General features: G+C 35.5%; 1 protein-coding gene, 1 long non-coding RNA gene and 1 pseudogene across 2 annotated transcripts; 1 reads left to right on the forward strand and 2 right to left on the reverse strand.

The window, feature by feature from the left end:
• Positions 1-7,491: 7,491 nt before the first annotated feature.
• Positions 7,492-10,091, forward strand: LOC122024077 (annotated as a pseudogene).
• Positions 10,092-10,535: 444 nt separating this feature from the next.
• On the reverse strand, positions 10,536-11,955 carry LOC122002808. The gene is made up of 2 exons (XR_006117722.1): positions 11,832-11,955; positions 10,536-10,895 (listed from the first exon to the last, which is right to left on the reverse strand). It is a non-coding gene; the product is annotated as an uncharacterized LOC122002808 (long non-coding RNA).
• Positions 11,956-21,993: 10,038 nt separating this feature from the next.
• LOC122024084 (anaphase-promoting complex subunit 7-like) lies at positions 21,994-40,261 on the reverse strand. Its single transcript, XM_042582631.1, has 18 exons — positions 40,111-40,261; positions 39,695-39,763; positions 37,909-37,959; positions 37,170-37,310; positions 37,020-37,082; positions 34,066-34,181; positions 30,823-30,907; positions 29,845-29,901; positions 27,495-27,540; positions 26,080-26,153; positions 24,066-24,116; positions 23,788-23,988; positions 23,648-23,692; positions 23,443-23,536; positions 23,209-23,354; positions 22,814-23,043; positions 22,613-22,673; positions 21,994-22,437 (listed from the first exon to the last, which is right to left on the reverse strand). The coding sequence occupies exons 1-18, from the start codon at positions 40,177-40,179 to the stop codon at positions 22,351-22,353; spliced, it is 1,686 nt and encodes a 561-aa protein (XP_042438565.1). The 5' UTR covers positions 40,180-40,261; the 3' UTR covers positions 21,994-22,350.
• Positions 40,262-72,089: the final 31,828 nt, after the last annotated feature.

Here is a 72,089-nt window from a genome sequence, read left to right on the forward strand (position 1 = left end):
AAAGAACAAGTCCTTAGTTATTATGGAAGTGTGTGCTCTTAATCCTAATATAATAACAAGCACATATATTTAGTATTCATTTCTTTAACTTATCAAAGGGTGAGATTTAGCTCGATAAATCAAAAGGTTCGATAAGTTGGGAAATGATATTACTTATAGTGTATGTTATTGATTATAGAAGGAAACTATGTCCTAGTAATCTAGGTTGATAATGTCCCCAAGAGGAGCTCATAAGGATTGTCATGATAAACCATGCATGTGGACTTAGTCTGACATGACAATAAGGTTGAGTGGTACTACTCTTGGACTAAGATATTAATTAAAGAGAGTTGTCGGTAACTCATTTAATTAGTGGGCATTCGACATCTTAAATACAAGGAGACTAACACACTCATAATAAGAAGGAGCCCAAAATGTAATTTGGAATTAGTGCGATAGTTCAATAATAATTCTTTAGTAGTATGAATTATTATTGATGAAATTAAGTTGGGTGTTCGGGGCGAACACGGGAAGCTTAATTTCATCGGGAGACCAAAACCAATTCCTCCTCTCGGTCCCTATCGTAGCCTCTTGTATATAGAGAATTATATATACCCACCTATACCCACCTTCTTACTCACTCTTTGGTGGCCGGCCAAGCTAGCTTGGAGACCAAGCTACGGCCGGCCAAGACCCAAAGCTTGAGCCAAGATTAGTGGTCGGCCCTAGCTTGGAGTCCAAGCTAGGTGTTGCCGGCCACATATAAAATAAAAGAGATTTTATTTAAAAAATTTTCTTATGTGGATTTCATGGTTTTAAAAGAGAGTTTAAAATTAAATCTTTCCTTTTATAGCTTTCTACAAAAGATTAAGAAAAGACTTGAAATCTTTCCTTATTTGTAGATTGAAAGGTAGATTTTAATTTTGAGAAAACTTTCCTTTTATGTAACCATGTTCATGATTTAAAAGAGAGTTTAAAAAATTAAATATTTCTTTTATAAGTTTCTACAAAGGATTAAGAAAAGATTTGATATCTTTAGATTGAAAGGAGATTTTAATTTTAGAGAAAAAATTTTTTGGAAATCATCCACATGATTAAAAGAAAGATTTTAATTTATAAAAATTTCCTTTTATAACCAACCATGAAGGGAAAAAATTATTAGAGAAATTTTTTATAAATTTTTGGAAACAAAATTAGGAAGTTTTAATTCTTATGTTATTAAAAATTTCCTTGTTGGAGCTTGTAGGTGGCCGGCCATGATGTTTAAGAAAAGGAAATTGATTTTTAAATTAATTAAATTTTCCTTTTCATGGTAAAAGAATTAAGGAATTTTTTATTTAAATTTCCTTATTTGCCAAGGTCAAGGATTATAAAAGAGGGGGTAGAGGTGCCTTCATGGGTGCGAACTCTATTATATTTTTCCTCCCTCTCTTCCTTGGTGGTGGCCGACCGTAGAGTTTCTTCCTCTCCTCTTCTCTTCTTCCTTAGTGGTCGGTTTTCATCTCTCTTGGAGCACTTGTTGGTGGCCAGTTCTAGCTAGGAGAAGAAGGAGAGAAAGGAGGCTTTATTTCTTGCATTCCTTGGAGCTTGGTGGTGGTGGTCGGATCTACATCTCTTGGAGACTTGGTGGTGGCCGAAACTTGCTTGGAGAAGAAGGGCTTGGGTGGATCTCATCTCGGTAGATCTTTGCCCACACAACGTCTAAGATAAGAAGAGGAATACGGTAGAAGATCAAGAGGTTGTTGCATACAAAGAAAGGTATAACTAGTAATTATTTTCCGCATCATACTGGTTTTTCTTTGTATGAATTCCAAACGCAAGAGGCATATGATTCTAGATTTTCGGATTAGATATTCGAAGTTGTGTTTCTTTTATTTTATTTTTTTTGATCTTGTGATTCGATTGTTCTTTTTGGTTAAACCTAATGTTTTTTTATGAAATTAAATATTGAATTTCGTTAAGAGGCTTTGTCGAGGCAGTGGTGGATTTTCCCATACCCAAGAAGGTCATGTGTCTCGCCATGTTTGACCTGGGAGCCAATTTCTGAAATTGATATTTAATTGAATTTATAACATGTGTGGATTTGGATCAATAATGTTAAGTTCCGTTTGCGATCCAAGTCTAAACCATTAAGAACAGATAAGTTAAATTTGGAATCAATAATGTTAAGTTCCGTTTGCTATTCCGAATTTAATTTCTAAAGAACACAATAGGTTGTTAGGAAAGGTTCGACACTTGTACAAAATTTTTGTACTGTGGAACCGGTACGATCTTCCTAGGACCAATCAATAATTCCGAACTCTCTAGGTCCATCAGCTGATTTTGGCTAAAATTGATTGATGGACCAAGAGCAATGGGAACTATTTGTAAAGAGGACACTACCACCTGAATTTTAAATAAGTATTAATTACTAATACTAGTCACTTAATGAATTTGGTTATATTAGATATATTTGGTGGATTCAAATTGAATATGTTAAATATATTTTTCTTATCAGGAGAAGAGTGAAAAATTCAAAAGAATCAGGGTAAATCAAGACCACATTCACATGATGAGCCGGAGAGGTTATGCTATGGTAAGTATTATATTTTAAAAAATGTTATGTAAAGTTATGTGAATATACTTAACATTATTATTTATTCCTAACTATTTTTATAAAACACAATATATTTAGCAAGTCCTGATACACCAACTACAAGATCACAAGTTTAGATTGAAGGTCACACAAAGAAAAATAGACAACCTATTAGACAAGTTATTGCTGAGAAAATAGTAATAAAGTTATCTCTTGTTATTATATCTAAAAGTTTTCATACAAATGTCACTATTAACTTAAACTTCTTTTTTCACAAAGTTTGTATCTTGTTATTTGCAAAAAGAAATAAAAGAATGTCCACCCAAATCTCTGAACACAGCTAACATTGTTAATGATGCAATTAGCCTTGTATTTGGCAAGGAATCTCGAGGAAGAGTGCGAGAAATGGGATTTAGAATTACACCATCAAAAGTTGGAATGTCTGGGCAACAAAATGAAGTCGTTAAACATCTTGAAAATATGATGTATATTCTTTAACAACAAATGCAAAAAAATGAGGAGCATGTTTTTACAATATCAAAGGCAACAAAATGAACAAGAACAAGTTAGTAATTAAACAACATGCATTTACTCTTAATTATTATGATTTTTTTATATTCATGTTAGTGTAATTATATTACGGTGATATTACTTACACAATTTGTTATAAAATTAGGTTGTTAGTATAGCATTGGTAGCGGTATTGACAATTATATTCATGGTTGTATTGATGTCAATGTTTGTAATGTTAGCCAGCAACAATTTGCAACTCATGTAACTAACTTATTGTACTTAGATATAAATACATGTGCAATCTATTGATACTCAAATTATGTGATAGTAGAGTAAATGTATGTTGTTGTAACAAGTTATGTGATAGTAGAGTAAATACATGTTGTTGTAAATGCATGTGATAGTAGATATGTTTATTATTTTTGTTTTCTTCTTGTTCTTGTAACAAGTTTGATGGGTCGTAGAATTAGGACCAGTTTGACATTGACATTAACTCTAATAATTTCAAGTTAACCAAGGTTCTGTTCATGGACCAAAATAATTAATGCATGAGGGATTAGTAGAAAAGAACTGAAAAACAAAGTGTGAAAAAGCGACAATTGAAAAGTCAGTTGCTTGAAAATATATTTGCATCTTGTGACTCGACTGTGTCTATATGTTTGTGTCATTTGAAAATTGTATTGTTTAAAGCTCTATATTATTTACATTTAATTATTACTTGGAATCAACTCTATATAACTTATATAGATTTTTTTGTTATACTGCCACAACTGAAGAATTTGAGTCATGGAGATATCATTGATAGTACTAAATGTAAGCTGCTTCATTGGAGTATTCATCGAGTTGTTACAGAAGGTCGAATTGCATCCACAGATCCAATAGCAAAAGTGCATCACGTTCCTGTTAATGGAACTTGTTGAAAAGTTTGGATTGATAGAGTGTTTATGGATAAGGTGGACATAATTCGACCAAATGATGAAATGGTTTTTTTCAAAGACACAATAGGAAGCACAATTACTTAGTTATCTAAGTTTATAGTTTTGTGTGAGTATATTGAGTTACCGATTTTATACTTTTTAGGAAAGTATTTATGTTATTAAGTGAATTTGTGCTACTGGTTTGAAATAGTTGCTACTAAGTGAATTGCTATTTTGTTAAATGTGGTGTTGAAGATTATTTGTGATATTATAAATATTTTAGTTTTATAATTGAGTGTATGTGGTATTATAATTTTTTGTGGTATTTATTTGTGTTGTAGTTGTGGATGTATATTTGTTATATTATAATTGTATAAGATATGTATATATAGTTGTATAAGAATTGTATTATAATTGATTTTTTCAAATGCAACTGCAGCGTGAGGCTGCACGCTGTAGATGCACTTTACCATAGCCCTTGGAAAGTGCATTTTCCCACAACGTGCGACTATATGCTGCGGAAAATTACATCCAGAGAGCACAGCTACACGCTACAATTAAGTGCATTCGCAGCATATGGTTGCACACTTCGTATGTAATTTCCACAGCATGTGGCCGCATGTTACAAAAGTGCTATGACTTTTAACATGTTGGAGTTGTGCATCATGCAATGCGCGCTACAGATAGTATAATTACATGCTACAGAAAATTATATTTGTTGTAGTGAATCCTCATTGGATTCTTCTGAAAGAGAAGACACTTTGATACCACCCTCCACAGGTTTTATTTTTCGACTACTCTAGTATATTATGTCCTTGGAAGCTTTCATCTCATCTTCTGAAAGAGGAAACACTTTGATACCATCCTCCACAAGTTTTATTTTTCGACTACTCCAACATATTATATCCTTAAGATTTCATCTCATCTTTTGATCGATCTTGCGCCATCTAAGGAAAGGAGTAAAAGATAGAATAGAGAAGTTAAGAGATGAAGACAAAAGGATCGCACCACATATGCTTTCATAAATAAAATGTATTGGTCTTGTCTACTCTTGATGGGATATGACTTCAAAAGAAAGTTGAGTTATTTCGTCGAGAATACAAGAAGGAAAGTAGAATTAAAAATGATGCTTTGATTCATGGGAAAACTCTTCGACAGAAGAAAAAGTAAAAGGCGTATCAATGCGCATATTAACGTCTCACAATACACATAAAGTTGAGATCATAGGATTAATGTTATAATATTTTGATTCGAAACGAAATCGTGACCAAGCATGGGAAACAAAAGACTGACAAACAACCCTAGACCAACTAACATACATTAAGTAAAAGCACAAAATATGACATCATAAGTAGGATGGAGGGTTTATGTCTCATTTGTTCGAGAGTTGTGCACTAAATCGAGCTCTTCGAAGCACTTTTTCCCTCTGGAGTGCCTCATCTAAGGCAACAACTGTTTGAGAATGTAGTTTTTTATTAAGGCTTTTGCTCTAGCGGTCATCAATTGAAGTTGAGATTCATGGTTAGGAATATTGCTCGGATCAAAACATGGATCTAAAGAATCACTAGGTTCTATAGGTGCAAAGAGGCAATAGTTAGGGAAGTAAATACAAAGTTATCATAAAGATTCACTATCTTACAAGAATTGAAAAGTTAGGAATAACCCTTAGAGGGGAGAAGGAAATCGGTGCCTCAGGAGATTTTTTAGGTGAATATTTAGAAGAATCCTCATATGGATAGGAGATGAAGGGGGTGTTGGAGAAACAAAGTTTGGACGAGACATGATTCGCATAGATCGTCTCATAGGTGGCATGGACAATTGATTGACCTTTTTTTTTGTCTTCTTTGGAATAACCTAAGCTTGTTGTTGTAAAGATTGGCAAGTCGACCGACTGGTGGATGAGGGTTGGAATCTTACTTGCTTCATCTCACGTTTGCATGAAGGGATTGTCGGATAGAGGAAAACGAAAAAGAGATTGAAAGCCCACAAATAGATATCAAGAGTAAAAGAAGCTATGCAAGTCTTTTTTTAGTAAAAGGGGTTGTGAAGGAAGCGGGAATGTTAAAGATTTTTTATTTTTGAGATTTGAAAACAAAGGATTGTGAAAGCGAGAAATGTAAGCATTGAAAAATAAATTTATTGTAAAATGCTAACAAAATCTTATTCGTGTACTAACAAGAAAAGAAAAATAAGGAAACTTCATGTTATCTTAGATATAGTAGAAACCAGCACAAATATAGCTAAAAAACATGTAAAATAACAAATAGCAGTAATAAGCATGCTTAACCAAAGCAAATACTTCATTACAAAAATAAATAGTCAATTTGTTTGACTCTATAAAACATGATGCAATAGGATTAGTTCTCCAACAAATGGAATGAATCAAGGGATCACAGGCAAAGAGTTACCTTCCCTTAGCTCATGTTCTTTCCGCCTCTCCACCCATCCTGAAGTCTACACACTCACAACAGAGCAACCCCTCCTTGAGTCATGATTCCATCAAATTAAATCATAGCCCCCACGGGTTGGATCAGCTGGTAAGTTGCCTGGTTGTTTGCTCAAATGGCCAAAGGTCGAGGGTCGCCAGTTGCACACGGGAATAATATTACTGGTCTGTTGGTCAAAAACTCTTAAGACCCCAGTCAACTTTTCAGCCCAGCAATCATCGTGATTTACTCCCTCTGAAATCCTGAGGGGCCAGACTCAGGGGGCCGCTAGGGTGGCGGTTCCACCTTTTTGCTCAAATGATTCCATCAAATCATCCAAAACTAAGTCGTGATTCCATCAAATCATTCGAAACTTGGGCATTCTTGTCTGTTAGGTTCGTAAAGTATTTGCTGTTTTTCGCACAAAGTTACATCATATTGTTGTTTATGGTCTCTAAGTCCATACAAATTTGTCGATAAGTCACGAGTAGAGGGTGAAATGAATATATGGTATTTTCCTGAACACACCAATAGAAGTCAAAAGAGGTGCAGGCAAGACAATAAAAAATAGCATTACCATAAGCAGAGGAGAAGGGGCCTCTAAAAATGGAGGAAAGACACGATCGGTCATATGTATCACAAGAATATGTAAATTAACTGAAAGATGAAACTAAGGGATAGGAAGAATGAAGTAAATCTGAAGTCTTATAGCCTTATGAATGGATAGGGATAACATTAATGATATAAGTGAAGAGTCATACCAAATTAGTAAAAAAACAAGTTAAAAAAAAATGTAAAAAACACATAATAATATCATCCGTTAATAGAAACAGAATAATATCATCCCTTTAATAGAAATATTCAAACTAACTCTTTAAAATATTGTATCTTATATTTATTTATTTGTAAACAGATTTATATTTAAATTTTCTTTTTTATGTTGTTAGATTTTTTTTTTTTCTGTTAAAACAGTTAGTTCCTTATTTTTCGATTAAAAAAACATCCTTATATATATAGACAATAATGTTTAGACGAGTGTATGCAAACTAATCTTTAGACGAGGCGGGTTCAGCTTTTTGCCATGGCCGACGATTTCGAGGGTTTGAAACGAGAACGACTACGAGGGCTGCGAGTGGATTAGAGGCGAGTTCTACTACCGCAGCAAGAAGGAGCGCCCCGGTCAGACACGCGACGACGCCATCAACGGCGCCTTCAGCACCGCGTCTAGCGATTCTGACTCCGACGGAGGAGGGCGCCGCTGGCGGCAGCGCCGGAAGGGAGACTTCATCTCCAAGGCCGACCTCTCCAAACCTGTCCAGTTTGTCTCCACCGGCACCGTCATGCCCAGCCAGGAAGTCAAACGGGATCCCCAGGAAGAAGGGGACCGATCCACTGGTGTTCCCAGTTCCGGCCACGGGTTGGGATATGGGCTAGGGTTTCAGTCCAACAGAAAGGATATGGAAGATGCTGAGGACGAGGATGGCTTCCTCTCTACGGCCGTTGGGAGGAGGATTAAAGAAGGAGCCCAGCGCCGTGAGAAGGAGAAGGAGTCTGAGAGGGGGAGATCGAAATTGGCCAAGAATTCTTCTGGGAGAAGAGATGCATCTGGCGCCAGCGAGATGGGGAAGTTTGAGGCGCACACCAAGGGAATAGGTTCGAAGCTGATGAAGAAGATGGGATTCAAGGAAGGGTCTGGATTGGGGAAGAATGAACAAGGCATAGTTGCCCCGGTAGAAGCTAAGCTCCGTCCAAAGAACATGGGCATTGGGTTCAACGGCTACAAGGAGGCTAAATTGCCTGTTTTGGACAAAGCACCAAAGGAAAAGATGGCTACTCCAGTGGCAGCAGGACCTTCAAAGGAGAAGAGGTGGTTAAAGCAGAAGCGAGGAAGAGCCGAAGCTGAGATTTTGATGGCGGATGAGCCCCTGGCTAAAAAGCAGGAACAGGGTATTGAGGCTGTTCAGAAGGTTCTTGATATGAGGGTACCACAAGTTGAGGTTTCGACGAGTCTGGATAATTTGAACATGGAGACTGAGATGAAAGAGAATGATGTGCCCACGCCCGAGCTGCTCCAATACAATGTTAGACGAATCATGGAATTTACTGAGCTTGACATACAAAAGCCGGACCCGTGGCACAGAAAGCAACTTCATGTTGCGGAGTCAATTGCATTAGTCGTAGAAAAGATAAAGGAGGACAGTTTATTCGGAGTTTTGACGCTTGATTCGCTGCTAGCCACTTTCAAAGATCTAAAAGAGATCTTCAAAGACGACTACAAGCTCTTTAATATTTCATGTATTGGTTTATCATTTGCATATCCTCTGTTTCTCCAGGTGTTTCAAGGATGGCAAGCATTGCAGAATCCATTGCTTGGCGTGAATCTTATATCTTCTTGGAAAGATTTGTTGCAAGGAGATCAGCCTTATGATATTTCAGAAAACCCTTTTTCTGATTCTTATTCCCAGCTTATCAGTGAAGTTATTCTTCCTGCTGTGAGAATATCTGTGACTAACACTTGGCAGGCTAGGGATCCTGAACCACTACTCCGGTTTCTGGAAATATGGGAGAAGTTACTGCCACCAGTTATTTTGCAGTCAATTCTAGAAAATGTGGTTATGCCTAAGCTAACGGAGGCTGTCGATTCATGGGATCCACAATGCGAGACTGTTCCAATTCATGTTTGGGTTCACCCATGGCTTCCATTGCTAGGACAGAGATTGGAGACGTTGTATCATACAATCCCTTCTAAGCTAGGTAGTGTCCTCCATGCTTGGCATGCAAGTGATGCATCAGCATATGCCATACTTTCTCCATGGAAGAATGTGTTTGATGTAGCTAGTTGGGAGCATCTGATGCTACGCTATATTGTTCCTAAGTTGAGAATTGCTCTTCAAGAATTCCAGCTGACTCCAGCTAATCAGAAGTTAGACCAGTTCAATTGGGTGATGATGTGGGCATCTGCAATCCCAATCCACCATATGGTTCACATGCTGGAGGTTGATTTTTTCAGCAAGTGGCAGCAAGTTTTATACCATTGGTTGTGCTCAGATCCTAATTTTAATGAGGTTATGCAGTGGTATATGGGCTGGAAGGGTGTCTTCCCTGCAGAATTACTTGCCAACGAGAGGATTCGAGTGCTTCTATGTTCGGGTTTGGATATGATGAATCAGGCTGTAGAAGGCATGGAAGTGGTTCCACCTGCTGCTACAGAGAATGTCAGTCGTCTGAGAGCGATAGAGAGACAGTTAGAAGCACAACAGAAGGCTCCAACTTATTTCTCAATCCATGTCATTGATGTCAATGCTGTTGGTGTTGTTCATGAATTGAGCTTCAAGGAATCCATTGAAGCTTATGCAATGGAGCAAGGCTGGTTCTTCAAACCAAAAGTTGGTAGATATTACAATGATCGCCCAGTGTATGGATTTGGTAACATAAGCATTTGCATAGATTCAGTGAAGAAATTGCTCTATGCCCGAGTCAATGGGAGTACCGAACGCTGGAGTGCTGTGACACTTACGCAGTTACAGGAGATGCACCGGAATACCTCACGACATTGAACATTGAACATTGAACATTTGTACTTTATTTTTTGTATAAATCAGCAGCCATTTTTTGGTACTTTATATCTATGGATAATAGATTTGAATTGTTTATCATTTTCGGAAGCAGAGCTTTGCTACATATTTATGCATATCTGATTATTGCATAATATGATATACGTTTTTATACGGGATATAGAGCAAGAAAGGCAGGGAGAATTTAGATTTACAGCTTAAGAACTTGAGATGGAGGTGCAAGGTGAGTGGGAGGACAGATGATGTACTCACAGAACAATGAAGAGAAAATTTATTGGCAATTAAAAGAGAATTAACTACCAAGGTGATTTCTATACGTAGTATAAAATGAGAAAACCTATGAATTCAGTAATTAGAAAGTGAAGTTAATTTAAATTTAATAAGAAAACAACCAATTTAAAAAGGTTAAAACTGATTCTCTCTTCCTGGCACGGATTCTCTCTTCCTGGTCCTGTAGTAAGTTTTCTTCCTTGGCAACAAACAAGAAGCCCAATTTAAATTTTCCGTTCAAAATTCTGCGATCGTTATTAATGGAAGAACGCACTCATAGGCGATGTGACAGTCCTGTATTATTAAGCTTTGAGGAGCAGTATGTATCATTAAGAGAGAGGCCCACCCAAAGGCGAGACGACATTGCAAGTCTCCTGAAAGTTCTCAGGCAAAAGGAGCGGCTGGCCGGCCAAGAACGCTTGCAAGGTGAGCCTTGCTGCGAGGGCCGACTGCAGATAGTAGCTCTTCTGCACCCAATTCCGCTCCCTAAGCGCATCCCCGCACCCTTCCACAACGTCCAACAGGCTGCACAGCCCCTATAAGGTAGCTGTCATCCCCGAAAGCACTTTCCCATCCACTGTGAACACGCTCCCGAATAAGCTGCTCTTTTTAGGCCGAATGTTGAATCACGATCACAAACCTTCAGAAAGGGAACGATGCGAGTAGCATTTAATGTTAGTCCACTCATAAACTGGGAAAGCATAGTGGTATGTCTCACTTTGCTTGAATACCAGATTGAATTCTACATAGCGATCATTAAAGATGTGTTTGTTTTTTTCCTTTGTTCTATAATGGGAAAATACTGGGAGAACAGAGTTTGAGCACTCTAGTGAAAAGATTGATCGCTTTGGTTAGCATTAATTTGCATGAACTTGATTAAACATACTGATGAAATTTACTTAAAATCCTTTTGGAAAGATGAGCTATGTTTAATAGTTTCCCTTTGAAAATTTATGTGGAAGATTACGTGTAGAGAAAGCATTTTTTGATCATAGCCATTGCTGCAGTCGAACATCAAAGAAAAAGTTTGTTAAGGATAAGATGCAAAGGTTGAAACTTTCTGAATTCTTTCAAGGAAAGATTAGATTATTATACATGACAAGATATAGCATATTTGATTCATATTGCAAAATGTGCAGAAATAGTCTTCTACCGAGATGTTTTCGTTGTTTAGTTCAGCATGCTGATGATTTTATCTAACAGTAATGAACGAAAAGGCAGTTCACATAAAAGGTGTTCAGGATGAAACTGAGATGAAAAATTCCTCAGTGCAAGCCATAGAGACAATCGACTTGACCTATGACAAGCCATAGATTCCTTGTTACTCATTTTTCATCTGAACATGCAATTGCTAGAGCCTATGGTGTCATGTTCGATCAATTGATCTGAAGTACGTACGAAGAAATCAATTGTCTGTTCCAAGATCAGACCTCAAGCTATAATGTAAAGCTCGCAGTTACTAAGAGCACTCTTGACTACTGGAGTTACACTACCACAGTAATGGCCTCTCGTTCAACGTCATTTACAGAAAATGATCAATAAGCTGGAGCTTGAAAGGATACTACTTGTCGCATACCTAACTGATTCCAGCTGCATAGAATGGTACAGGCCCCGCCTTGACTGATGCATCCTTGACTCCAGCTTCCCCCTTGGCGGCACCATAATTCTCCGGATGCATAATCCAGACCCTCCCGGCCGAGACCAGATATTCTCCCTGAAAGTAGCTCGGCCGTCGGACTCCTCAATGGCGCCGCACACCTGGTCCTGTACCCGGATCATGCAATCGAATCGGGCGCAGAATGGGATCCATCGGCATCGCGGAGGAAGGTCCGGGGCGCTCGTTCTCGGGGATTTCCTTCTCGATGGCGACGGAGGAAGGAGGGCGCGCTGGGGCGGCGGAAGAAAAGGGCTGAGCGAGAGAGACAGGTTCGAGGGTTTGAGGCGTTCCGGTTACCGCCTGCGGCTCCTGGTATGAGGTACCAGAGCGGTGACAGTATACTGCTGACGTGGAGGTGGAGCGGTGCTTTGTTCCGCAACGGATGAGATTACGGCCAACGAACGCAAATTAGCACAACACAAACTTTTTAAATTGTTAATTTAACTCTAATTAACATATAATTTAGTAACATGCATACATAATATAAGTTAGCACCCTTCACAATTAAAATGATATATTATAATCTTTTTAAAAATAATTTGTAAAAGAATTTTATATGCTAAGAAAATCATACAGTGATTTTTTAATATTAAAAAAAATATAAAACCGTCACATCAGTGGATCAGTCGATCCAACGAATATGAAAGGAGGTAAATACAGATACAAAGCGCATAGTCGATACATTAATCCCAGACAATAACACTCCGAGGATCGAATCTTAGATCTCTTGGTCACAAAATCATGCGCCCCTAATTATGTTACGCCTTGGGGACGGTTTTTTTAATATTTAAGCTTGTACGAGTTGTAATTAAATTATTTATTCTTTCTAAATCCAAGTTGGAATGCATATGGAATTAGACCCAAGGACGTAGCTAGGTGGAGCTTTGGGGGTGCGACCGCACCCCCTGAAATTTGAGAAAAAAAATTATACATGGAAAAAAAAATAAAAAAACTTAATTATAAATTTTAACATTCTATGGAATTTTACATAAAAAAATCCAATAAAAATTCGACCATGTTTTATTTTTTTCTCTCTATGAGTTTCTTTTTCCTCTCTCTCCTATTTTTTTATTTGTCTTCAATATCGTGTTTTATTTTTTCCTTGTGTTTTCCTCTCTGCCACTACCATTGACATTATTATCACTACACAATATTATTGGCAGCTGCTGTTGTTTGCTACGAGTATCATCATCGTCACTACATTAATTACCCATAGCAAACACCTTTTGGAATATGGTGAAATTTTTTTATTTAATCTTTTTCGTTACAAATTTAAGTGCTAAAAAAAATATGGTGTCAATTTTTCATATTTTTATTTGTTAGTCAAGTTTACTATCAATTTTATTATTATTTTTGAATGGTTGAAAAAATACTAGTCATTAAATTAAGTAATTATATGTCTAAAATATTATGCTAATAATAAAGTAGGTGAAATATGAATGTCAATATATTTTAAGAAAATATGAGATATACCTATTTCAAATAGGGCATCTCCCCCTCCACTACATCCTTCTTTTCTTCCTTTTCCATCTAAATGATTCTTTGACTTTGACTCATAGATACGGTCGATAGATCGTTATTTCAACTAAAATCAAGAGCTAAATTAAAAAAAAAAATTGAATTTAAGTTCATTTTTAATTCATTGAATTCAAAATTTATACTTTTAGAGAGTGAAAAATATTGATCTATATTAATATTTATATTTTTAAAATTGTCCCTCCTCGTCTAAAATCCTAGCTACGCCACTGATTAGACCACTTCTTTTTTATTAGTTTTATAAATTGGAAGACCATTTAACTACTCCTAAAATATAATTAACTTACAAATTGATACTTAAAGATTTATTATACATACGAATAAATTTTAAATGTAAAAGATATTATTTATATTGTACGATAATATTCAAATGAAATCGGAACAATAAATGCTTAAAAATGACAAGAAAAATTAATTAATTAATGTGATGATAACAAACGAGCTATTTTAAAATGTGTATGTGAATTTGATCGATGAATTTACTATTTAATAATAATGTCAATATCGTTAACATATATTTTATAATTTAGAATTAAAAAAGGATTTTCGTATATAAAAATAAAATCCATTTTAATTTTGCGTGCTCCATTTCCGTTACGTTGTGGGTTAGTCAGTTCAAACTCCTGTGTGTGTATAACATGGATTTGAATGTTTTAATTAATTGGCTAATTTTCAAAATGCCCCATTAATTTACTAAGCATTCAGAAATTTGTTAGAACCCCTTAACATTTTAATAAATTTTTTTAAATGAATTGAATGCGATCCGATTGACGTCGGATGATGGGTTGATTGAGATATCTGGCCAGACACTTTCTTATCGATGAAAATAATGAGTCTACAAACACTGAATCTGAGACGATGAACTCAGTCGCGTACAGAAATTTCGAATTGGCCACTATCACGTCGGTGAGTGATAAGGTCGCATTTAAATTGAGCAACGAAAAATCTGGGGTTATAATTCGCTGCCAACTTTAATAGGACAAAAATATGATGAATTCAATTAATTTTATTGATTAATTTTAGGATGATATATTCACAGAAGTCCAATATTTTTTAATTGTATATTTTATTTAAAATTTTTATAGGTAAAAATCAAATCATAAATATCTAAATAACAATCTAAATATTCCAACATTCTTTAATTGTACGTTTTATTTAAAATTTTATAGGTAAAAATTAAATCATAAATATCTAAATAACAATCTAAATATTTTACGATCGCATATAACATTTATCTAAATAACAATCTAAATATTCTACGGCCGCATATAACTTCAGGACTAATAAATAATCGATGTTCAAGCTGCTAGTGGATACACATGGAGATGAAATCCCCTCAAAAGGTCTCGCAGGGAGAAAACTTCCCTTTTCTTTTCCAACGGGCAACTTTAATAGGACTGAAAAGGATGGTTGTTAACTTCACTGTTTTATAAATTGAAAGACTAACAACTCCTGGAATATAATTAATTTACATATTGTGTCTCCAAATAATAATTGGATAGTGGGGCTACCTTAAATAATACATGAACTATAAATCACACGTAATAAATAAATATGGCAAATTACTAAACCATCTAGTTTAAGTTTTGTATTAGCATAAGTAATTTTTCAAATCGTATACTTGATATCTATTTTACCCTTTTGTTCATTGGCTATCACTCACCGAATCAATTGTGACAGTGTATCAATCGATTTAATATCTTATGTGATAAAAAAAAAATATTTGATTGCTATTAAGAGTGATCACGGATCAGATTGATTCGGTTATTAGAGTAAAAAATTATCCTACCCTATTAGATTAGATAATGCAATATCAGGACTCTAATCCAATGCTATATCCGACGATTCTTATGTATTAGATATCCGACGATTATCAGTTATTTGGATATCCAACCATATATCTAATGAAATATAAAATATAAATATAAATACAATAAAAAAATAAAATATTTTAAAATAATAATAGACATTACTGATTACACGTTGTACCAGCTAATCGACAGTAGCTGCTACAATGTGTAGTAGCTTATTGACAGTAGCTGCTACAAATAAGGGTGATCGCGAATCGGGTTAGTTTTGTTATTGGGGTAAAAAATTATCCAGCCATATTAAATAAGATAATACAATATCAGGACCCTACATCCGGTGATATATCCTGTGGAGTTTTTTTTCGATTCGGTTTGGGTCGATATGAGTGGATTGGTCGGTTTGACGGGTTTACTGCTTACTCTTAATTGCTAATTGCTACACTCTAACAAAGTATAACAATTGATTAATTTTTAAAAAAAATAATAATTAAAAAGTCTTCTATGATAAAAAAAAAAATTGGTGCTATTAATATAGTATATCAAATTATGTTTGAGAGTATGGATATAATTAAGAAAATTAGACGAACACATATGTATTATTTTGAGCTCTCTAGGTCTATCAGCTGATTTTAGTTAAAATTAATTGATGGACCTAAAAAACTCATAATGACATGGAATAAAGTGTTATAAAGTTGTCTAGTTCTTTTAATTATATTCATATCCTCAAATATTAATTCAATATACAATATACAGAGCAATGAATTTTTTAACCTGAATTAAAATTTTAGGTCGCATTCGTATTTAAAAAATTATTACTCTCAATATGACATATGAAAATGATGTTTGAGGGCATGGGTATAATCAGAAGAACTAGAAGAATATATAGGATCTGGTCTCATGTCATTCCGAGCTTTCTAAATCCATCAGTCCATTTTGGTCGAAACCAGCTGATAGACTTAGAGAGTTCAAAATGACATAAAACTAGGTTTTATGTGTTTGTCTAATTATCCTGATTATATTCATGTTCTCAAACATCAACTCGATACATCGTATTGAAAGCAACAAATTTTTAATCATAGAATGTTTTTAAGCATTTTTTTTAAAAAAAAATTATCGATTGCTATAGTGTAGCAATCAATTAAAATTATTGTTCATGGTCACAGAAACACATCGAACCGATTGCTACACTATAGCAAGCAATTAAAAAACTCGATTTATATTTAAAAAATTATTGCTCTCAAAATGGCATGTGGAAATGATGGTTGATGGTATGGATATTGTTAGAAATGCAATCAAAAGTTTCACATTGAAAATATATTGAAAAGATCATGAGTTTTTAAAATGGAAAATATCTTAATTGGTATTAAACCTTTTGGGTAGAGTACGAAAATAAATTCATGAGGGATTAATATCATACTATTGTAGAGATATGTGAATTCTTTTGGTCAATGTGACCGGATTTTGGTGGAAATTCTGAGGGGGTAAACTATAGGTAGTGAAAAGTCTAAACAGATCAAAGGTGATCGTATACTTGGTGGGAAGCCCGGAATAGATCAAGGGTAACTGGATGCTTAAGAGGATATCCAAACTATGAGAAAAATGATGGTCCTTTGTTTGAGAGAAGTATGGTTGAAAATACAATTAAAGTCTCACATTAAACTTACATGGAAAGGATCATGAGTTTATAAGATGGAAGATATCTCTATTAGTAAGAGACCTTTTAGTAAAGTCCAAAAATAAATCCACAATATCATACCATTATGGAGTTATGTGAATTCTTTTGGTCCTAACAAGTGGTATTCGAGTCATGGTCTAGATTTAGCCATGTAAATGGAATAGTGACCTTAAATGAAAGAGGTGGGGGCTCTCAAAGGAGTGAACTATAAGCAAAAAGTTCAAGCAGGTCAATGGTAACCAGATGCTTGGCGAAAATCCTGAGAGAGTGAACCCTAGGTAGGTAGAGCCCAAAAAAATCTATGAGGATTTAGGCTCAAATTGGACAATATCATATCATTATGAAAATATATGAATTCTTTTGGTCCGAATAAATGATATTAGAGTCATGGTCAAAATCGAGTCATATGGGTGGAATAGTGATCTTGAATGAAGGAGGTGAGGGCTCCCAAAGGAATGAACTCTAAACAAAAAGTTTAAGTAGGTCAAAGATGACCGGATACTTGGCAAAAATCATAGGGGAATAAACCCTAAGCGGTGAAAAGTCTAAACATGTCAAAGATGATCGAATGCTTGGCGGATATTTTAGGGAAGTGAATCCCTAGGTGGTGAAAAAGTCTTAGAGGAGAAGAGTGGCCTCAATTGATCGGATGCTTGAGGAAAGACTTGCAATAGGCCAAGGGTGACCGGATGTTTAAAGGAAGATCCAAAATAGATCAAGAGTGATCGGATACTTGAAGAAAGAGACTTAAACAATGAGAATAATGGTGATCCTTCATTTGAAGAGAGAATGATTAAGAATATAGTCAAAGTCTCACATTAGAAATATATGGAAAAAAAATCATGGGTTTATAAGATGGATAATATCTCCATTAGTATGAGAATTTTTGGGTAGACCCTAAAAATAAATCCATGAGGGTTCAAGTCGACAATATCATATCATTTATGGAAATATGTGAATTCTTTTGATCCTAATTGATATAATTATAAGAACTAGACGAGCACATAGTACTTTGTACACAACCTTATCCTGCTTTTTGCAAGAGACTGTTTCCAAAATTCGAACACATGATATTTAGTCACATGACAACAATTTTACCGTTATACCAAGGGCCAAAGCTCCCCTTCATATAAAGCTTTTAAATTATTTTTTTTAAAATAAAGATTTTTAATCAATTGATCAAGTATAGTGATCGATTAAAAATATTTTTTGGTGAAGTAAACATGTCGATTTGGCGAGCGAAAGCGAATCATCATATATATACAAAATGGATAGCAGAAACATAATTTGGATATTTTTAATTTTTAAAGTTGTATATACGATCTGAATAAAACTTAATCTAGATGGTTCAATAGTTTATCGAAAAAGTATTTAAAGATTTGTATACATCTTTTATCTATTATATATAGAAATAAATTTTAAATAAAAAATATATTATTTACAAGATATTGGAAAGGTAAATAATAAAAAATATATGAAAAAAATGACTAATTAAAAATATTTATAACACATTTTTTATAATTTAGAATTAAAAATGATGTTTTTTTTATATTTTAAAAAGATTTTTATTATATAAAAATAAAATCCATTATAATTCTGCGTGCTCCATTTCCGTTACGTTGTTGGTGAGTCAAACACTTGTGTCGTAGAAGTTGTGTGTGTACGGTGTACCATCAATTTGAATGTTTCAATTTATTGGCTATTTTTCAACATGCCCCGGTAATTTAGTAACCTCTTAGAACCATCCTTAACCATTTTCTTTAAAATCGAATAAATTCTTAGAAAATTGTTTAAAATTAAGAAAAATGTAAGAGGTGTTTTGAAAAATTTCCTAAATGGAGAACTGTGATGCACAGCCTGACTGACTAGCGCACAGTTGATGGATTCGTTCCTATAAATTTTTTTTATTAATTATTAAAATAAATTAGGAAATATTTATGATGGATAATCAAAAAATTTAATATTTTTTTTATTACGCGTCCTATTTGAAGAAATTTTTTTTTTACAAATTCATTATGATTGAAAATTAAACTATGAATGTCTAGATGATAATTTAAATATCTTATTATTATATCATAGTTCCGGAGGCATGATGCACATTTAAATGAATATCTTTGTTGAATTTGATTAGGTCAATCTAATAATATACATCATCTGGACTAAAACTCATTTATTGTGTGAAAAACAATTTTTTTCTTTTTAGTAATTCATTCATTATTCATTAACAATGTCTTCTAATTAAACTAATCAATTTTACTTATATTTTAAATCGAGATTTCTTTTAAAAAATTATATATTTATTATTAGAGTAAATTAAATGTGATTGGGATTATTTCTCTATCAGAAGTTTAGTTGTCTGAAATGTACTAAAATTGATTAGTTGAATCATTATCTTATTTATTTATTTATTATTATTATTATTAATTAATACTGAATATCCCATACAAATCTATCAATTTTGAGATGATTAATTTAGTCCTATAAAAAATTTTCATTAATTATCATCAGATAAATTGAAAAATGCTCATAATGAGTAATCCATCTAGTATTTTTATATCAATGATCTATTAAAAAACTTATTATTAATTTATCAAAATTGAGAATTGATGCTTAGATATATAAAATAATAAAAGTCCCGCAATGTACAAGGTACTTCTTTGCACATTTGATCCGTGAACTTGGCCATTTTTTTTATTATTTCGAATTCCATAAGAATAATTCAGCCCAATTTGATAATATAAAAATGATTCAATTATTTTTAAAATATACTCAATATATATTATATACTTTAATTTTTTTAAAAAAAAACTATTAGAGCATCTAAAATTAGGATTAAAATATATTAAAATGTGTATTATCAAGATGAATAATGTAATCTATGTATGACATAATTATCAGGGTGGGACAAATTACTCTCCCATTGAAAGTCTTCAGTACGTGATTTTGAGCGTTATGATATTTTATATATTTTTTTATCACATAATTGACAAATGGAGAAGGAAGAAATACAGACATATATAGTGTTTTATTTTTATTTGAATTTATTTTATTTTATTTTCTACCAAATTGCTTCAATTCTGTTCCTGATTACACATTTTTGGATGGAAGAACAGAACATTATTTTTTTTTTTTGAAAAAAAAAAACAATATCCACAAAACTTAAACCACCATGAAATTTCAATAATTGCAAATCGGTGCTCGCCTCTTCACGGGTACCGATTCGCGAGGCAGGCTTCCCAGAAGCGCCGGTTGCTCTCCTCCTCCGACGCCGGCGGCGGCAGCGGCTCGGCGGAGGCCGTCATGGTCGATGCAGGCTCCGACCCGTCGGGCGCTTTTCCTCCGACAGCCTCCACCGCCGCCCCGTACTCAGCCGCGACCCACTCCGCCTGCCACCAGCTCCTTGCCGCGCAACGCCGCCTCTCGCCGCCGCGGCCTCCACCAACACCTTCGGTCGATGACTCGGCACCGTCGCTGTCGTACGCAGCGGCGACGGAGAACGACTCGGCGTCGGACTCGGAGTCACCGGAGGCCTCCATGCTTCAAACTCGGCGTCGATCGACGTCGACGATTCTATCTCGACCGATCCGGAGAGCAGCGAAGAAGAATGGATAGAAATGCAGAACAGAGTATAATATTCATATATATATATATATATATATATATATATATATATATATATATATATATATATATATATATATATATATATATATATATTTTATATATATATATATAATATTAAATATATGATCAATAAATAAATTTCCTTCTAGAAAAAGTGAATTTTTTTTATTTGGTGTTTATATTTTAATCTCACGCATTTGTTAGATTTGACTCCTCTGAATGGGGTTATTTAATTTTATTTAAAAGATATTTCCATTTTATATTTTCATTTTGTTCCCTCTAAAAATTAAAGAATTGTTTTGGTTGAACAATTGCAATTGGATTTGACCAGAGAAACAATTAATTCACGTGAACAATTAGTTTTGTCAATGGATGACTTTTCAAGTCTTCTAGAAGACCAAAAAAAAATTTATAAAAATATTTTAATATTATAAGCGAGGAGAAACTTTACTTGATGGTTTAACTTGCTAGTAATAAATAACATTCTAAATAGAAGTTTTATTTATGCAAAATCTATATCTAAGCTAATTACATTTGAAGATTGTTTTTAGAAATGTTTGGTGTTTAAATTTACACCAAAACAAAAAAAAATATTAACTTGCTCCATCGACAGTTCATTTATAATTTTTTTATTATGTTTTTGTTAACTCACAAATATAACATTTAGAATTTTATCTTTAAAATTTAAAAATTAAATTATAGTATTAAATATAAAAAAAATCAAAATAAAAAAGATTTAAAGTGCCCACGGAGAATCCAAGATAAGGTAGGTGAAATATCAAAACTATAAATTTAGGTAACATCATTTAATAAAGATATTTAAATAAAGTTAATAATATTGGATATGCCTCTGTAATATTGATTTGAGACAACATCATTTGAATATACAAATAATTTAACATAAATTAGCATAATTCTAAATATAATTTATTGAATAGATATTTGGTCCAACAAATCTTTTAATCAATTTCAAGCGAGTATAACAAGATATATCTTAAGTGTTTGACCTCCCCCATACAAAAAAAAATTCATTGTGTTAGAACAAATATCCCCGTAATTTACTATCTTTCAAAAAGTGTTGGAACGCTTTGGAGGGACCGTTAAGGTGTCGGCTTGCTCCCATTAAATAGATTTTTTTTTACTTAATTTCAAAAATCCAACAAGTCAAAAATTACAATTAAAGTAACAAATAAAGTATTAACAGTCATTGGACCCCCATAAGTCCACGGCCGAACCTAGTTTAAAGATCAAGAACAAGCACAAACACAACCCCCGATTTAAGCTGAGTTGGGTCATACCTGACTAGACAACTCTAAACAGATCAATGGAAATCAGAGGGGAGGGCCGACACATATTCTTGATAGACTATATGATACATACTATTGGAATATGTAATGAATACATATTCCATTAATTCAAAAGCCTATACATTCTAAAGTTTTTCTTTAATTTATTTATCTTTATCTCTAATCAGTGAAAATATATGCAAAACAAATGGAAGTCGGTTGCCCCCTAAAAATTTAAAAGTATCAGTGTCTCAATATATTATTTGTTGCAAATAGTTGAATATAGATTCTAATTAGCAGCAGGGTCAGAGTCTATTGAGTAGCAATGAGTCAATGACTACTTACTAAGAGCCTGTGAGACAGCCATCTTTTATCTCGAGTAAAACTTCAATTACTTTGAGATTCTGAACCTTGAGTTCCTCTTTCAACTGTCCCGGTTAACCGAAGAGAGTGTGGTCTCGGGCTGTGATCGATAAAGAGTCCAGAATCTTCTTTTAAAAATGGTTGTCTTAAAGCATCTCGGCCTCTTCTTGATCACCTTCGGCATCTTCAGCTTCGTTATCGTCTTCTTCGTCGGGTGCATCAGGATCCATTCCCTAGAAATGCAGAAGAACAAAGACAAGCAAAGGAAAGAAATTTAATTCAAACAAGAGGATAAACAGAACGCAGAACTGAAAAAAAAACAAAAACAAAAACAAAAACAAAAGGGTAAGCAGTCCAACGAGCTTGGAAATCTCAAATGAATTTTGAACAAATATGCAAAATTCAGACCTTCATCTGCTTCTCCAAGCGCTCTAAACCTTTCTTGGCGGCTTCATTTTGCGGGTTTATCCTGAAATTGAATTAAGTGGATGAATTTCTATATATAAGAACTGAAAACACAATCGGAGCAGAAGGAATATTTAATACGCAAGTTAATGCCATGAGCCTAGTCCTTTTTGGAATGAGGTATAGGTTCAGTCGAGCACATACCTCAAAGCAGCTTGATAATGAGTGAGAGCCTCTGATAACATATTTGTAGCTGCAAAAACTTGAGCCAATTTGATATGGAGGGAGTCATCAGCCCAGTCTTTAACATATCTCTCAAGCAGTGAGACGGCATCTTTATGACGTCCATCAACAACATGCAACTCTGCCAATGCTAAAGCAGCTCCTAGAAAGCCAGGTTCAAGCCGTAGAGCAGATTCATAAAACTTTCTTGCCTGTGCAAAATTTGGACACAGTTCATTGAGGAACACAAGTCTAAACAGTTGCAGAACATGCATTAAACAGTCACTATCTTAAAACATGCACTAAGCTTAGAACAGTTAGTATCTTTCCTATCCCAAAGAGAACCAAAGTATCCAAGGCAACGGAACAAAGCTGACCTTCTCTCTCCCACTAGAACTACTAGCATGAACATCTCCAACCAACTTGAGAGCTTTTGCAGACTGAGGCATTATTTTCATTGCTTCCCGTGCAGTAAAAAGTGCCTCCTTGTTTTTTGCAAGAGCAAGATATGAACGGACTAGACCTGGAGCACATGTAAAAGCAGCAAAAGCTGAAGCTGAAGTGATAAATAATAACTTAGAAAGACAAGATGATCAATAATGCAAAATCACCTTGGTATGAACGAAGATCAGATCTTAATTCTTGAGCTGCTCTGAAAGCAGTGACTGCAGCATCTGGCCGGTTCAATGACAGATACAGGTTACCCTGAGAATACATAAAAACCAACATGTATAACAATCCAGAAGAAGATAAACAGAGTCCAATTAGTCAATTATGCAAGAAGTGGTTCTTGAGACATAAACAAGAAGTCTTCACCTTCATAATGTGGCCAGAGATATGCCTATCATCGATCCTAAGACTCTGTTAAAGGACATGCAGAAACAAGAGATACATCAGATGATATGTACTAGAGTTCACATCTGAGATACATCAGATGATGATTATATATTACGTACCCTCTCAGCATAAGATAAAGCTTTTCGGTCATCCTTTCTTTCCCATAATGCTGACAAAGCAACATAAACTTCTGCTCTTGTATGGTCAAGGTTTAGCAGATCCTGTACTAACTTGTTTAGCTTGGATATATCAGACTTTTGCTTTAGAAGCATGGCATATTCATCCATATAAGTCACAATGTAGGGATCAATTGCTCGAATCTGTGCATCTATTGGAATTAAACACATACAAGTGTACTACATGTACCTTAAACAAAATCGTGATATCTTTCAGGTACCTTTTCGAAATTCATTATTGCTTCATCATGTCTTCCAATAATAGCTTCAACCTTGAAAGATAGATAATGAGTCATGCCATAAAATTTAAAACTAAAAAGCCTTAATTGTCAATAACAATAAAGAACATTTCACCAAAAAACATCAATTGGACATGAATGCCACATTGGTTGATAATTGAACAAATCAATGTGTCACCATTACAAACATCGAACAGATTTTGCCAATGTGTCATGCCACATCCTCATTTTTTAATAATTTTCCATATCGGTGGTATGGCATCCCACATTCAATTGATAATTGGAGAAATAAGAGGTGTCATACATGTCCACTTTTATTAATCATCATTAATTTAAGGTGGTGATGAGACATAATGGAAATAGAAAGAATATATACATAATTGAAACAAATTGAAATGAGTGATTGTGTGCATAGCCTCAATGTACATTTAGATATTAATCAGCAAATAGCCAAATATTATCATGGAACCCTCTTTTGTAATATTACAATACATTGCTAATTGTTACTCCCTTAAGAGGTTTGACAACATATTTAAGTGAGTCGTTCGTGTTTTACAAGTTGGTTGAGTGTGAGGTAGGCTTGGTCAAGCAGATGGACATGGATCAGCTAAAAAGTATTTTGACCCTGTGAAAATGTCCAAATATTTTTATATTTGGATAGAATTTATTGTAATATATAAATATATGCCTAGGTAGAACCTATAAAGCCTGAAAATGAGTTTCAACTGTTACTATTCACCATTGGTCATCCAAAAGTTTGCTTTAGTTAAGTAAGCATCGTTGTAGACCAAATAAACCAAATAAATTTTGTTTTGACGACCAACCTAATTGACAATTATAACCTAATTGATAATTATCATTGATCTTTATATGATAGTTATCCATTAATACATCTAAAGATATTTTGGTCAACCAAATAGTTTTTCTTGGTAGACCAAAGATTGCAGATTCAGTTGAAAATGAATTTTAGATCTTGAAAAGTCGTGCATAAAATCTACATACAAATTTTAACAGTTGGAACAACAACCACCAAACCTTTATACTATTAAATGGGGTCGGCTATATAGATCCTCCTACGTAATTAGGCTCGATCTCCTACCATATCATCATCTATATTTAAATTTTAAATCTTGAAAAGATGTGCAAACCTACATATAAATTTTAACAGTTGAAAACCATCTATAAATAGTTTCTTGAGGTTCTTCATTAGAACAACTTTCTCTATGAGTTATTTTGTAATGTCTCGAGCAAATAAGCTATGCAGGCTTTGTGTATTTTCTCTCTATGTTGCTTAATTTCTTCTTCTCTTCTTTGTGCATTATTGGCATACTCTGATTATCTTGTTCTCTCTTCTACACTCATATTTCATAATCATTGTAAAAAGAAATTGTTTGTTCTTAAAGTTTTATCCTCTTAGATTGGATCTAAGACTTGTGAGGCTTGTATGCACATATTGATTGATAGTGAGATTTTCTATTAGAAAACAATCGCACTAGAACAACACAGGCTATGAGTAAAAGGGGTCATTGAATCACGTTAAAGATCATTGTTTCTTTTTTCACCTTTGTTTTTATTGTTGTAATTAATTAGTTTTATCATTGCAACTAATTTATTTTATCGTTGCACTTACACAATTTATCATTGTACTTAAGACTTATCGTTGAATTTACGTACAAATTTATGATTGCATTAACAAGTTTTTCATTACAATCTAGTTATTAATTTTAATGTTGCAAATATTCTATTATTTATTTCCCACTGCAATTTATTGATACTGTATCCACTTTAGATCATTTGCGCTCTATCTAAATGTTGATTGAGTTGTTCATTTTGAGGCAATTTGGTGAATCCGTTTTATTCATCCTGTCTAATCAGTATTTCTGATGCTTCACTAATATGATGAGCAAGGCCAGTTTTACTTCATACATAAGAAAGCAAGAGAAAGAACTTGTTCTAAAGTCACATGAAAGAAAGTACTTGTTCTAAAGTCACGTACCTTTGCAATTTCCAATAAAATGTGAACATTGTTAGGAAATTGCTGTAATAGTTCAGCGAGATGGTCAAGACCGCCTACAAAATCAAAAGTAAGCAATAGCTCCAAGAATGTAGATATTGCAATTCCATTTTTATGCAATAAAAATGTAGTAAAGAACAATATCTCAAACAAATTTCAGTTAGTTTTCGAATGGCAGCAATAATCAAGGGTAAAAAAAATTTTAAAAAAAATTGTTGTGTACTTGCTAAAATTACTTGAATCGACAAATTCCCCCCAACTACACGTTCAATATATGCATGATACCAGCACCTATATAGACCCTTGTTCAGAATTCTGCATAAAATATTTTTCCTTTGTTGAAGATTTCTTTAATGTCCACTTAGCTTCACAACACAAAATTTACATTTTTCTCTTCCTTTAAACTTGACAAAAGGCATCTAGAAATCCAGATTACAAGCTGTCAATTTGGTATATCAGCAAACATTATTATCTGATTAATTGTTTTCTAAGGGTTTTCAATACTCGCATTTTTCAAAATCTATTTTTTAAAAAAAAATAACTTCAGCTGTGTAAGACTAATGAAATGATGATGCAGAGACTAATCATGCTCCAACAGGTGTGCTCTAAGGGTATCAACAGATGTGCTCCAAGGGTATCAGAATTAAATGCTTTAGATCTCAATTGCAGCTTCATCCTAAAGCGGCTAGTATTGTTCTGCGGTTAGCAGACATTTACTGTAAATTTCTTGAATCAAATGTTATGGCTGTCAAATACCACACAAATTGTGGCACACTAATAAAAGGACAACCCGATGCACAAAATTCTCGCCAATACAAGGTCCCGGGAAAGGGTCAAACCACATTGAGTCTACTATAATGTAGCCTTACCCTGCATTGCAAGACGCTGTTTTTGCGACTCGAACCTGTGACCACAAGGTCACACCGCGGCAACTTTACTGCCCGTGACCACAAGGTCACACCGCGGCAACTTTACTCTTGCGTCAAGGCTCCTCTTCAAATTGTGGCACCCTGATAATGGATAGAATTTATCTCACAAAATAATTTATGATAGTTTAGTTCATCTTGCATTGCAGGAAATAACCAATTGTATAAACCCTCCAGAAGTCTATGGGTTATGTTCGTTCCTTAAAACTGGATTTTTTTTCTCTACCTTGATACAAAATGATAACATGCAGCATCTTTCCCAAGCTGAAATACTTTACCACATTGTCACAAACCTTAACAACTCAGGTAGATGTTTCTATCAAAAGTTTCTACATGGAGAATCCTCCGTAAACAAGAAATCATAAGGTTCAATAAGAACCATCGAACAAGAATAATAGACAAAAGCAGCAACCTAATTATGCCAAATTAGTTGAAACTATTTGAGATGCTTAAGCATAATAGGAAGCATACCTTTGTAGTCACTCGAAGCAATGCAACACTGAGCTTCAACATAACGCTACAAGTTAGGATGGCAAAGAAAGAATAAGCACTGGTCCAACTCCATGTTGCCGTAGTGAGGTTTAAATTTGAATCAAAGAATAAATGCAGAACTCAATAAGCCAAACATAAAGGTTAGACATATAACAACAGCTACTAAAAAGACCAGCTCTTTCTACCTTGAACACACTCCAGATTCTAGGGACAAAAATCGCTTTTAGCTTATCTAGGTATAAGCTTATGGATGCACATGGCTGTTCGGACCATAAATTGTATCATCTAGATTTTCCAGATGATTAACTCATTAACATGATTTCCACTTAAAAGGAAGGTTGGTATACCAAGGAAAAAGCAGTGAAAGCTTAACTTCAACCTATGAACATGCCAAAAAAAATTAAGAAATGTGCAAAACTCCTGTTGTTGAAATTGAATGGCTTCCCACCTCATTAAGAAATTGGCCAGTCTATATAAACTTCATACTTCACATCCAAGTGCAGATGGGCATAGTGTACTTGATGGTCAACATCCAGCAGATGAACTAAGCACATGAACTAACAGGATTAGATTGTCAAATCGAGACCCATATTGTGGTTCGTATTGTGAATTGTTATGATAAAGTTTCAACTTGTGGATTATATGGGGCATTGTGAATTGTAAGGATCAAATAAAAAAATATATATAAACTATGGTTAAAAAAAATCACAATTCATCTGAAATAGTTTTAATATCCTAAAATATGTAAGATATATTATTACTTAAGTAAGCTATTATTTCTTAACAAAAAATATATTTTATGCCTTAGATTGATGACAATCCACAGTTTATTGTTTATGTCATTCATTAAGAATTGAAATGAAATCAGTAATAACAAATTTCTTAGTCAAATGTTGTTGGCACAAAAATATCACTTTAGATTGCATCCACGTCAGCAACTTGAAGAGAGAAAAAACAAGTAATGATCATGCTACAAGAAGAGAGAAATGTCTGACAACTTGACATGACTGATAAATCAACACCAGTTTTACAATCATTGTCATTGTCATTTTGTATACCAATGTGACAAACTTTATCTCTGACTAATTGTCAAGTATATCTCTCATTCATTGTCAAGTATTGAGTTCATCTACATTATAGCTAACTGTGTCCTCACGTGACAAATTTTTTCTTCTTATATGTCATTGTTGACTTTATACTTACATAATTTCTTTCGTCTTTTATAAATACTTTGGTTTAATTTTTTATATATTAGATTTATTTGATGCTTCAATGGCTTAAATCTGATATTAGTTGGTTGGATTTCACTTTATTAGGAGTTGTCTTTCTTATCATATCAAATATCAGATAAGATTTGAGTTTCCATTGAATCAAACTGAATCATTCACCATGATTCCTTTAAATTTTGATTCATATAGAAGAATTGTATCATTTTATAAGGGAATTGTAATGCATTGTATAATGTGATGGATCTTACATTGCTAACAATATAAATGAAACAATATAGGACAATATAACTCAGAATTTAAACACAAACTCTTGTGGTATCATGTTAAAATTGACACAAATTTTCATGGTATAAACATCTAAGAGATTATATAACTAAAACTTAATAAGAGTACCTGACACAAGTACTATAAGTTCATATGTGATTTTTTTTTTTAACATGAGGAAACAAAGACTCAAGAAAAAAGTTCCAAATTTAAACCGTGATTATGGGGGCATGTCACATGAGACCCTTTACCCATCACCTAAGACCCGAAACTTGGATATACTAACCTGTCTATCTCATCCCTAACCAGATCTCGTGGTAATGATGAAGTTTAAAGGTCAATTTTAGCTGCCTCTACTCCTCGACTCTTGCAACCAAACACAACACAAAAAGTCATCTTCAACTCCCCTTCTCCTTTACTCCTGCAATCAGGTACAACATTGTGATAAGTCTGCTCTAGCAATCTCACGACACAGAGGTAACTCTCCTTTGACTCGTATTTTTGTGCAACTCCTGCCACTAAGAACGCATTTTAATCTTCTTATCCCTAATCAGTTTCAGACACACAACGATAGAGGTAAATCTCCTCTTCTTCCTCTCTCCATTTCTTCCTCTATTCAATACCAGTTAAGCACTTGAGCTTGCAGAACTCATATTCTACGCTTGTTGTGTCAACATGAGTACAAAGTAAGTTTCACAGCCAAGAAACACCCATATTGAAAACGAGCGACTTGCACAGGCTTAGTTAGTATGATCATTTGCTAATTCGCTAACAAACAATCAACTTCATCATAAACCAAAGATATTCAGATAAAAATGAATAACATTTTGACTTACATGCAACCACCGAGCAGGATCTAGGTGATCAAAGGGTAATCTTCCTCTATTTGATGTCTAGAGATCATCAGACAAAACCATCATAAGTTCCAGTTGAAATCAAGAAACTTTGATTTCTTTGGAAAATAAATAACGAGCATTCCTCATCCCATTCAAATTGCTTTGAACAAGGAACATAATATTTGTTATCTGAATCTTCCACAAAATGATTTTACAGCTTAACACTTGCCACAGTTTATCAAAAGAAAGCTTTGATTGTCCTGTAACACATTTACAGTGTTCATTTCATGGAAAAAAAAACAAAATTGACATCCATGCCAGTATATATTTCCTTTAATCAAAAATATATGCATCTGAAAAGTAGTCCCCATCTAAATCAGATACCACTAAACAACACATTAAAGCATCTAACTATATGCCTATAATATTGGAAATCAATGTTAAATATCTAGTTTCCCTGTATTACGTAGATTCAACAATGAATTTTATGGAACAAAAAATTCCAACCTAATATATACTTGGACGTGGAACTTCCAAGAGAAATAATGTTTCTGCCACTAAACAGCCTGATACCCTCACCAAATACCACTGCAACCCAGCACCTAAAATAACTCCAGAATAAATGTTGTCAAAATGCATTGGTGCTTGATTTACTCTGACTCTTATATATTGTCAAAAAAAAGTGCAGTTAATCTACAACTCTAGGCATCAAAATATCCCCATTGCAAATCCAAACAGTTGCTCACTACATTCACCACATCCGTTCTGCTATTAATTGTGACGACTCTTTGAGCCAAAAACAGATAAATATGCACAGAAATAAATATAGCAACAAGTAAAAGCATCACAACATGAATTAGCAAAATTCAGAGAGAGGAAATAATCTTTATCAATATAATGTACATTTAAGAATAAAACCAATTGGCAGTGACTCTGATATGTTCTGAAGTAGTTAGGACTCTAGTATGAAAAATAGACCTGAGGAAATAAAGACAAGATTTCCTTGGAAGAAACTCCTAACTCAGCCAAAGCTGTAACTGCCTCCAAAACATATGGACAGTTCCTGCAAAAGTGTACAAAGGAAAAATGTGTACTTTACATAGATTTAAAGTTTGATAGTGAGAACCAACCATCAGAAGATTTTATGATCATTCATGTTTATAGATTATTTTTAATTAAATGTGAAGAAAACTGTTGTTTTATTTTATGTTTTGAACATATGGAATAAAACTATGCAGTCAGTTAGATGTGGTTTTTCCATAATCAATTTTATTGTTGATAATCAACCTTTGTGAGAGAAAAACACCCTAAGTCTGTGTTTCAAACATTTTAAATCTTGAACATATCCTCGTTTGGGTGTATGCCTCTTCAAATTGTTTAAATTTCAAAAGAATGAAAAAGGTCCATTACAAAGACTTCACACGTCAATTGTGGTGACTGAACTTCAGCATCTGAAAAACAAAAAATTTCATTGCTTTATGATGATGTAACACGAATTAAATAAAATATTTTTCTCATAAATCAGTGATGAAGTTGTCCTTTAAATTTCACTTTACTATTTGTTTGAAGCATAGAGGTTTAAAAACTTTGTAACAACATATTACAAAATATTTTCCATATGCAACTGTATGTTTGACAAGCTGCTTTTTCTCTGATTAATCACGATAAGAATATACTGAAAAGAAAACTAGTTATTGAAAAAAAAACATAATTTACAAATCTGGCAGCATCCAAAAAAACATAACCAAATATCTAGAGGTAAGAAACAGATGCTAAGACAACCTTTTACAATGCAAAAAAAAAAAACGTTCTGTTCTAATAAGTGAATGACTGCAAAAAAAAAAAAAAAAAAAAGAAGATGTGTATAGTGTGTTCAAGTCTCACAATTGGGAATAAATACAAAAGGATGAGGTATGCAGAGTCTAAGATCATACTATAAAATCAAATTGAGACATAAAAAGGTGATTTTCCTACAACTGTTGATGCAAGAGTTTGGAATATTCTCTTTGATCATTCTACTCCAACTTCACCTCAGAGAAGTCAATCTTTCCATCATACGAAGATAATGGAACAGAACAATACACAGGCGCATAAGATGCTGTACTATGCTAACACAAACTACATCGTTAGCAACAAACCACCAACACAGAAATGCCTCAGGCATGTTTAGAGAGATACATTGACCAGGATATACAAACACAAACAAGTAGTAAATATGAATTTAACATCGATTTGATTGAAGCCAATAACAGTTACTTCTATATTGCATGATAAAGATATGTACATAATAACATGATTGGAAGCAAATACACTATGCATTGTCATTCCCCATAAATATCAATATTAATTTGTCCCAACCATTTGAGCTCAAATACATGAATCATGTCAACCTATCAAAAACAAGTTTAACATCCAAGAGGCTGTTTACCAATCATCACCCTGACAATCAGGTTTTAGAACAACCCTCCACCATTCCTTCAAGACTTAGACCAAATTCACAACCACAGATTCTGTTGGATCATTGCCCTTCATAATTAACCAAAATCATATATCAACCTCTATTAATCTTAACATAAATCCAAACAACTGTTTGTGCGATTAGCACTAACGGTCTAACCCAAATTTTGATGAATGACAAAGTAGGTTAAGTTAGTTTCATTGTGATCTAACACTTTAACTAAGTATGCAGGAGAAGCTGTCGACGAGCTGACCGGATGTCTGGCACGAAGTCCAGCTAGGTCGACAGGTCGACCTAATAGCTGGCACGAAGCCTAGACTGGTAGACGGGCTGACCGGATGTCTGGCACGAAGTCCAGCCAGGTTAACGGACTGACCTGATAGCTGGCACGAAGTCCAGACGGGTCGATGGACTGACCGGACGTCTGGCAGGTAAGTTAAGGTAAGTTACTAGAGGGGGGTGACTTGGTGAAGCCGAGTTCCCGGTTAGGGAACTTAGGCGCCGATCCAACTTAGAACCATTTCGGAACTCTAAGTTGAGATCTTGACTAGATTCCGATCTCGGTGAGACGGAATCTAATTACTATTCTTTTTCTATTATGCTAACTTCTGTTTTGCAGGGTAGTTTAAATTATTATTTTTGCCTCGGACTAACTCTTTCTTGCAGGAGAAGGACATTCTGGAGAAAGGTGGTCCGGGCGCTCGGAGGTGGTCAGGGCGCCCGGAGGTGGTCAGGGCGCCCGGAACTAGTCCGAGCACCCGGAAGGCAAAACTTATCCTCGACAGCTTGGAGCGCGCTGATTGGTCCGACGACGTCACAGTCCAGGCGCCCGGAAGAGATCTGGATGCCTGGAGCCTCCTATATAAGGAGAGTGAGTCCTGAAGCAAAGTACAACAACGACATCTGCGCTACTGCGCTGTGCTCCTGCAACGCCGCGAAGCTCCTCCGACAATGTGCTGCCAAGAGTTCTTTTCCTCTACTTTTGTTGTCGGTATTTCTGTTTAATTACACTTGTAATTGATTTTATAATCATCTTTCGAACTGAAAGTGAATTGCCCAACGAAAGCACTCGACGAATGCGGGCCTTGGAGTAGAAGTCGACCAAGGCTCCGAACCAAGTAAATTGGTTCTTGTTAGCGTTGTTCTTTTACTTTTCCGTTGTGCACTTCACTACGATAATTTTTTCGATCGATATTCAACCCCCCCCCCCTCTATCGACTTTCACGATCCAACAACAACAATATCCTCTGCTCATTATTGAAGAATCCAACTCTCATCAAGTAACAGAAATTGTGTTAAAGAGATTAAAAGAGTTCCCATTGTCCATAAGCATAACAGGGGAGGATGGATTTTATCGTTATGCAAGATAACAATGAAAACAAGAATACCTCGGGCCATTATTAAATAACCAACTTATGTCAGGTAACCAAAGTTGTAACAAAGAATTGACAAGGTTTCCATCATCTAATAGTTACAATGGAAAGTGGATGGATTATAAGTGGACTGTGGTTGCTCAAGAATTTGATTTATCATGAGTAAACGTACAAAATGCAATAAAATATAAATCAATCCAAATTATGGCGCAGACCAGGTAGTCAAAATTTCACAATGGAAGAAAATGATATGTTCTCATAAAGAAGTTAGGGATAATAAAATGTTTTCATTCCACAAAAATTAATAGCTAGATAAACAATGAGATCATATGGGAAACAATATAACTATGTCACGATCTAAATCAATGATCAAAGAATTATTTTTTTAACCTTAAGCAATCTTTGTAGCATGCAATGGCAGAGCGGTTGTGCCTAGAAATGCGATAAAGCTTCCCCAATGCGAGATTCATTCGAAGTGTTCTTGCTTTTGGAGGAATTCCTTCTATCTGTAAAATTAGGAAAAATTCTACAATGTTTCATTTTACAAGTCCAATTTCAAAACCATAGGCATCCAAGAAAGGGCTAGATAGTATATTATTTCCTAGGTAGAACTGAAATAAAAGGGCAGCCTGGTGCACAAAGCTTCCGCCAATGAAGGATTCCGAGAAAGGGTCGGATCACATTGGGTCTACTATACACAACTTGCACTGCAAGAGGTTGTTTTCGCAACTCGAACCAATGACCACAAGGTCATATAGCAGCAACTTTTACCGTTGCGTCAAGGCTCCCCTTCTAGGTAGAACTGAAATAAAAAGTGAAAAAAATGCACCTATATTTTTATGTATGCAAGTGCAAATATGCAGCTCAAATTTTCCTTGTTGTGCAACAGTCAAACTCCTGAAAGTCAGAACCCTGTATTAGAAAGTAAAAGAATATGCTTCCTCTTATCCTTCTAGCTTATCTCTCATTCCAATGTTGGGTTTTATTGCCTGAAGCAGCAGCAGCAATTGGATAGGAAGACAAGGAAGAAGAAGACATGAATGGCTTACCTAGTCCCATTCTCTGGAAACAATGAAACTTAAGACTGCTTGACCTGTCGAAAAACTGATTTCTGACCCTTCATGTCTCTAGAGCTCACCTATTGTGCCTTCCTCATAGAGATCTCTGAAGTTGCGAAACATTTGATGTGATTTTTGACATTGTGTCAGTACTTCTAGTCAAGGTTTGAAATTCCAAGCCGAGCCTGGATTTCAGAACCTGGCTGGCTTGATGTGTTGGGCATGCCTCGTGCTACTGGGTATGCCAAGCGGACGAAGGAGACAAGGGGAAAAAAGAAAGAAAGAAGAAGATGTTGTTTGGGACATTCATTGAAGCATTACAAACCATGGGCTAAAATGTTGGTGTCATCATTCAACACGAGCAACACACTTAACATTGTCACGAACCAGAAGTGAAGTTCTTTACATTGTTGTTGATCACAAGTGAATCCCTCGATGTCATTGAAGGCAGAGTGAAACCCTCAACATCATCATGGACCACAAGCGAGGCCATTGTTATTTTGGGACCTCTGAGAAGCAATTGTTATCTCACTGATCTCATGTAGAGGTTGTCAATTTTGTGCAATATTAGCAATTTTGCATGTCATCATCGAAGTGAAAATATCGCATCGTTTGTCTCTTCCACATGTCAATCCGTTATCCGCTAATGGAACAAAAAATCACATCCATGCTAACTGGCATGGAATGAATTTCAATCCATGCTCCTAATCAAGGTTTCAAATGCCCTAGGACTGTTGTCCCTATAAGAAAATTTAACCATTGGTCCTTTAGACCATTGTCCTATAGAAAATTATCATTGACCTTTCTTGCTTGACGAGCTCACACGCCGGACCTCCCTCCCATAGGTCACCATCAACAAACACCATTTGACATGGTTTTAGAAATGCATCAATGCTCCCCACCAAGGTTTATATGGTTTAGGATCATTGTCCCTAGAAGAAAATTGATCACGAACCCTTCCCACCAACCTAATTCACGCATAGAACCTTACAGTAATCATTGTCAAAGAATGTCATTCAACATGATTTTGACCATGTGATAATGCTCCATGCCAGGGTTTAAGATACTATTCCATTGTCGGCTATCAACATTAACTGAAACAGTAAGATTTAAGTGCCGAGACTTTATAGTGCATTGGTACAGGTTGGTGTCAGCCATGTGTCCATGTTCCAGTGGCAGGCCATTCCGACAACCATATTCTGTGTTGGTACTGCTTGGTGTCAATCAACATCAGTCAAGGAGAAAATAAATAAAGGAAATTTTATACTAAGGTATATATCCTCTCCCCTCACAACAACTAAATGAGCCATGAATGAAGATAATCACAAGAAGCGGCAGAAGAAGAAAGAAGCTCCATAGAAAATGCTAATAGGAAAACATAATCATAGCAGTTACTCTCATCAAACCATCATATGGGTACTGTTGTAGGCATCATGAACCAAATTTAAAACACAGCTATTTCAAACCCATATCACTACTAAGCTGAATATAGAATTTTGCTTTGTCTATATGGCAATTGGTTTAGGACCTCAGTCTGTCCATCATGTGAACTTCCTTTCAACTGGGTCAATTTTACATGTGCTTGTGAAGTTATTGTCTTAGGTGAAATAAACACACCAGGGTAAGTGAATGCATCTCCTTCCAAACAAGCTGGCAGCACAGTCATCTTGCTTTTTATCACTAATTAGAATTTTGATTATAAGATAAATCAAAAGTTAATTTAAAAAACCAATGCCTTTGTGTACGATCCCAACATTTTCTCACCTTGTGGTGTGCACTTTACAAGTTTATGGTTATAATCACCAAAATAAAATAACTCTCGTTTCCACATCAACAAAATGTTTCCTAGGCATATAGTGACTTTTTTTGCAGAATTTAAAAAACCACTGCCTTTGTGTACGATCCCAACATTTTTCTCACCTTGTGGTGTGCACCTTACAAGTTTATGGTTATAATCACCAAAATAAAACAACTCTCGTTTCCACATCAACAAAATATTTCCTAGGCATATAGCGCCTTTTTTTGCAGAATTATAACCGTGCAGAAATATCATAACACAAAATACAACTTGCACTGATGGGCTTTGCAGTTAGCATAATTAAGGAATTGGTTCAGGCTTTAAAAATAACTCATCTAAAATGGTTAGCAGAGTCTGTAATTGAACCGAATAAAATAAAATTTTCAACCTTCCACACTGAAATTATGTTTGTGAAATTGTTCTCTAGGTCAAATACAATAATCTAGAGAATGTCAAAACAAAAAAATATCGAGAAGTTTAGAGAAAACCTCTACAAGGGCAGCACGGTTTTCATTAAGTGCACAATGACAAAGTGTAATTTTAAACTTCACCTGCCAAGAAGAAGATAATCATCACTGAGGAAAATTCTTTTCTCACAGACAAAGGTATTCAGACTATGGATTATAAAGGAGGCTAACCTCATTTTCATTGATCGGAGAACCATTCATAGAACTCGGTGATGATGACCTACTACTTGATGTAGAAAATGAACTTCTTGAATTGTTCATCGATTGTTTGGAAATAAATTTGCAATGTTGAAGTGCTTGCTTGTACATATTCTGTAAATAAACCAAAATTGAGAAAGTGTGAAACAATGTAATCATACACAAAATATGCTCCTAGTAGTGCAGAAAACCCTGGTAACTTCATGAACAAAGAAAGAACCTAAGTGAATCTTGATTACCTTAAATTATTTTATCATGACGACAGTTACTTAACCATCATGTCAACAAAAGACACTAAAATAGACAGCGCCATAAAATAGCTATAACACCATCTTTGCAACCTTCATCAATTGTTTCAGAACTTCAACTAGTCTAAACCTGCAAATACATCTAAAGACTCTACTAGTACTTGCTGAAAATGTCAAGGAGAAGAAGAGGTAACTTTGATATTGTTATGAAAAGCAGTACACAAAAAAAAATGAAGCAGAACCCTAGAGCTCCATCCAGAAACAATTTTAAAACTAGACTTATATTGAGGTCTCTGGAGATTGAGTAGAGAGGTAAAGGTCGCAGATGGGACCAAAAAACACATCACATTTACATTCACGTTTTGAATTATATTTGCACTACAAGATTATCACAAAATCTATAAATGAGACAGAAAACCATTACGATATTCTTGTTAATTTACTATGTGAGTACTAATACTTACCAAGGCCCTACGAAATTCTTTCTCCCCATATAAAGCATCACCTTGAAGAACCTATAATACAAGAAAAGTGACTGATCAAAATCTCAAGTTGCAGAGAAATGAAATAAGTTATTACATGTTAAACAAATGTTTTCAGCAAAAGACAACATTTGTCAAGCATTAATATGTCAAACAAATGTTTGCTGAGTATGGACATGCTGAAATTGCAATTGGGTGATCAATTTTCCAAAAAGCTTATAGCACTGTTTGGGAGAAGAAAATTTTAAAATTTTTCATAATCCACGGAAAGAAGATTTTGAGAAATAAAAAATTGATTTCAGTTTTCAAATCTAAGAAATTCAAAAAAATGGTATATCAATCAAAAATTGATTTTAGTGAATAAATGTTGCATAGTTTTGCAAATAATTTGGGAAACCGAACACAAAACTAGCCGTGTCATTATGTATCAAAATGCATCGAATGCCAGCATGTTAAATGTCCATAGTGTGTAACATGAACTAAGATCTAAATCAAATCTGGTGATTTAAACCAGCATCATCAGCATAAGTAATTTTTACTGAATATGGAATCATAAATCAAGATATGCTAATACATAAGTGCATCTTAAAACAAAATATACTGATAGATAAATGCATTTTCACAGAATTTTGTCGATCCTTGAATCTTGGAACTTAGAGTTACAAGGATGAATTAGTATGTCAAAATCCATTTAGACATTACTAAGCCATCACCTGCTTACCTTGATTCTCATTTAAGCATATGGTAGGAGCATCATAGATTTGTCTTCCTGAATCTTTTCAATATTGAACCTTAGAAACATAATTGAAAAACTCAAAAGGATTAGGTCCATGCTTCTGCACAACCTATCAGCTCAAGCCTTCCGACAGTGGTACTTATGTAATATTTAAGAAAGTGCACCTCTCAGATGCCTTGGCTTAATTGATGCAGAACATGAAATATGCCATTAAGCACTTTAAAAAAAAAACACTTGTCGAAGGATCCTCCACTAGTAGAAGACAAGCTTAGTAACACTGAGAAATTAGACAATATTAACTAGGATGCCTAGACACAATTGGTATCACGATCTTTACAAGTAGATACTTTTACAGTAAGAAAACTAGTTGATAGAGCAGTAACTGATAGGATTTTAATTGGATCACATCTTGTATAAACGATCCCTATTTGAGCTATTCAATTATATCCGTATTGGATGACTCCTTTCTTGTTTTTTACCAAATCCATTTATTAAAAAGCTTTACTCCCTTCTCTACATGGTTTTATACAAATAAAATGTTGACTCCTCTAACATTGGTAGGCATGATACTTTCAGACCACATATTTCACCACAATTCTAAGCTTTAGCTGAATCACTCCCAATAATATTGTACCTATATATATATATATATCTCAATCTCCTTGCTTTACTAATTTCCAAATACCAACTATGCTGTAGCACAATTCTCCAGTAATCATTGTTATGCTGTCTCAGTTGACTATTACACGCACTGTCTCATTACACCTTGATGACCCAATCTGGAAGCAATTGCCACCAGTTTTCTCACTTGGTCTCACTATTAACTCAGTTATGGCCCATCCACAAGAACATCATATTCATATTTAAAATCATATGGCATCCAAGATGGTACAGTGGTTATCATACCAAAACTATCCTTATGCGTGATTTATTCAACAATGGCAACAAACAAAGTAAAAAATAATCACAGTAAATGAGAACGTGCCACTCAGGAGAGCATAATAAATAGAATAGATAGAGAAGAATACCTACCAAGTTCTCAGCTTTCAGATATGGACTAGCCTCGCTATTTGTCACAGGGGAAGTTACAAGGAAGCAACCCTATCAAAGTTCAATAAGTAAGTTAAACCAACGATGACCAAGATATATTGGATGCCCAGAATAATATTGTCCATGAAAACACAATCTGCATTAATAAAACTCCAGCTTTGCAGTTCGACGGAGAGCTTTAAACATCAATGAAAAACAAAAAAGCAAGCCATCTAGGCTCATGCGCCCCGAATCACAAAGGTTAAACAAACACGAGCGATGCCTCAGAGTTCGAAAACCCAAATAAACAGCAAGTAAACGAAAAACACTTAACTAGAAAGATGAACATTCAGAAAGAAACTACACGAGGTATTCATTGATGAAGATGAACATTCAAAAAAGCCGACATACTGACGTACCAGCATCTGGGCGGAGCCGAAGAGGCCGTTGTCAAGAAGAGTGGCGATGTGATCTTTGGAAACCTCCATGGCTGCGATCTGCTTCTCGAAGCGACTGGGAGCTCGAAGAAGAGGGAGGAGGGTTTCGAATTGGATCGGCGTCCGCTCCCACTGACAGGACAACGGGAAAAAATAATAATAAAGTGGTTATTTGCAAAACCACCCGTATAGATTTTGATATCGCATAGAAGCTCTTCTTACGTTCAAATAACCGCCGAAACACCGACCACAATTTTTTTTTAATTCTTGTAATATTTTTGTTTTAAAAATATATGTTTCAATTTTTTTATTTTTATTATTAACCTTCTCTTATAATTTTTAAGTTTTTATTAAAGATTTAAATTTTAAAAAAATATATAGATGAATTCAGAGTAAAATGACATAAATTTAAATAAAGCTGAGCCCTTCACTGTCATTAATAATTATTATCCAAACTTAATTAAAAATTATAAGGTTTAAAAAAAATTTAAAAATATAAATAGATTTAGAAGGTCATTATGAATAAAACAATGTTAATTTAATATAAATCTCATATTTTAAAGATAAATACTATTTTTTTAGATGAAATGATTTTTTTTGTCTTGACTCATTTAATTTAAATAAAAATTACTTTGAATTTTAATTTAGAGAATAAAGTATTTTGAGAATGAAAATGTGACCTTTTATAATTATTAATGTGTGATATGTGAATTAAGAATTTTTAAAAATTAAGTGCATAAATTTTTATAATTATTTATGTGATTCATGAATATGTGCATTTCAAATCTTTTAAAAGTTCATCTCTAAATATATAAACTTTAAATTTATGGTTAATAGGTACTTGGCCTTAGTTCGGGGTCCACCCGAGGGTCATTTTAATTTTATTTTTTATATGTAATTGATTTCTACATCGATTAAATTTTCAAATCAAAGCTATTAGTAGGGATTTTTTTTATTTTTTATTGACCCGTGTCTACCCAAACTATAAAATCATATTTTAAATTTTAAAAAATAAATCTTATTTTATAAAATTTTAAAATTATTATTAATCTTTTTTATTAATTTAAAAAAAACTCACAAACAATGGCATAATCAAGATCATCAACTGGCCTGTGCTAAATTACGACAATAATAAAACATACATGTATACTGAATATTTAACCAACATATAACATTTATATATAAATATCTTTTTACATAGTTTAAATTGTATATAAAATTCTTCAATATATACTTAAGCGGTGCTCAACGAGATTCTAGAGTATAAAACTCATCTATTACTGATTCCAAGTCTATTTGTTCAAACAATTATCGTTCTATGTAGAGAATCATGTAATCGAAAAGTAAATCATTATCAATTTTGTTGCGACGTATCATTTTGAGAACTTTCATGGATGAAAAGACTCTTTCTGTCGTTACAGTTAATATAGGAAGAGTCAATACAAGACGAATCAATCTCTGAATCATAATATAACTCTTAGCCTTTTTTTGTCACAATTATTTCTCTCTATATAATGCAGAAAGAGTAGAAATTTGTTGAAACTCACGATCACAAACTATGTCAAGTTAATAGTGTTCCAATTCAACTTTCAAAGCATGAATTTATTGTCGAGTAAAATCAGCCGTATAAAATTTTGATGCAAGCTTGCAAATGTCACCCATATTAAATTTTTTAAATGAATCAATAATATCCAAAGTGAACAAAGAGCAAGAAGTTCCATTGTTGTCTCACTGAATCTACAATTTAATTCCATCATTTGAAAATATATTGCAGTATTAAAAATATCATAGTGATAATGATGCTAAATTGTGACATAATTTCGTTGTTGACAATAATGATTAACTTTATAACCACAGGTCATATTAGGCATCTCAATATTATTATTGGTCCTGATAGGCTGACAAGAGGGGATGAATTGTCCTGAAAAATAAAATTCAAACCCTTCTTGATCTTTAGACTAAGTTAGACAAACAATTGTTAAGAAACAGAAAATTAAATGCATAAAGATAAGAAAAGAGGTAAGAATATTTACTTGGTTTGTAATCAGAAGATTGCTAATCCAAGGCAAATGTAGTTCACTAAAATCTCTTTCTCCCAAAAGTGGAGTAGACTCTTACAACATTGAAAGCTCACAAATGTGAAGAACAAAACTAAAAACTAAAGTACATAACTCGTTTACAAGTGGTGTTCTTAACTATTAGAACTAGGGCTCTATTTATAGTCTACTATTCAAATATGACCGTTTGCTGACAAGATAACTTCGAGAGCCTTGAAGGGATTCGAGCACCTAGGTGTAGATAAAACTTTATCCACGTCGACAATGGCTTGTAATGGCTAAACTTATCCTGGTCTGGACGCCCAGACTGGTCCGAGCGCTCAGATGAGGTTGACGTGCCCCCATTCAATGGCTTGTCGAGGAGGTGCCCCTGGGTGCCAAGGGGGTCCGGATGCTCATCTATTCCGACTCCGCTCGCTTGAGTAATTTCGGTCATCCAGAATTAGGCTCGCCTGAACCCATCTTCCGACATTCTCATCCAGCAATCTTCCGCTTCGGTTTCTCATCCCTCGAAAATGTCGTGTTCTTCATTCTCGCCCACTAGCATACTCTTTCGCAATACCTCGTCCCTTGGATGTACTAAGTCTGTCGACTCTTTCCTGTGCCATCATTCTCGCTAGCTACGTCTTTCGCTCGACTTCTTTTGCACCTAAGTTCCTGCTAGTGTTCTAAAATGCTCCCTAGGCGGTCGCCTAGGTGGTTGATGGCCGACACCCGCACCGAAAAGGTGATAGGCGTCAAACCTAGGTGGCCTAACTGCCTAGGTGGCGTCAGGGGTTGCTGGGCGTCAGTGGTAGAAATTTAGGAAAGTTTTTTAATTTATTTTATATTTTTAAGCAATTTTTTTCGCCTCCCGCTAAAGTTCTGGCATTGCGGGACTCTTTTGGGATCGTCGGATGAGTCGTCGGAAGCTTTCAGCGGCACTGGACACTTCAACGGAGGCTTCTAGCGGCCCCAGAAGCACGACGTCAACGCTGGACGCGTCCTAGATGCTTCTGGCGCCATCGGAAGCCTCCGATGAAGCGTCCGATGCCGCCGGAAGCTTTCGGTGGCTTGTCCGGCAACCCTAGACACGTTTAGGAATGCGCTCGGTGTCGCCCACTGCTGCCGCGTCGCACGTTGTGTTCAGCAAGTGATTTTTTAAATTTTTTTATTATTTTATTTTATTTATATATAATTTATTTAATTCAACAATTTCTCACTTAACTAAAGTAATTTGAATAGGCTTTTATACCCCCTAATTAAATTATCCCAATAAATTATATATAAAAAACATTTAAAAATAAAATTCTTTTATAAATTTTATTAACTTATTAATAATATTATATTTCAAATTTAAAAATCTAATAAATATTATTAATTAATTTATATTCTGATATTTTATATTTAAAATTTAAAAAATTCTAATAAATCTTATTAATCCATATAAATCATATTATAAATTTATATTTAAAATGTCAAAAGATATAATAAATTTTATTAATTATTTAATTTATATAAATTACATTTATATTCTTGTAATATTTTTTTATTGTTTTATATTAATGTTTTTTTTATTGATTTATATCTTATAATTTATTCTTAAATCATTTTTCAGGTTATCACAATTACAATGATGAGTAATCCATCTTTGACAATATCTATCACTCAACTGGATCTAGAATTCTTAGGAGAAAGTCAAATGATATTAGATGGGAGTTTAGAATGTTGATTGATCCTAAGAATATCGACAAAATTAAATGTAAGTTTTGTGAAAAAAACGATGTCAAGGGAGTGTATAGGATCAAGGAGCACATAGCAAATATACCTATAAATGCATCTAGTTGTCAAAAAGCATCTCATGAAGATAAAATAAGTGCAAACAGACTATTTTAGAAGAGAAAAATAGAAAAAAGAATAAAATAATGGAAGAACAAAGTTGTAGAGCAGAGGTGACTATTTCTCTAGACGAAGGTCCTGAAATTGAAGAGATAGATGGAATTAAAAAACCTCATCTACTTGCCCCATGGATAGATATGCATCAGCAATTGCTCCAGAAAATACAAGCTCCAATGGGAGTAAAGTGCTTCGCCAAAAAAATATAAATTAGACTCTTTTTAAAGAGAGAACTCAACAAGTTCAACAATATGTTGGGAGATGGGTTTATGAAAATGGAATCTCATTCAATGTCGTTGATAATGACAGCTTCAAGCAACTAATGGAGATAGTGGGTCAATTTGGACCAGGATTCAAGCCTCCAATTCAATATCAACTTAGGGAGCCACTGTTAAAAGTAGAAGTTGAAAGAAGAAAGCAACTGCTAAAGAGACATAAAGAAGAATGAGTAAAGAATGGGTGCTCGATCATGACAGATGCATGGAGTGATAGAAAAAGAAGAAACATCTTAAATATGTGTGTTAATTACAAGCTGGGTACTATGTTTTTAGAGTCTAAGGAGTCTTTAGATGAGGCACATATAGCTGAACTTATTTTTGAGTATGTTGACAAGTGTGTTGAACAAGTAGGAGCTTAAAATATTGATGATTGTAACAGACAATGCCACCAATAATATGGCTACAGCTAAATTGATGAGAGAAAAGAGACCTGGGATCTTTTGGAGTTTATGTGCAACTCACACCGTTAATCTCATGTTTGAAAGTATTGGCAAGCTTCCACAATATAAAAAGGTCATTAAGCAAGCCAAGTCTTTTACCATCTTCATTTATACTCACCATAAGACTTTGTCATTGATGAAAAGTTTCATAAAGAAGAGAGACATGGCCCGGCCAGGAGTTACCAGATTTGCATTAAATTTCCTTACATTGCAAAGTTTGATTGAACAAAAATCTAGTTTAAGGGTCATGTTTACAAGTGATATGTAAGATAAATGTAAATGACCAAAAATAAACAAAGGAAAATTGGCTTACTGTACTATGATGAGCATGAGTTTTTGGAATGGTCTGACACTTTGTTTGGAAAAATTTGTACCTTTGGTAAGAGTTCTTCGATTGGTAGATGGAGATAAAAAGCCATCAATGGGGTTTCTATATGGAGAGCTTTTTCAATCTAAAGAAGACATCAAGGTGCCCCTAAATAACACGGAATCAAATTATCAGCCTATCATAGTGATTATTGAGTAAAAAATGAAGGATAGACTTGATATATCATTACATACCACTGCATTTTTGTTGAATCCCTATTTTTACTATAAAGATAGTTCGATTGCTCTTTATGAGGAGGTCACGATGGAGATTTTTGAATGCATGGAAATTTTGCATGCCAATGAGTTAGATGATTTAGATCTACAGGATACAATTATTAATAAGGAATTGGCAAAATACAAAGACAAAACTGGGTTATTTGAAAAAACATTAGCAACAAAAGCATGTAAAAAAAATGATGATACATTTGATCCATGTGTATGGTGGAGTACATACAGTGCTCACACACCCAACTTGCTAAGAGTGACATTGAGAATACTTTTATGAACTACAAGTTCATCTGGGTGTGAAAGAAATTGGAGTACATTTAAAGGAGTAAGCTTTAAACTTTAAGTCTTTACTCTTTAATTAAAGTATTAATTTTGTAAGTTTTATACTCATGTTAGTAACTATTATATTTACTCTCTCTCTCTTTTTAGATTCGTACAAAGAAAAGAAATAGGTTGGATGTCAATAGATTGAACAATCTAGTATTTACCCAATTTAATGCTAGATTGTTGAATAAAAAAAAAGAGAAAAAGAAAGGAATGTTGATGTCCTTCTTACAAAAGATGCTTCAAATGCACAAGGTTGGATTGTGGATGGTGGAGCAGATGATGAAGTTAAACTAGGTTTTGGGCTCACATGGTAAATGGTTGATGAAGCAAGTGGAGCAGATACAAATCTACAACTCCGAAGAAACTCTAGAGTGAGAGAACTTCACGAGGATGATTTTGCATCTGAAGAAAAAGAGAATGATCACAATGATGATATTGAGTTTGTGTCCGATGAAGAACAAGTTATTGAAAATCATGGAGAAGAAGAAGTAGAATAAATTTGATGTTAAGTCTGTGTCCTATGATATTGAGTTTGTGTCCAATGATATTTTATTAGTTGTATAATTTGGAACTCATTTCAAATTTGATGTTATTGTGTTAGAGTTATAATATGTGAGTTATTATGTAAATTATTTTAATACCGAGGAATCCGCCTAACGACACCTAGTCTCCGCCTAGGCGGCCTAGGCACTGGTCTAACACCCGACTAGTGCCTAGCGAATTTTAGAACATTGGTTTCTGCACACTTAGACACAAGGATCAAATACAACATAACCTAAATTGACTTGATTGATCACATCAAAACTACCACGGGGTACTTATAATTATGTCGTTCACAAAAAGTCTTTATTTTCTCAAAAAATTCATCCCAACCATCTTCTCTAAATTTTAGAAGGATGATTTTTGTGGTTGAGACAAATTTTAAAGCATTCACAATGTCTTGTGATTTATTTTGTAGAGTTTAACAAAGAATGTTAGTGATTTCTAAAATATTTTTCATCAAAAACAACACAAATATAATTTCAAAACTCATAAGTATGTTGCATAAACCATAAGCTTCCCCACGTATTGTACCACTTGGTCCATTTGCACTGAGATTTTCAAGGATCTTACAAGTTATTGCATACATGTCTACCAAATTCCTAACATAATCATAATATAAGAGCTCCAACGAGTAGCATCGGGTCTATGCAATGTGCAATTTGATTACCTCCTGTACCAGACTCACGCTCACCAATAGCCCAACATATATGCAATCTCTTCTTGTTGAGCAAATTGTAAATAACTAAGACATTTAGGAGACGAGGTGACAAAGTTTACACTGGAAGTCAAATAAGAAAAGAATTATCAAATAAAAGACACATCCTTAGTAATTGCAACCAATGTTAACTGTAAACATGAGCAAAACAATACACATAATAGACATATGGATAATCTCTAAGAAATAATACTTGAAGTCTATTCCATTCACCACACATATTACTTTCACCATCATACGCTTGTCCCCCTATGTTGTGGATTTGAATATTGTATTGAACAAAGATGTCAGAAATTGATGTCTTAAGGTTTGCCAATATTGTATCCTCAACACTCAAAATCCCAAAGAAACGTTCCACTAAAAAATCAAAATTATTAACAAATCTGAAAATAAAGGTCATTTGCTCCTTTTTAGATTTATTTTGAGCTCCATCAACAAGAATACAAAACTTGGCATATGTAGGATCAATGACATGTGAGAGGGAGGGGGGGGGGGGGGAATCATGTGATTTTAAAAATAGGGTTCTTTAAAAAAAATTAAAAACAAAGTATGCAGCGGATTTAAATAAAATACGAGAACAAGAAAACCAAGACACGATAGGTTTACTTGGTTTGGATCCTTCAGCGACTCCTACTCCAAGAACCACAATCCCTTGGATCATATTGACGGGCAATTCACTAAAAACCTCTTCTACAACTGCCGAAAGAGTAAATCGAATACAACAGTAAACTAAAGACAAGTGTAACAACATACACTTTCCTTTATGGAGTAATTAAAAGCTTAATTAAAATTTTTATTATACACATGAAGATTATCAGATCGAGCTTGGTGTTGGACGACTTCTTAATAGTAGTAGGGCATAGTATCTTCACAACACGGCGCAGCTGGAATCCTGAAAGATCGCGTATATGAGTTGTTTTTGAAGTGCTGGTAGAATAGCTCTTTTAAAGAGTGTTGAAGGCACCTCCAATTCATCTGAGGTGCCTCCAACCTCAAAAATTATCTCGCAAACTTTAACTTTGATAAACTTTGACACCTATGGTCATTATCTGCACGAGGATGCCTCCATACTCTCTTAAGCGCCTCTAATGCGCCTCCAAGGCGCCTCTAATGTACCTCTGAGGTGCCTTCAATGCCTCCAGGGCGCCTCCACGCCATGAAGTCTTATATTCTAACTTCATCTCCTTGAGGGTGCCTCCCACAAGTCCAGGGTGCCTCCCAGGGCCGATCCAAGGCACCTCTGAGAACCTTTGAGGCACCTCAGACATTATTCATCTGAGACCGATTTTTGTTACTTTAATCTTACAAAATGAGTTAGTCCAAAAACATAGTGTAACCTGTAAAATAAAGTTAGCACAATATAGAATAACATTATTAATTAGATCTTATCTTTCTAAGATTAGGATCTAGTTATGGTCTAAGTTTAGGCTTCCAAAATGGACCTAAACTACACTGGCACCTAAAGTCCCTAATTGGGACTCGACTTTATTGGATCACTCTCCTCCAGTGACTTATCTTACTTACCATGCAGAATCGTTTGACTCACCTTTGACCCACTAGGTCTTCCCACTAGTTGTCGGTCGTAGATCTGGTTAAAATTCAGCTAGTTGTTAGGTCCTACGAACCAACCAGACTTTTCGTCAAATATCGGGTCACTTCTTGAAAAATCAAAACAAGCAATCTCTAACGCTTTGATTTACTTGGTTTGGAGCCTATGACGACTCCTACTCCAATGTCAGCAATCATCGATCGCTTTTGTTAGGAAATCACTATCAATCCGAATAAGTTAACAAAATAATTACAATTGTGTATAAGTAACTTGAACAATTAAAGAAAATATTGACGACTAAGAAGAAGAAATCTTCAGCGTAGTTATAGTCGGATCAACTTTTGGGTGTCATGGAGGTATTTTCTAAGCAGCATGCAGAAGCAGAAGATGTTCGGAATATTGTTATCGAGATGTTGGTCGAATCTTCCTTTTATAGCCCACTCCCGACACTTGAAACCTCCCTCGGGCACCCCCACAAGCTGACATGGTGTGCTCTCATTGAAACTTGATCTACAAAAATTATCCAGCTCCAGGTGCCCGGACCACCCCTGGACGCCCAAACTATAACGTAGCTCTGCCAGTAGTGCGCTCTAGCTGTCCGAGCAGATCAAATTTTGGCCATCTGGGTGCCTGGAGCAACTCTGGGCGCCCGGACTGTGAGGGCGCCTGGCTAGGCACCTTACTTGTCGACGAAGCCAATCTGGGCTCCTAGACCATCATTTTATGTGACTTTGTCTCCCTGTAAATTATGTAAAGAATAATAAGATTTAACAACCCTCGGACTATCCGCTCTTGATTTTGAGTTTAGTTGAAACTCTAGGTCGGATCGACGCTTATTATTCTCTCTTCGGGGAATGCACCCTCACCTATTCCTCTAAGGAGAAATTAATTTTTGCTAGACCGGTCCTCCAGACCGTCAAGACTTTTGCTCAGTATCCGAGACTTCAGGTTTTCATGCTGAACGTCCGATCCACAACCCATCCAGTCTTCAACTTGGTGTCCACGCCCCCCAGGAATTTCACCTAGAGTCCTCGACTCTAGGATTTCACCCAAAGTCCTCAACCCGCCAAGACTTAGCCAAATCCCTCGGACCAGGACTTTGTTGCCTAACCACAATTAGGACTTTCTACCTGCCTAGCCGTAGTTAGTGTTGGTTGCTACTGGAATATCGTACCAATTCCCTTGTACAAAAATTTTGTACAAGTCCTGAACCATTCCTAACAACTTATTGTGTTCTTTAGAAATTAAATTTGGTATCGCAAATGGAACTTAACATTATTGATTCGAAATTCAACTTATTTGTTCTTAGTGGTTTAGACTTGGATCGCAAACGATACTTAACATTATTGATCCAAATCCACCCATATTACAAATTCAATTAAATATTGATTTCAGAGATTGACTTCCAAGTTAAACATGGCGAGGCATTAGGCCTTCTTGGGTATGAGAGCATCCACCACTTCCTAGACAAAGCCTTTCAACGAAATTTAATATTTAATTTCCTTATAGCAACCCTAGGTTTAACCAAAAAGAACAATCGAATCACAAGCTCGAAAAACAAAAGAAACACAAAATCGAAAACATAAATTCGATTACCTAGATTCATTAGCCTCTTGTGTTTGGTATTTCAAGATCTAAATAAAATGATGAACTAGTTATGATGCGGAAACTAATAACTAGTTATACCTTTTATAACTTACAGACCTTATGATCTTCTGCCGTATTCCTCTTCTTATCTCGGACGTCGTGTGGGCGACGATCTACGGAGACGAGAATTCACCCAAGCCTCCTTCTTCTCCAAGAAAGTTTTGGCCAACAACAAACTCCTTGAGTTGAAGAACTTCAGCCACCAACTAAGCTCCAAGAGATGCAAAGAAACAAAGCCTCCTTTCTGTACTTCTTCTCCAAGTAAAATCCGGCCACCAAGGATCTCCTAGAGAGTTGATGCTGCCGGCCAAGGAAGAAGAAAAGGGGAAGAGGAAGAAGAGAGGGAGGGTCGGCCATCACAAGGAAAATAAGAGAGGAATACTAGGTGTATATCCTTATGAGGTGAGGCACCTCTACCCTCTCTTTTATATTCCTTGGTCTTGGCATATAAGGAAAGTTTTAATAAAACTTCCTTATTTTCCTTGCCATTGAAAAGGAAAATTTAACTAATTATAAATCCTTTTCTCTATTAATGTGGCCGACCATATCTAATCCTCCTAGGAAGGGAAGTTTTAAACAAAAAATTAAAACTTCCTAATTTGTTTTCAGAAATTTTTAAATAAAAATTTCTCTTTTAAAAATTCCCTTCATGGTTGGTCATAAAAGAAAACTTTTATAAATTAAAATATCTCTATTAAAACATGTGAATGATTTACAAAAAGGAAAGTTTTCTCTAAAATTAAAATTGTCCTTTCAATCTACAAATAAGGAAGGATATCAAATCTTTTCTTAATCTTTTGTAGAAACTATAAAGGAAAGATTTAATTTTAAAACTCTCTTTTAAATCATGGGGATGGTTACAAAAAAGAAAACTTTTATCAAAAATTAAAATATTCCTTTTAACTACAAATAAGGAAAGATATCAAACCTTTCTCTTAATCTTTTGTAGAAAGCTATAAAAGGAAAATTTTAAATTTTAAAACTCTCTTTTAAAACCACGAGAATGGTTACAAAAAAGGAAAGTTTTATCAAAAATTAAAATCTTCCTTTTAACTACAAATAAGGAAAGATATCAAATCTTTCTCTTAATCTTTTGTAGAAGACTATAAAAGGAAAGATTTAAATTTTAAACTCTCTTTTAAAACTATGGCTTCCACATAAGGAAATATTTTAAATAAATTCCTTTTATTTAATTGTGGCCGGGCACCTAAGCTTGGGTTCAAGCTAGGGTCGGCCACCTACTTGACCCATCTAACCTTGGTTTGGTCGGCCCTAGCTTGGGCTCCAAGCTAAGTTTGGTCGGCCACCTTAAGGTGGGTAAGAAGGTGGGTATGGATGGGTATAACACTTTATAATTAAGAGGCTACGACAGGGACCGAGAGGAGGAATTGGTTTTAGTCTCCCGATGAACTTGAGCTTCCCGTGTTTGCCCCGAACACCCAACTCGAGTTCATCAATAATATCTCATTCCACTAAAGAGTTATTATTGAACTACCGCACCAATCCCATATTGCTATATGGGCACTTTCTTATCATAAGTGTGTAAATCTCCCTGTGTTTAAGATATAGAATATTCACTAATTAAATGAGTTACTGACAACTCACTTAATTAATATCTAGCTCCAAGAGTAGTACCACTCAACCTTATCGTCATGTCGAACTAAGTTCACCTGCAGGGTTTACATGACAATCCTTATGAGCTCCTCTTGGGGACATCATCAACCTAGATTACTAGGACACAGTTTCATTCTATAATCAACAACACACCATATAAATAATACCATTTCCCAACTTATCGGACATATTGATTTAACGAACTAAATCACACCCTTTGATAAATTAAAGAAATGAATATTGAGTATATGTACTTGTTATTATTGTTAGGATCGTCGTACTCGGCTAGAGAGGGGGGGTGTGAATAGCCGACCCCAAATTGCTCGTTTCTTCCTACGATTAGGGTTAGCGCAGCGGAAATAACTAAATAGAAATGTAAAAAGGAAAGATCAAACCTCAAACTCGAACTCGACGATGTAACGAGGTTCGGAGATGAAACTCCTACTCCTCGGCGTGTCCGTAAGGTGGACGAAGCCTATCAATCCGTCGGTGGATGAGTCCCCGGAAAACCGGCTAATAAGAACTCCTTCTGGGTGGAGAAACCTCACCACAAACTCTTGCAACAGCAAGATCAGAGTACAAGTACAAGAAGCACACCAAGATACAAATACAAAGATGAATGTAACAACTCTTGCTTGCCTTCTCGTCGTCGACTGAAATCTGTAGATGAAGCACCAACTTCACAGAATCACAGCAGCAGCTGAAACCAGTCGAAGAAGTCGAGGAAGCTCACGCGAAGCTTCGGAAGCGAGCTTAACAAAGCTCTAGAATAGCAGAAGCAATAACTTGCAGAAGCAATAACTTGCAGAAGCAAGAAGAAGATCAAGAAGAAGCAGAAGCTTCGGAGGAGAAGAAGTAAGAAGTAGTCGCCCTCGATCTCCTTTTATAACCTCTGATATCCTGAGCCAACCTGCAAACCTGCAAGCAAAAAGGCCAGAACACAGAAGCCCGAAATAACCTAGCTGTTGAGTCACAACGGCTAGTCCTGGACCGATCAGGCTTCACCCTGATCGGTCCAGGGTGCTGCTGATCGGTCATGGGGACTGATCAGGCTCTATGCTGATCGGTCCCTAGACCGATCAGAATGCTTCACAGAGAGTTGCCCAACTCTGCATTACCTCGATCGGTCCCGGGACCGATCAGCTCATCGTCGGTCCCGGACCGATCGAGCTCAGAGGCACACCGATCACTTTCGATCGGTCTCCGGATCGATCGTGAAACCCAGATATCCGGATCGGTCTGCCGACCGATCCAATGGCTGGGTTAGAGCTTCCGGCTCTAAACCCTAACGCTGGTCTAGAAACGAGCTCAGGCCCTCTCGACCTAGTCCGGAGAACGAGCTACAAACCCTCTCCGACTTCCACATCGGTCGAGAACGAGCTACGAGCCCTCTCGACCTAGTCGGAGAACGAGCTACGAGCCCTCTCCGACTCCGTCCGGTCCAAAGAACGAGCTACCGAGCTCTCTCCGACTTCCCATGCCAAGTTTCCATACTTGGACTTCTCCGTGCCAAGTCTCCATACTTGGACTTTTCCCGTGCCAAGTTCTCTGCTTGGACTTTTCACCAGATGTCTGGTCAACCTTGACCCATCTGGATTTCTCTTGCCTGGCTTCACTCACCAGGACTTCCAAACTGCCTAGCTTCACTCACTAGGTCTTTTCCCTGCCTGGCTTCACTCACCAGGTCTTTCCCAACTGCCTAGCTTCACTCACCAGGACTTTCTCCAACTGCTTGGCTTCACTCACCAGGACTTTCACCAACTGCCTGGCTTCACTCACCAGGACATTCACTTTCACCTAGCTTCACTCACTAGGATTTTCACCTGGCTTCACTCACCAGGATTTCCTGACTGCCTGGCTTCACTCACCAGGACTTTCCGAACTGCCTGGCTTCACTCACCAGGACTTTTCGAACTGCCTGGTTTCACTCACCAGGACTTTCCGAACTGCCTGGCTTCACTCACCAGGACTTTCCGAACTACCTAACATCCCAGTTAGGACTTCCCAGTCAAGTATCCGGTCAACCTTGACCTACTTGACTCTTCTTCATCCAACCTGATCAGACCCTGATCAGTATCTCTCCGTATGGACAACTGCACCTGCATTGTCCATGTCTACATATCTTTCTGTATTGTCAAACATCAAAACCATGACCAAGGTTTACGCTTGATCAACTAGGTCAATCTTGACCTACTGGAAATTGCACCAACAATCTCCCCCTTTTTGATGTTTGACAATACCTTTAAGTTTGGCTAATCCAATAGCCTCAACTTTCTTCATGCTACTAGGTAATGAAACATAAGTTACAACCTTACATTCTCCTTCTAAGAAGGCAACCTCCTTCTTAGATAATGAAGGCCTAACTTAAACCCTTCATTCTTCCCCTATTGGCACACATCAACAAACTCTCCCCTTGAAGAGTAAGTTATCGTTGTTCACAACTTCATTTGTTGTGATCAACAAACTCTCCCACTAACTCCAATGTTCTTCCTTGAACATTTTCTAGACATTCTCTCCCCCTTTTTGATACACATCAAAAGGAGTGAATCAAGGTCAAGAGTTTCTTCCTAATGAAAGTCCCATACCTTTCATTGAAACCCTTAATTTCCCCCTTGAAACTAAATTCAACGATCAACTTAGTGATAATCCCATATCACTCATCCTCAAAAATTTCGACGAGTAAAAACTCCCCCTAAGGGTCAACTCCCCCTTGACCATTGCACCAACAATGTCTTGGAGAGTTCCAAACCTTTAGAAACCTAAAACACCACTTCCCGAGCTGAAATTTCAGACAACCAGTCGAATTTCAGCAAGTTGGCCCGCCCTGATCGGTCACCAGACCGATCAGGCTTCCTCTGGATCGGTCCAGTGACCGATCAGGAAAGCCCTGGATCGGTCCAGTGACCGATCCAGACACTGATGGACAGATTTCTGAATTTTTCCTTCCCGAAATTCAGAAACCTCTAGAAAATCATAGAAAATTTGAAAAATTATGAAATTTTGAGGATACATTCCTCATAACATATACTATCATGGAAAAATAGTTTTATATGAAAATAACTTCCATTTTCTAATCTTGATACAAAGTTCAAAAGTCTTTGAAATAGCTCAAAGTTAATCACTCTTTGTATCACTTGTTCAATGATGAATGCTATCACTAGAAAAGCTTCATCAAGGTTTTTCAAATCAATTTTAAAATGATTTTAAACCCTTTAATTTGGGACCACAATCTTAGGGCTAAATGTACATGACTTGTACACAAGCTTTCCCTATGATCCCCAATTAGAATTAGGCTCATCTAGGTACAAGAACTATGCACCTTGATCCTAACTCATGATCCTAATATCTCACACACATCTAAGGTGTATCAAACACATCCAAGTCAATTTTGATGTGAGATATGGGTTTAGGTTAGCTTAATCTAAGTTCTCATGCATTTTTCTAAATAACAATTTGATCTCCATATCAAATTATGTTTTAGTCCTTAAATCAATTTCATTGATCATTAATGCACAAGATGATGACATGGCATATAATTGTATCATAAATGGAAACATGTGCCAATGTCATGATGTCATGGCATAAAGTATTAAACTTAAATAAAGCATGACATTTAACTAACCTAAGCATTATCATGACATTTTAAATGATCATAAAATAAATATGATGTCATGACATGACATATGGCAAACAATATATGGCAAATAGCACATAAAGGTATAGAAAATACCTAATTCTAGCCTTAGTTGCCATTTTTGATAATTTTGATCATTTTGCCATAGGTTCTATATTCCTAAGTGTAATAGACCTAGCATCTTATACCAAAGATTTTTAGATCACTATGTGCCAATTAGATTGACTCTAGAAAACTCCTCAAATTTGATTGGCACATTCTAATCACCTTAGGAACAATTCTTAATTTCATTTTCAAGACTTGATTATACCTTGAAAAATCCTAAAGTGCCACCTTTTGCCATGATTAGGTTAACTACCTATTCAAGTAAGGTTGGCACACCCTAACTAATCTAGCGTGATGAAATCACGCTCCTAGGAACCCAATACCTATTGGAGCTCATTGGGTTCACTAAGTATTCACTAGGGATGACTTCCCTAGCAACCCTTCTAATGACCCTCCTAGGCTTTGAAGCCTTGATCATTTGGGACTCATCAAGATCAACTCTAGGGGTGACTCCCCTTGTGACCTTGGTGATGGTCTTCCTTGCCCTAGATTTTGTTCCATAATCTAATGGAACATTGTGATAAGTGGGCTTGACCACTTGGGACTTAGGTTTGTGACCCAAACCTTTCATGTCCTTGGGCTTTGGTTTTTGCCCCTTAGACCCTATATTTGACTTTTCCAAAATTTTAAGGGTCTTTTCTAACATGTCAAGTCTTGACCTCAAGACTTGATTTTCCTTCTTTAATACCTCAAGACTTGATTTGTCATTTTTCTTTGAGGCATTCCTAGGCATGTGTCTAGTTGATTTGGGATTCCTACCTAGGTTTTCCTTAGCCTTAGATGGGTTAATTCTAGGGTTGGCTTTCCTAGTGTTATCCTTATCTAGGCTCACATGTTTGACACCTAAGCATGTGTATCGATTTCTAATGTTATCATGCTTACCATTATTAACAATAGCAATAAGGCTACTAACATGTGTCTTATTATTATTGCAATAATGTGCCTTAGAGATTACCTTAGGGTTTGCCTTAGCTCCCCCTATCGATGTGCTCGTCTTCTTGTCCTTGTGAGGTTTCCTCCCCCTCGGACATTGGCTCCGATAATGTCCCCTTCGCTTGCATTGGAAGCACACCACGTGCTCCTTGCTCTTGCGTATTGGGACTCCGACTTCCTTGATCTTTGGCGCCGGTGGAGTCTTCCTAACCCTCTTTGGACATTTACTCTTGTAATGTCCAAGTTCCCTACACTCAAAGCATAATATATGCAATTTACTAGAACTTAAATTGCTTGAGTTACCTAGGGTTGAGGTGGGATGTAAGTTCTCTCTTTCATCCCTTCCGGAGGTAGAAGCTTCTTCTCCTTGCTCCGAACTTGAAGAGGAACTCTCCTCCTCTTCTTCTTTAGATGTTGAGTAGCCCTCAACTTCTAAATCCATCCCTCCATGATGTGAACTCCTTGGCTCACTTGACTCCTCTTCATGGCTTGAAGTGGAGTTCCCCTTATGGAACTTAGCCAAGTTGTTCCACAATTCCTGGGCATTGTTGTATCCACCTATCTTACATAGAATGTCATTAGGTAATGAGAATTCAAATACTTTCATTACCTCATCGTTGATTGTGGAATGGTGGATTTGTTCCCTTGTCCACTTCTTCTTCTCGAGTGGTTTTCCTTCCTTATCCATTGGAGGCTTGAAACCTAATTGAACACAACTCCAATTTTCAAGGTTAGTCATAAGAAAATACCTCATTCTTACCTTCCAATACGCGAAGTCGTCGCGGTCATAGAAAGGTGGAATGGTGATGTCTTCTCCGAGTTGATCCATCTCTAGCTTGTGCTCCCTCGGGTGTTAATCCGTCGAAGAGCAACCTTGCTCTGATACCACTTGTTAGGATCGTCGTACTCGGCTAGAGAGGGGGGGTGTGAATAGCCGACCCCAAATTGCTCGTTTCTTCCTACGATTAGGGTTAGCGCAGCGGAAATAACTAAATAGAAACGCAAAAAGGAAAGATCAAACCTCAAACTCGAACTAGAAGATGTAACGAGGTTCGGAGATGAAACTCCTACTCCTCAGCGTGTCCGTAAGGTGGACGAAGCCTATCAATCCGTTGGTGGATGAGTCCCCGGAAAACCGGCTAATAAGAACTCCTTCTGGGTGGAGAAACCTCACCACAAACTCTTGTAACAGAAGATCAGACAAGTACAAGAAGCACAAGAAGATACAAATATAAAGATGAATGTAACAACTCTTGCTTGCCTTCTCGTCGTCGATTGGGATGAAGCACCAACTTCAAAAACACTAACAGCAGCTGAACAAGTCGAGGAAGCTCACGCGAAGCTTGAGCGAGCTTAACAAAGCTCTAGAACAACCCAGCGGAAGCAAGAAGAAGATCAAGAAGAAAGCTTCGGAGGAGAAGAAGTAAGAAGTAGTCGCCCTCGATCTCCTTTTATAACCTCGATATCCTGAGCCAACTGTGAACTGCAAGCAAAAGGCGAGCACGGAAGTTCGAATAACCTAGCCGTTGAGTCTGGCGGCTAGTCCTGACCGATCGAGCTCCACCGACGGTCGAGTCTTCTGTCGGTCATGGGGACCGATCGGGCTCTATGTTGATCGGTCCCTAGACCGATCAGAATGCATAGAGTTGCCCAACTCTGCATGCGTACTGATCGGTCCCCGCACCGATCGAAGCTCCTGAGGCACGCGTCGCTCGATCGTTCTCCGCACGATCGAAATCACAGATATCCGGATCGGTGCGGCCGATCAATGGCTAGGTTAGAGCTTCCGACTCTAAACCCTAATGTCTGGTCTAGAGAACGAGCTCTAGAGCCCTCTCGACCTAGTCGGAGCGAGCTCCGAGGCCTCTCCGACTTCCACGTCCGGTCCGGAGAACGAGCTGAGCCCTCTCGACCTAGTCCCGAGAACGAGCTACGGCCCTCTCCGACTCCGTCGGTCCAAGAACGAGCTCGAGCTCTCTCCGACTTCCCATGCCAAGTTTCCATACTTGGACTTCTCGTGCCAAGTCTCCATACTTGGACTTTTCGTGCCAAGTCTCTGCTTGGACTTTTCACCGATGTCTCAACCTTAACCCATCTGGATTTCCCTTGCCCGGCTTCACTCACTGTGACTCACTAAAGCCTAGCTTCACCACTAGGTCTTTTCCTGCTGGCTTCACTCACCAGTCTTTCCCAACCGCCTCACTTCACTCAGGGACTTTCTCAAGCCCTGGCTTCACTCACTGGACTTTCACCAACTGGCTTCACTCACCGGGACTTTCACTTTCACCTAGCTTCACTCACTAGGATTTTCACAGCCTCACTGACTTTCACATTGCCTGGCTTCACTCACCAGACTTTCACCTGGCTTCACTCACCGGGACTTTTCGCTCACCTAGCTTCACCACTAGGATTTCCGGCTTCACTCACGGGACTTTCACCGCCTAACATCCCGTTAGACTTCCAAGTATCCGGTCAACCTTGACCTACTTGACTCTTCTTCATCCAACCTGATCAGACCCTGATCAGTATCTCTCCGTATGGACAACTGCACCTGCATTGTCCATATCTACATGTCTTTCTGTATTGTCAAACATCGAAACCATGACCAAGGTTTACGCTTGGTCAACTAGGTCAATCTTGACCTACTGGAAATTGCACCAACAATTATATCATGATTAAGAGCACACACTTCCATAATAACAAAGGTCTTGTTCTTTTATGCAGTTAGTATAAAAAGAACTTACCTTAAATAGTCCTGCTCAATACACTAAGAGTGTACTAGTGTAATTTTATAGTCAAGATAAACTAATACCAAATTATACTACGATTATTCCAATGGTTTGTTCCTATCCATCTTAGTCGTGAGCTACTATTTATAATTTATAAGGAATTGATAACATGATCTTCTGTGTGTGACACCACACACCATGTTATCTACAATATAAATTAATTGAACAACTACACTTAGCATATAAATGTAGACATTTGACCAATGTGATTCTTATATATTTATACAAAAAGCTAGACTTTTAGTATACACTCTAACAGTTAGGACTTTCTTTTGCCTAAGATCAATTAGTTACACTTGTTAGATCATAAGATAACTTAACTTTGAATTTCTTTGCTATTATCAAAACATAGGTTCGATCACCTGGTGTTCCCTACACCAACCATCTCCCCCTTTTTTATTATGACAACCTAATTCAAAAGTTAAGTAAAAATATACAAAATAGTAAGGCATTAAGAACAAGTAAATTTTCAAGTAAATATTTTTTAAGTAAAAATGTTACTTTCTCCCCATTAAATATTACTTTTTCTCAAAATAATTTTTTTTCTCAAAATAAAACTTTTTTACTTTACTTTTAATACCTTTCTCCCCCTTTGACATATATAAAAAAATATTAAGTAGAGAGAAAAGTTATAAAAAAACTTTAATTTTGAAAAGTTAACTTTTTAATCTTTTTTTTAAGCTCCCTGAAAATAACACTTTTTCCTTTAAAAAAAAGTGTAAGTAGAGAGAAAAGTTGAAAAAAAATTAATTTTGAGAAATTAACTTTTTAAATCTTTTTCTTTTAAATTTTCCCTAAAAATAGCACTTTTTCTTTAAAAAAAATGTGTTTAGCTTAAAATAACTTAGCTGAATACTTAGCTTTGAAAATAATTTCTTTAAAATATACTTAGTGTAACGATCGAAAATTTCTCATTACGAGTTCTAATAGTGGTTAAAAATATTTAGAAATAATTTAGAAATATTCTAGAGATTTTTAGAAATTTTTAGAGTATTTTTATGTAATTTTTGGAGGTCGTTTGGTATTTTTACTAAACGAAAGAAGTTTCGACAAAAAACTATCCAAGTCGATATTCGAACCCGAGACCTCCGGCCGAACCAAGCTTTAAGCGAGTCCAGCTAACAAAGTGTGCAAGCAGTCGTTGCTGATTAAAAAAAACATGAAATGTATTTAAGTAGTAGAAGTTGATAACAGGAAATAATAGGAAGAAAAAGGTTGCAACCGCGAGATTTGAACCCACGAGCCAAACCTTAAGCAAGGCATGGCTAACCAAGTGTCCCAGCGAAGGTTACTGATTAAAAAGGGTAATGAAATTTATTTAAGTAATAGTTAATAGGAAACGGAAAATAAATGGGAATAAAAGGGGCGACTGAGGAATCGAACCCGCAACCTCTGATTTAGCAAAAGCACAGCTGACCAAGTGTTCCAACGAGCGATGTTGATTAAAAGAAGGAACGAAATTTATTTAAGCAGTAATTAATAAATAGGAAATAAATAAGAGAAAAAGGGTTCGGCTGAGGAATCGAACCCGTGACCTCTGACCCGGTTAAAGATTTGGCTAACCAAGAATCCAAGCGGCGGTTCTATTTAGAAAAAAAAGAAAAAATTATTTAAGGAGTTAACAGAAATACTAGGTTATAAAATGGATAAGTTAGGAGAGGGTTTTATTCCCGTGACCTAAATCATTCTCTCCTTCTCTTCTACGTGCGACGGCGGAGCTCGGGCAGAAAACAAAAGGGAGTTAGGACATCGTCTCCGGCGGCCGACCAAGGTCCTAGAAGCCCTTCTTGTTCGGTTGTGAGTCCAAGAAGCAAGGTAAGTGCTTCCTCACCTGCAGTAGAGTAGTTTCGGATTCATGTGTTCTTGATTTCTGACGCATGCCGCAAAGATTGATGATTTTGAAGATTCCCTGCCGTGAGTTTCATAAAGAAGATGAGAAGAGGTTTTAATTAATTTGAATATGTGGTTTAGTTTATTCCTTATTGTTTGATTGGTGTTGCTGCCATGAAACTAAATTTAGTTCATTTAGATTTGGAAAGGAGTAAATTGTTTTGTTATGCAGTGAGCATGAGACAGATATCATATTGATTAATTTATGGGAAGAGAATGCATAAATTTAAGGGAATATTAGATTCAGAAAAGATGATGATCAAATGTTGATGACGTAAATTAAGGATGAAAACTTTACTTTCAGATTTTTGATGGTTTAGCATTGGAAGATCCAATTAGATCTCTAGTAGCTTAATTAGATTTGCAGATTTTAATTAAGCTTATAGTGCAGATTTTAATTAACTTATAGTGCAGATTTTAATTAAGTTTATAGTGCAGATTTTTGGTGGAATTTATAGTGTAGATTTTAATTAAGCCTATAGTGCAGATTTTAATTAAGCTTATAGTACAGATTTTTATGTAAGCTTATAGTGCAGATTTTAATTAAGCTTATAGTGCAGATTTTAATTAAGTTTATAGTGTAGATTTTTGATGGAATTTATAGTGCAAATTTTAATTAAGCCTATAATGCAGATTTTAATTAAGCCTATAGTGCAGATTTTAATTTTAAAAAAAAGATTATAGTGTAGTTTGATTAAGTATTATAGTGCAGAATTTATGTTTACATAGTATGCAGAAATAGTGTAGCATAGAATGCAGAATCTTAATTAGTATAGTATGCAGAATTTTGATTAGCATAGTATGCAGATTTTTGTTTATACATTTCAAAGTTAGAATTTGTTTAAACATTTCAGTTTTTAAAGAAGCATTCTTTTATTAGAGGTATTAACAAGTATAAGAAAGATAAAGAAAAGAAAGAAAAAGGCCAAGGACTTAAGTAGATCCCAAAGTCAAGACTTTAGGGATTTTGGCACACAAGGTGCTCGTTAAAATGCCAAGGCATTTAAAGAAGAAGTAATTAAGATAAATCAGCTTATGAATCAGTATTTTACTTTTATCAGTGGCACTGTGCTGGACTCTTAGTTGTCCTTGGGTTGTGCTCCCATAGTCGTCCCTAAATTTAGATAACCTAGTAAACCCTACTAGATTCAGGACTAGTTACCTCGGGTCTAGTTAGGGATGCGTGCATAGCAAGTACAGTTGCCGGGCCCATCAGCAGCATGATTATTATTTTTATCTATTATGAAAATAGTTTTCAAAACTTCACAAATCAGTTACGTGAATACAGTTCAGATTCAGCATTAGCCTAACATCAGTTTAGCTCAACTTATGTATCAGTTCAGTTAAACTTATTAATTTGAAGTATTAAAGTATAAGTTTTTTTTAAACAAAAGAAATAAGCTTCACATCTTTCAGCTTACATGCATACTCGAGTTTTGTGAGTTAGATAGCGCTTACTAAGCAATTTTGCTTATAGATGCATTTTCCTTTTACTGCAGATAAAGGAAAGGAAAAGCTATAGCAAAGGAAGGTGACAAAGAGGTGCGGACGGATGTGTGATGTCTGGACTATAGAAGCCTTGGGATTAGCATAAGAATTTATTAAGATTGTCATTTATTAAGAATGTATTAGATGAGTCATTTAGTCTTCCGCTGCTAGTTAATTGTATGTTTTGAGTTCTCCGAGAGTTTTAGGAATTTTTATCAACATGTGAACAAGGATAGTTAAGTAAAGTTAGTAGTCCAGTAGCGCTCCGCCCTCACAGTCTAGTAGTGAGGAGGGTGGGGTGTTACACTTAGCTAAATATTTAATTTTAAAAATGTTTTAAAAAAATCTTAGATAAATACCTAGCTTTGAAAATATTTTTTTGAAAAAAAAACTTAGTTAAAAACATAGCTTTAAAAAGGAATTTAAAATTTTGAAGGAGTAATTTATTTTGAAAAAGCTTAACTTATAAATCTTTTGAAATATTACCCCAAAAGAAAACTTAATTTTTAAATTAAAAAAAATAACTCCCTATTTCTCTCTCTCTTAAAAAGTTTAAATAATTTGTAGGGATAGTGAGCTTAAATAATTTAATTAATGTTCTGATTAATGAATATGATCTTAGAGTCCAAGCATGAAAAACTTAAGTTTAAAAGTATAAAAGTAATCATCTATTTTTCTTATTTTTCATCTCACTTATTCTATGTTATCAAACATATTCAGCTTATGATTTTATGTGAGATAAAGTTGAGTTAATTGATTTTAAGTTTGAGAATATTATTTTTTACTTTGAAAAATATTTAAATTTAAAATTTAAGATCAAATTTTGAACAAATATTGAATTTTAAAAATATTTATATTTGAATAATTAAATTTTAAAACTTTTAATTAAGATTGGAAAATAGTTAAGATTTGAAAATTAATTAAGATTTGAAAATCATTAAAATTTTGAAGTTTGAAATTTAAAAATTAATTAACATTGAAAATAATTAAGATTTTGAAATTAAAAATTAAAAATTAATTATGATTTGAAAAATTAACATTTGAAAATAATTAAGATTTTGAAATTAAAATTTAAAAATTAATTTTGATTTAAAAATTAATATTTGCAAATAATTAAGATTTTAAAATTAAAATTTAAAAATTAATTATGATTTAAAAATTAAAATTTGAAAATAATTAATATTTTGAAATTAAATTATGAAAATTAATTATGATTTAAAGATTAATATTTGAAAATAATTAAGATTTTGAAATTCAAATTTAAAAATTAATTATGATTTGAATATTAATATTTGAAAATAATTAAGATTTTTAAATTAAAATTTTAAAATTAATTAAGATTCAGATTAAATTTACGTTAAGTTTGATTAATTTATTTTAAATATAAATTCATTTCACCTTTTCTCTATATTGTCGAACTTTATCTGTTTTGTGAAATGATTAATTTTATCTTCAATTTACATTCAATTCTAAAGATTGATTTATACATGAGTTAGATTAAAGTTTAACAGTTAATTAATTAAACATTCATTCAATAATTAGCTTCCAGGTTGTGGCGAGCCACTAGACCTTATTGGATATTGAAACAACAACCACTTTTAGATAAAGTATTTTAAAGAAATTAAATATTTAATTTTATTTTTGAGAATCCTAGTTCTAACTAAATAAATATCGATCAAACATAAGTCTTTATCTATCATAATCTAAGCATGTATAAGGAAAAACAGTAAATCAAGCATATCAATCATATTTATCTAATAATAAAGATGGTCTTTCTATCGGCTCCCCTTAGCTCATAGCCTCGATAAGTTCTATCAAGGTAGTGGATATTGGGGATCTTGTGGCCAGCTAGAAGAGGAGTTGGATAGATGACACTCCCAAATAAATCACTTCATACATATTTGTTAGTTGCGCAGCGGAAATCTAATACTAAATACAAATACGAAAGCTAAAGACCAAAGGAAAGAATAAGCAAATAAACTGGCACGTCGATTTACGTGGTTCGGAGATAAGGCTCTTACTTCACAGTTGTCCGTAAGGTGGGCGATCCCTATCCGTCGGTGGATTACTCCCCGGAAGACCTCCAGCTAGCTCATGTAGCTCCTTATGGGTGGAGAAACCTCACCACAACTCTCACAAGAACTCTTGAGAAGCTAGGATATTGGTAGACTACTATAGGGATTAACCATCTCTATTTCGTCAGCCTTAACTAAGCTTCAAAGCCTTGGTTATAGGCCACAGTTTGAAAAACTCGGCTTACCAGTCGACTACTAAAACCATCAGTTGACTGCTCTCTGTGGAAATTTGATCATTACACCCCAACAGTTCGATACCAGTTGGCTGGTAAAAGTACCAGTGGACTGCTCCACACTGGCCGAGTGAACAAAAGCATTTTGTTCACTTCCAGTCGACTGCCCAGTCGACTGGACCAATCGATTGATGAAACCATCAGTCGACTAGTACCCGAGTACAATCTCTCAACACTCAGACCCTCACCCTTACGACTCACTTGACTCTTCGTTGCAGCTTTGACCTCTTGCCTTCAAGCTTATTTCCTTTGGCTCTCGTCCCTCGGATGTATTCAAGCCCGTGGCTCGTCCCAATGCAATCCTTCGCGTATGCCTTGAAGTCGTTTCCCTCGATCTTTATCCTTGCTGCCTTGTCCACGGTCCCTCGGATGCTCCATCCTTCACCGGACCCAAAGCCATTAACCTGAGTCATATGTGCATCCTGCAAACTTGCACACTCATATACACATATCAAATACAAGGGTGAACATAACTTAAACTCTTTGCCCAAACATCAAAACATATAGTCTCATGGACCATTGAGATTGCTCCAACAATCTCCCCCTTTTTGATGTTTGACAATACGTTTAAATTAAGGAAAACAAATAGCAAATAAACATGCTAAAAATAATGGACTTATGTTGCCAAGGCTGCCCACTTAGACTTACACTGCCGAATGAACTTACGTTGCCAAGGCTACACACTTGGACTTACACTGCCGAATGGACAATGCAAACATGCATTGGAACATATCCCAAGGCTCCTCCTACACCTAAGCTCCCATTGAGCTAGGATTTTACCACAGGGATTTTTAAGAACCTATCACAAGGCTCCCCCTAGGCAAAGGCACTCAAGGTTTTCATAACTAAATCTTACTTCTCCCCCTTTGCCTAACATTAAAAAGCTCCAACAATATCCCAATTATTGAAAACTTGATCATCAAACTGACCCTAAACTCATGTATTAATCCTCCAAGGATCTCATACACATATATGAGCTGACTTGATCACAAATAGGGCTGAAAAACAGTTTCAGGCTAGTATTAGTCGATTGCCAGAAGAACCAGTCAGCTGACCTTATCGAATTCAACACACAGAACCATTCTGTGTTCGATAAATACTGTTACCAATCGACTAGCACATTGTTTTCAGCTCAAACAATATTTTGAACCTAATTTCAGAAATACATAAAAAATTTCACAAACATCTAAAAATCCTCAAATTTTGTGAAGAGGTCTATTTTACCAGTGTCTATTTGAGAAAAATACATTTAAAGATGTGCATATCTCGAATCCCAAGATTGATATAAAACTCAAAACTAGCTAAATAGTTCAATTGAACCTTGACTTAAAGTCCTAATTTTGGTTTCCTCTTGATATATTTACTCATACTAACCCACAATGCATCCCTAGCATTAGTTTATATAGTATCTATATAGCTAAAACCAATTATCATACAATATGACCCCAATGTCATATTTCCAAGCATGAAATACAACTCAATTGTACCAAATCTCTAGGTTTGAGACTTAAGTCCGTCTCTAAACCACTTGGCACATTTCATGACCTTACCTATACTCCCAAGTAAAACTCACTTGAGATCCATTGGCCATGGGTCTCAATTTAACTCTTTGAGCTCCCCCTAGAGCTCTTAACCTTAGTCACCTCCCTAGGTGACTCATCCACAATTGCTAGGCCACATCGGTGCACCTCCGGTAACACTTGGCCTACAAACCTAACATTCTTAACCTTGAACACCTTGTCCTTGGTTAATTTTTCCTTACCTTTAAATGATTTTCCCTTGCTTTGACTTCTCCTTGCTATAGTCATATGCAACCCTAGCATAAGACTTTCCCTTGGCCTTAGAGACACTAGATCGGTATCCCAAACCTGATCTATCATTATTGGATGTTTGGCTACCCAACACCATACTTAAACCCTTAGATCCAACATTGAATCTTGCTTGGGTTTTTTCCAAAGTATCAAGCTTTGCTTGATTTTCCCTTTCTAGGTTCCTAACCCTAGAATTGACTTGTCCACATTGGACATTCCCAAACCTACCTTTCCTAGGCATATGTCTCCCCTTCTTGGGATTAATGCCTTGGTTGTCCATTACCTTCTTCTCTTTAGATAATGAGAATCTAACATATCTAGATTTATCATGCATAGGTGCTTTAGGATTATAATCTACAATGACCCTATTTTTATCATGATATTTGAAACCTAAATTTTGCATGGGTAAATAATAATAATTATGTCTAGCATGCATGGAGGTGTTTAAATTTGAATTAAACTTCAAGTTAGGATATACCTCCCTTACCCTTGAAGCTTCCCCTTGACTCAAGTTCCTCTTTTTCTCCCATTTCTTTAGATGCTCTAACTTCTTGAGCTCTCTCTTCATTGATCATCTTGTGTGGTAGTGTCTCATCTCACCACATGTAAAGCATTTAATATGCTTTTTTCCTTTTTCTTCCTACAACTCAAATTAAATTCTAAAAAAAATAAATTGAGTTTAGGAGATACCTCTTTCTTACCCAATGAACACCTACTCTTGTAGTGTCCCTTCTCATTGCACCTGAAGCAAATGACTATGAAGGCACCCTTACCCCTTCTTTTATATTTCTTGGCTTTGACAAATAAGGAAATTTATTTATAATAAAATTTCCATAACTTTCTTTGACAATAATTAATTAAGAAAAATTTAATAAAATTTCTTAATCAACTTATCATGGTCGGCCACCTCAAATAGAAAAATTAGGAGAGTTTCAATCAACAATTAAAACTTCCTTATTTGTCTTTGGAAATTTTAAAAAATAAAATTTCCCTTTATAATCCCTTCATGGTTGATAAAAAGAAATTTCTATAACTTTAATTTTTCAACATGTGAATAATTTTTAAAGAGAAAAAATAAAATATCTTTCCAATCTACAAATAAGGAAAGAGATCTAATCTCTTTCTTTAATCTTTTGTAGATCCTTTTAAGAGAGATATTTTAATTTTAATTCTCTTTAATAAATTATATCTTCCACATAATAAAAATTAAAATTAAAAATCCTTTTTAATTTAATTATGGCCGGCCTCTAGCTTGGGTTCAAGCTAGGGCCTACCACTCAATAAAGCTTAGGTCGGCCCTAGCTTGATTCCAAGCTAGCTTGGCCGACCCCCTTTAGGTGGGTATAGAAGGTGGGTATAGGTGGGTATAATACTCTATAAATAAGAGGCTACGATAGGGACTGAGAGGAGGAATTGGTTTTGGTCTCCCGATAAAATTAAGCATCCCATGTTCGCCCCGAACACACAACTTAATTTTATCAATAATAATTCATTCCACTAGAGAACTATTATTGAACTACCGCACCAATCCCAAATTACATTTTTGGGCTCCTTCTTATTATGAGTGTGTTAGTCTCCCTGTGTTTAAGATATCGAATGTCCACTAATTAAGTAAGTTACTGACAACTCATTTAATTAATATTTTAGTCCAAGAGTAGTACCACACAACCTTATCGTCATGTCGGACTAAGTCCACCTGCAGGGTTTAACATGACAATCCTTATGAGCTCCTCTTGGGGACATTATCAACCTAGTATCTCTAGGACACAGTTTCCTTCTATAATCAACAACACACACTATAAGTAATATCATTTCCCAACTTATCGAGTTTATTGATTCATCGAACTAAATCTCACCCATTGATAAATTAAAGAAATAAATATCAAATATATGTGCTTGTTATTATATTAGGATTAAGAGCACACACTTCCATAATAACCGAGGTATTTGTTCCTTTATAAAGTCAGTATAAAAGAAACAACCTCAAATGGTCCTACTCAATATACTCTAAGTGTACTAGTGTAATTATATAGTCAAGATAAACTAATTCCTAATTACACTACGACCTTCCAATGGTTTGTTCCTTTCCATTTTGGTCGTGAGCTACTGTTTATAATTTATAAGGTACTGATAACATCATCTTCTATATGTGACATCACATACTATGTTATCTACAATATAAATTAATTGAACAACTACAAACAAATGTAGATAAATTGACCAAATGTGATTCTTTATTTAACATAAATGTTTACAAAAGCTTTTAGTATACACTCAACAATCTCCCACTTATACTAATGACTAGGCCATATTTTCTACCATACATCGATTCTCATTTCCTCCACATGCCGATCGAAAGCTATGGGAAGGGCCTTAGTGAAAGGATCTCGGGTTATCCATGATGCACCATGATGACAATTTCTCGCTTCACGATATCTCTATCAGGTGGTACTTGCTCTATATGTTTACTTGCCTTATGAGCTCGTGGTTCCTTCGAGTTTGCAACTGCACCGCTATTATCACAATAAATTGTGATGATTTTGGGCAAACCAGGAATCACATCTAAGTCCGTTAGAAAGTTCCTGAGCCATACTGCTTCTTTAGCTGCCTCGGGTCTGCTACATACTCGGCTTCAGGTTGAGTCCGAAATGCATTTCCTTAACACTCCTCCATGAAATGGCTCCACCTCCTAAAGTAAACACATAGCCCGATGTAGACTTACTGTTGTCCCTATCGATTGGAAATCAGTGTAACCCACAGGGAGCAAATCGTCTGCTTGGTAAACTAGCATATAATCTCTAGTCCTTCTCGGGTATTTTAATATATGCTTTACAGCAGTCCAATGTCCTTGTCCGGGTTACTTCGATATCTGCCAATAAAACAAATATCGTGTCTCGTGCATAGCATTGCATACATAAGGCTTCCTACAGTAGAGGCATAAGGAACTGCTTTCATGTCTTCTATCTCCTTTGATGTCTTAGGAGACATCTCTTTAGATAGAGCTATTCCATGCCTAAAGGTAAGAAACCTTTCTTGGAATCCTGCTAAAACGAGCAAGGATTGTATCTTTATATGAAACTTGGGATAGACACAACATTCTTTTCTTGCGATCCTTTATTACTTTGATCCCAAGAATGTGTGCACACCTCCTAAGTCCTTCATATCAAATTGTTTGGACAACCATACCCTTACGTCGATAATACCTTGACATTGTTGCCAATTAACAAAATATCATCTACGATAGTACAAGAAATACCACCACGTTTCATTTTCTTATATACACAAGACTCATCCGACTTTGAATAAATCCATAATGGATTACTTCATTAAACCGGATGTTCCAAGATCTTGAAGCTTCTGATCCATAAATGGACCGATTGAGCTTGCACACTAGATGCTCTTTGCCTTTTCAATGAACCCTTCTGCTTCATATGGATGTTCTCTTCAAGACTTCCATTAAGGAAAGTTGTCTTGACATCCATTTGCCAAATCTCATAATCCATATGAGCGTAATGGATAAGAGTATCTGGATAGACTTAAGCACGGTGAAAAGGTTTCCTCATAATCGATTCTCTCTTTTTGTACCCTTTCGCAACAAGCCTAGCTTTGAAGGTTTCTACCTTCCCGTCGTCCTCTTTTCCTTTTGTAGATCCACTTGCATCCAACGACTTTTACACCATCGGTGGTTCTACAAGCTCCGGACCATGAGTACATAGACTCTATTTCGCATCTTTGCCAAGATCGATCTATATCTTGGAGTGTCATTATATGTCCAGGGATCAGGTTCATGTTTACAGGATCAAGTCCAAGACTCTCCCAAAACATGAATCTCTCAGGCGCCTTACAACCCTCCCACTACGACGAGGCCTGTTTGTGGTTGTGTATCATGTGTGACGTTTGTGGTACTTCTTCTTGTACTGTTGGTAGACCTCTCTAAGTTCTTCTAAAACAATTTTACTACTGGGCTTGTGATCCATTATATAGTCTTCTTCTAAAAACTAGGCATTGGTGCTATCAATGACCTTCGGTCTTTAGGACTATAAAATAAACCACCTTTTCCTTTGGGATACCCCACAAACACGCCGAACTTCTCAGACGAGATTCTAACTTATCGACATCTGGTTTGACATGTGTTGGACTACCCCAAATCCGAATATGTCTTAGACTGGCTTTCACCCATTCTACATTACGTGGGAGTAGAAGAAACTGATTTAGAAGGTACTAAGTTCGAATGTATATCTTTGTTTCGAGCATATCCCAAAACGATTTGGTAATTCGAATAACTCATCATCGATCTAACCATTTCCATAAGAGTCCTATTCCTTCTGCCACTCCATTCCTTGGAGTGTACCAGTGCGAGATAGTTGGGATTGAATCCCGGACTCTGATAAGTAATTCCTAAACTCTCCTAAGAGATATTCGCCACCACGATCAAATCGTAGTGTCTTGATACTTTTACCTAGTCGTTTTTCCACATCAGCCTTGTATTCTTTGAACTTATCAAAGCACTCGGACTTGCGGTGCATTAGGTAAATGTATCCGTATCTTGAATAATCATCTATAAAAGAGACAAAATATTCAAAGCCACCTCTTGCCTGGATAGACATAGGACCAAACAAATCAGAATGAACCAATTCTAACACTTCTTTGGCTCTATACCCCTTGGCCTTGAACGACCTCTTGGTCATTTTACCTTCCAAGCAAGATTCACAAGTTGGAAAATTTTCCAACTCTAATGAACCCAAAAGTCCATCGACTATTAGCCTCTGAATCCTACTTAAGTTAATATGACCAAGTCTTAGATGCCAAAGATATGCTTGATTCATTTCCAAAGGTTCTTTTCTCTTATTTGAGTTAGAATATGAGTTATAAATTTCCATGTTTTGCTTTGTGGGAGATATTGGATTTAAAATATATAAATTGCCAACTAATGTACCAGAACAGATAATCACTTTATTTCTCTTAATAACTAAATCGTTACTAAAGGAAACTGAATATCCATCTAAAAATAGTTTAGAAACTGAAATTAAATTCTTTCTAAAACTGGGTACATAAAGATAATTTTTTAAAACCAAATTTTTATTTCTACTAAAAGATAAGTAGACGTCTCCCACTACAGCAGCTGCCACCTTAGTAGTATTGCCCATGTAGACGGTAATCTCTCCTTCAAATAGTCGTCGGGTTTCCTGGAACCCCTGCAAGGAATTGCAGACATGATCAGTGGCTCCTGTATCTACACACCAGGTGCTGGTAGATAACACCGCTAAACATGTTTCAACAACTAGAGCATGAGATATACCTTTGTTGTTCTGATTTCTACGAGGACAGTCCGCCTTCTAATGCCCTGACTGCTTGCAGATG

This window comes from Zingiber officinale, chromosome 1A (assembly GCF_018446385.1).
Source record: "Zingiber officinale cultivar Zhangliang chromosome 1A, Zo_v1.1, whole genome shotgun sequence".
Lineage (NCBI taxonomy): Eukaryota > Viridiplantae > Streptophyta > Magnoliopsida > Zingiberales > Zingiberaceae > Zingiber > Zingiber officinale.

Coding starts and splice junctions, on each gene's coding strand:
- LOC122024084 (XM_042582631.1), bottom strand. CDS start 40,179: ATGGAGGTTTCCAAAGATCACATCGCCACTCTTCTTGACAACGGCCTC. Junction 34,182..37,019: donor ACCGTGCTGCCCTTGTAGAG/GTTTTCTCTAAA, acceptor CTAATTTTACAG/ATAGAAGGAATTCCTCCAAA. Junction 22,438..22,612: donor GCTTGGAGAAGCAGATGAAG/GTCTGAATTTTG, acceptor CTGCATTTCTAG/GGAATGGATCCTGATGCACC.